Raw genomic sequence first — 72,089 nt, 5'->3', positions numbered from 1 at the left:
TGTTAGGTGTAAGATTTAAACAAACAATGTTGAGTAAACGTAAAGCTGTCGAAACAAGAGAGCAATCTGTCAGCCGTTGTCGCTTTGTTGCGCGCCGGAGTATGCATGAAAGAAATAATTCGGTCGGTAAATGTATCTGAAAAAACAGTGTATAATATTAAAAAAGGCTTGGGAAAGTGATAAGACGGAGCACCTGCTCATACTGCTAATAAAGCACAGAAATGGCTTACGGAAAATATTTCGTAAATTTGGGAGGAAGAAATTTGGCCCCCAAGCAGTCCCGATATCAATCCGTTGGATTATTTTGTATAGGGCGTCGTCCAACGGGATACCAATAGAACCCCTCACACCACACTTAAGTCGCTAAAAGCTAAAATCAAGGCAGTGATGACATCTATGGATCGAAACATTTTAAAACGTGCATACTGCAGTTTCCGGAAGCGTCTAACTACAGTCGTCGAAAGGGAAGGCTATTTTTTTGAATAAATTTACTTACAACTCCCATATGTTGCGAAAGAAAATAAATCGCACAAAATTCATTGCTAGAATAACTAACTGGTGTATTTTTCTCAAATATGCCATTTACTGCCAAAATTCGTCACGCACCCTGTAGTAGACGAAATACGCGTATCTGTCAAAAGATAAGCAATTATAACGGAATTAAAATGAAAAAAAAAAAACCAAAACACTCAAAGCTCTTCATAAAGGGATTCCGTTTAGAGGTTCGACGAATTCAAAAGATTAACTATAGACAGTCAATTCCGGCCATCATGAGTTGACGTATCCAAACAAACTGCAAATCGTATGGAAAATGTTCGTTTTGGATACAACATGGCAGCACATTGACAGGTCTATCACTATGATCGTCTATTGGCGTTGACGAGAGCTCTGTAACTCTTTACTCCTATGGAGAAATCTTATATGTAACTGTCAGTCTATGTGTGAAATATGGCGAACATTTTCTTATTCTCTCACTCCAACGCAAAACCTCATAAGGAACTGTCAAAATGTGTGTGAATAAACGTCACTTCGGGACGCGAATTTCTACTGCGTGATGCAAAATGCATTGCACGTGTAATTTGATTAAATGTGTAAAACAGTGTAACCAAATAAATTTTAAAATTTTCCTTTGATTACAAAAGTCTGTAGTTATCTGTGAAAAAACTGAAAAGTTTGTAAATGACTGTAACGGAAAAAATGTCTGTGAAATAAATAAAAGTCTGTAAATTCACAGACATGCCTGTAAATCTAGCATTTATGTTACAATTGCTCATTACAGCTAAAATGCTATTATTATTATTTTGTAATGAGCAATTGCGATCATAGAATCGCTAATTACGACCCTCTGAAAACGAATTGGACAGGTTTTATGTGTCAGGTTTTACCTCCTCTTCCTAAATCTTACAAATGAAAAATATCGTTATTATATCTCATAATTTCATAATTCCATATAAAAATTTGTTTAGCTGTAATGAGCAATTGTAATCTTGAGCAGAATTTGTTCTTATTTCATATGTTTGAGTTTTTGAAGAATTATTTTCCTTAGTTTATTAAAATAAAATACCAGTACGAAGCTGAAACATTAATTGAAAATTGTTCAAACGAATCAAAAAGGGTTATTTATTAAAGCTAATTCTTATTACAAATTATTATCATCAATGTCTCAATATTTCTAAATCATTTTTGGAACGTTGCATCTTGGGTTCATTGTTTAAAGGTACGTATGTGCAGTTTTCTCGAATTCCTTAGGCATAGAGTATCATTGTGCTTGCCACACAATATGCAAATTAATGCATTGGTATTGGCATCGAAAGCTCTCAATTAATAACTGCGGAAGTACATTACGAACACTAAGGTGAGAGCACGCAATAAGCTAATATGCGCTACGTAAGAAGAATGTGCAGTTTTCAAAAATATAAGATTGCCCTAATATGTTATTTCAATGTTTTTATGAATAGTGTCCACCTAAGTCATTCTGAAGTCATATCCAAAATGTTCTCCAAGCTTTTTTTTTATCGTAGAAGATAGATAAAATTACATCCGCATTTTATTTCAGCTTCTATTTCTATTGATAATTCTGATAATTCCCACCATTCACCACAAATTATCCGTATGCCCATCGAATTTCTAACTTTTCTCGAGAGATGGTATTTCATATTAAAATCAAAATTACTTCCTCATAACAAGTCAAATCCCAGTCTCCATTTGCAAGCCCCGCTCCAGGAATAAATAACAATTTCCACAAAATTATTAGTTCGCCACCAACAACGGCTAATAGAGTTGTAATGCAGGCTGCGGATTTTATTTTTCCTCCGCAGCTGCAGCTTTCCTTTTGCAAATAGCATCACTGCGCTGCGGCTCTGCACACTATACCAGGCTATAGTCCATGCCGGGCAAGATTGTTTTGTTTATTAAAAAGATAAACTCTATAAAGAATAATTATTATAATTTGAAATTATATTTTATTTTTATTTCTCACTCGACTACCGTGTGCAACGGCCTGATAGGATATGCGACTGTGCAGCAGAGGAAAGGATGCGTCCTCGTCGTGGTCGTCGTCGTCGTTTTGCTGGTGAATTTCTAGCTCAGCATCCGGACAGTTCACGCAGCGGTACCTACCTGCTACCAATTGGAAGCTACAAACAGAAAATGACGCAAAAGCTGCAGTCATAACTAAGTTTTTAACGGAAAATGGTGCGAACAAACAGAGAAGAGGATGCCGCTGTTGTGCTGCTTTTATTTTGTGTGTATAACAAAGAGATCAACTATTCTCGACAATTGGAAAATGCTGCCCCATCCGATGGAGACGCCGAGTTCACTTTCTAAAGCCATAAGGATAGAGGGGAAGCAAAGCGACAAAAATTAAATTAAATTCAATTACACTTTTTTCTCAAATTTTATGTTGTTGCATTTACATTACCTTCATTAGTTTGCCAACGGGCGATTCGCGCTGACTCGTTACCTTGCCTATTTGTCTTGTGTCTCGGGATCAGCCGGCGATGGAGTGTGAACTTAGACTCTGGTATTGTATTTGAACAACTAGTTAGAGTTAGAGGAATCTCACCCCGGGCTTCATTCTTGGATTTCGCCTGGATGTAACCATTTGAAATGGGTGGCACATTCCTCGGCTCCTGCATCCGGTGATTGTTGTTGCTGTTGTTCATTCAGAAATTACCTTGATGCGGCAAATGCGCCGTTGTTGAAAGCTGCATCGGTGAGCGGGAGAAGTTGATTCTTGAGAGTGTTGCATCGCATTGCTTAAAACTCTGTGTGCACTAGTGGCAACGCGGTATTCATACGATTACCGTGAGTCGCATATTTTTGGCTAATTTTCTAATTAAATGTAAATTTATGCCGCACTTTATCTTTCCGGCAATACGTTGCACTTGGTCGGTAGGTATGTGATGCAGCAGCAACAGACTTCCTAGCAGCATTAACAGCATTGGGGGCCAGTACTAGTGGGGGAGAACGTGTGAATTGATGTGTATGTGCTTTGCAGCTTCTCGAAGTACCTTTTCGGAAGTGAACAATGAATCCATAAATTTTAGCTGCTGGTCGCAACTGAAGCATATTTCACGAGCCAGATTTCTGTGAAGTGATGCTTTCCCTTGAAAGAAGAGGATAACCAACGGATGTGTATGTTGGACAAATTAATTTGAAGAAATGAATGTGTGAATGGGTTAATTTCAGAACATGAAATTAGTTGCTGATTCTATCTTTACATAGGTGCTTATTAGATTGATGCAAAATTTGACTTTTTCGCTCCACAGTGCTTAAATGGTTTCAAATCCGGTCCTGATTAGCCTCCCAAAGTTACAACTAATTTGGTTAGAAACAGACTTCGCACAAGCCATTTGAAGTTTACTTGTAAATTACTATGGGAAATGTCAACTTTTTGTTCATTGCCTTCTAGTCTTTTTCCATATTAAGCTGCGAAACAGTTCGATAGCTATTCTTATAGAAAATTTTCTCAGCTACAACTTTGCTGAAAATTGTTTCTATGTAAAACGAGACAGGAAAAAGTTATTAATTATTTAAGTGATTGGTAAACTTATGACATGATCAAGCAGCTGCTGTATTTTGCAGTGTGACATAGTAGCCATGATTTTTGTGTCCTATTCAACGGCCCAGAAACACCAATGTTGCCTTCTGAGCAGTTGATTGAGCATGATCATAAGACATCAGCGCATTGAACCATTGATAACTTTCGATCCTTGCATTTAATCAAAATGTTTAATTTAATCAAAAGCAAAGTTGTAGCTGGGAAAATTTCCTACAAGTACAGTTGAAAGTTTTTGAAGCAGACCGATATGGTGACTTAAAGGGTGTCCACGATGAAATTGCCACACACAAAATTGATTCGCAAAATTCGAGTTTTCATCCGATTGCCATAAAATTTTCAGGGATTGAGAAATAACTATTAAACTTCATTTTACCATTTTACTCGTATTTTATTTACAGTCCATACGCAAATGCCCGCACCTTGGCCTTAACCCCGGCCATAAGATTCTGCACAACCTGTGAATCAACCGTTTTTTTGCATGTAAACCCATACTTTCTTCAGTTCCTCGACTGTCTTCACTACCTTAGGTCGTTTAAGAAGGTGCTGCTTGATAATCGCCCAGTACTTCTCGATGGGGCGGAGCTCCGGAGTGTTGGGAGGGTTGAACATTTTCGGCACGAAATTGACCTTATTGTCCGCATACCACTTCAGCACGTCCTTGGAGTAGTGGCATGAGGCCAAATCCGGCCAGAAGATTGTTGGGACGTTGTGGGCCTTCAGAAGAGGAAGCAGCCGCTTCTGGAGGCACTCTTTTATGTACACCTGTCCGTTCATCGTGTCCTGGGTCACGAAAGGTGCACTCCGCTTCCCGCACGTGCAGATGGCTTGCCAAACCAGGAATTTCTTCGCAAATTTGGACATCTTCTGAGTGCGGACATGCTCCGGAACGCTGAACTTATCCTTGGCCGTGAAAAACAGGTTGCCGGGGATCTGTTTGAAGTCGGCCTTCACATATGTTTCGTCGTCCATGATGCAGCATTCAACTTTCGTCAGCATGTTGAGGTACAACTTCCTGGCACGGGTTTTGGCGGACTTGTTCTGCTTCTCGTCGCGATTAGGGGCCTTTTGTACCTTGAACGTTCGAAGTCCAGCCTTAGTTTTGGCCTTCTGGACAACACTTCGGCTTAGGTGCAGCTTCTTAGCCACATCCCTAACGGAGGCGTTCGGATTTCGGTTGAAGGCCCCAACTACGCGGTTGTGATTTTTGGTGTTGTACGGAATACTTTTTCCTTCACTTCTGGGCTTCCGATCGGTGGTCAACCGTTCCTCGAACCGCTTAATCACTCGCGACACCGTGGAATTCGCGATTCCCAACGTTTTAGCGATGGAACGATGCGAGAGATCCTTGTTCTCGTGATGAATGCGCAAGATTTTATCACGCACGAGCTGTTCTTTCGACTCCATTTCCGCGAGTTTTGATCACAGGACTTTAAAACTTGCAGGATGTAAATAATGCACTATGAACTAAATCCACCCAAATTTTCATTAAATTCTACCCAACGGTTAAAAAGTTAGAGCAATTTCATAGTGTGGCAATTTCATCGTGGACACCCTTTATTAGATAGACATGAACAAAAATCTTGGTTTTACCATAGTAATTCCCATACAAACTTCAAATGGTTTGTGCCATCTCAGTTTCTCAACAAATGGGTTCAAATTTTGAGAGGTAAGTCAAGATCCGATTTGGAATCGTTTAAGTATTGTGGAGCGAAAATTTCAAAACTTGCATCGCTCTAGTGCTTATTTGTCGTCATAATGGGTTAAATATTATCGAAGTAAATTGGAGTATAACTGCTGTTTTGATTAATGTCTTCAATTATTAATTTCACGCGAAAAAAGTGTGCAATTACAACTCAACACAGCATCTGGATGAAAAGAGAACATATCTCCCTATAAGTTCAAAATGTTTTGATTTTTTTTAGGTATTTAAACTACTGCGTCCATTTATGTTAGATTTTAACTTTGTTTATTGGGGACGGATCTTGCGTAGTGATAAGCATCCATGCCTTTAACGCTATGGGTCACGAGTTCAAATCGCATTCAAGGACAAGTCACGAATGACATAAAATGTATTAACGCGACTATTGCGCATTTTCCCCAAATTATACGTTTTCAGCATAGGATCGTTTGGTTGGTAGCGATGCAACAATAGCGGGTTTCATTTCAGGATAACCAATTTTATGTAGGCGCTTACCCGTAAATTTCCTACGTTGTGTTGTTTGTGTGTTGTGTTTTCCTCTGAGCGGTGGCAGCACAGGTGGTGGGGAGAAGTTTCTCTTCTTTTCAGGTTACAGAGAACATCAATGGACAGAAAACGGGAAATTCCAGTGGCACAGGTAAGTGGTGACACTTAGGCAGGATAACTCTTCTGTACTACACTTTTTTTGTTCTCTAACTCACTAATATACAGAGAAAAAGACTTCTCACAAAATTATTTTTTTTTTTGGGATCTGAACTGCTACGCTTTTAAAACGGGACTATTATTCGAGGTTCTATCATTTGGGTCATCGTTTGATCATGGGGTTTTTTTCATTAGGGATACTATTTCCTTTGGATTTTTTTTTTTTCCTTTGGTTTGTTTTTTTCCGTCGATCTTGTTTTCCGTGCTGAGCACCAATGCTACTGACGTGCCAGGAAGGCAGCTTCCACACCTGGACCCTACCTATCGACCCATCAACTCATGAACCGGGGATTAACGACTTTACTTCTCATCCGAAGGAAGGCGTGATCAGAGATGTTAGTTTGGAATTTGACGTGTGAACGTATGTTCTCCGCCATCGAATATTTTCACATAAGTCTATCAACCAAAGCAAAGCACAATATAATATAAAGAGCTAACTTAATGGGGCTTGGGATTAGCAATCCATTCTCAGTTTGCAAAATTTGGTGCATCAGTACTGTCAAAACAGCGGCGCCGGTGGTGTAGTGGTAAGCGTGATTGCCTCTCACCCCAGCACGCCTAGGTTCAATCCCAGTCGGTGCCGCCGGGATGTTCTGAGGCATAACATCTCTGATCACGGAAGGGAAGCAAAGCCGTTGGTCCCCGGTTCATGAGTTGATGGGTCGATAGGTAAGGTCCAGGTGTGGGAGCTGCCTCCCTGGCGTCGGTAGCATTGGTTCTCAGCATGGAAAACAAATCAAGGGGAAAAAAAGTACTGTCAAGGTCAATAACGGTGCTTGCAACGTCGGTGAGGGAAAGGGTTTTCAGCACAACATCCGTGTCTACAAGAAACCGAGTATGCATCTCCACGATTGTCATGGGAAGGACATTTTTGTCAATGGGAAATGATCAGTAGCCACTGATAATAATAAAATCTTTAGTGTTGTAAATATTGTATATACCTAATCCTAATCTTAAGGCTAAAACTAAAGTCAAATCTTAAAACTAGTGATCTTAAACTAAACTACAACTAAATTTATATAAACATGAATTAACATTGTGAACCAGTCTAATGAAGATGATCACCGATTCTCACGAGAGAGAATGATCTCATTCCAATGGTCAATCATTGCACTTGACCAAACGAACCGAATTGTACACACAATACGAGTAGTAGCAAATAGATACCCCAAGCGTGCGCAACCACATCTATTGTCGGTGTTCTTTAATTTCTATTCCTCGATCGTCAACCATCCGTCGGTTGCAATAAATTAAAGGAAGGTGAAGTGGAAATCGAAATTTTGCTTGTGATCCTAAATCGATGTTATCGCGTCAGTGTGATCAGGTTTTGATCAATCGTGTGTCCGTGCGTAATTAACGTGAAAATCGCGGACTCCAACGTTAGTGGAAAGTGACTGACTGGCTAACTCACATCTTCTACTGGGAAGGTGGAGTAGCAGTAGTACGTTTCGGGTGCTAAAGTGCTCCTCTGGTTTCTGTGCGCCGTTCGCGGTACGAACGGGAAAAAAAACCTCCGAATCCCGGCAAATACAGAGCCCACGGCTCGAACATTGGTCCTTCGAGCCGGATCGGAGGACATACCCAAGCCAGGAATCAGCGTCGTAGGCAAGTTAGCGCCATCGCGGTAAGTGGTCAAAGGGCATTGATCACACAAAGGTAGGCCATTCATTCTACTATTGGTGTTTTGTGCAGAAAGTTTGGGCCTTTTCTCGCACGGCCAACGCCAATATTTCGCGCCGATATAAGGAGGCAAGGAATGGCGGCATAATCGAATATTGCATGACAACATCGCATGACCGATCCGATTGATCGAAGCGCATAAGGCGAGCATAATTAGTACGGTGGAATTGCTAGGCAGAGGCGGCATAATTAACGTTTTTTTTTGCAAATTGATTATCGTTGGTGGCTGATTGGCAAATTGATTGCCAGTTTTATCAATTGCACTTGCGCATACAGTGGCGCGCATTGGAATTAGTACACCGTACTGGGTGGTCGAAATCAACAACAGAAAACGGTGAATGATCAATTCGTCCAATGCACATTTTGCGATATTTGTGGCGTTTTAGCGGACACGCGTATCGTAAAAAGGGCACGTCGTGACGGGAAGGATTGATCGTATCGATTTCACGGGTCCTTTTCGGTCGTTCGCGTTCGTGTAGAAGTATCACGACGCGACGGGAAGGATTATATCGATCGAATTTCGTGGTACTTCCGTCGTATTGATCGCGTTTGAACAGTACATCGCGCCGGGAAGGATAACTTCATTCGATTCTGTGCTGTTTTCGTTTCGGTTCGTGTAGAAACGGCACGTCGCGTCGGGAAGGAGCAATCGTTACGAGATAAAAGTGTCGTTTCCGTTCTCGCGCGTGATTCGAGTGGTGAGTAAGATGGCAAACAAGGCGGAAAAGAAGCTGGAAGGGAACATCCTGATCCTTAAGCGGGTGTTGGCGATACGAGATGTGGTGAAAAAGTTCGTGGCGGAGTACGACCATGAGCGGGACGCCAACCAAGTATCGGTTTGGTTGGAAACCTTGGACAAGGTCAACAAGGAATTTCAACAGGTCCAAGGGGAGATAGAGAAATTAGACGTCGATCAGTTCGAGGATCACATCGAGGTACGCACCGGATTCGAAAATCGGTACTGCGTGTTGAAGGGATTTCTACTCTCCAAGATGGACAACGGCCAGCCTCCATTAAATTCGACGATGATCAACACCTTCGCTCACCACACATCATCGAGTTTTCACCATCGGCTGCCGAAGATCGATCTGCCGAAGTTCAGCGGGGATGAATCAAGGTGGATATCGTTCCGGGACAACTTTCTGTCGATGATCCACAGCAACGAGGACATTCCGACCGTCAACAAACTCCAATATCTGCTGCAATCGTTGGAGGGAGAAGCAAAGAAGCCGTTTGAAAGCGTTGACATTCAGGCGGACAATTATGCGTCTACGTGGGACGCATTGATGAAGCGCTACGACAACAAGCGGTTCCTGAGGAAGGAATTATTTCGAGGACTGTTCACCAATCAAGCGTGAATCAGCACAGGAGCTAAACACATTGGTCGACGAATTCCAGCGGCACGTGAAAGCGTTAGGAAAGCTCGGTGAACCAGTTAAGCACTGGAACACTCCTCTCACCTTCATCTTCTGCAATAAGCTCGACGCATCTACGTTACGTTCTTGGGAACAGGAAACGCGTCAGAAGGACGACGTAAGCTACGATGAGTTGATTGAATTCCTTATCCAGCAAGTTCGAATGCTGAAGTCCGTATCAAGCGATCTACAACATCGCTCTCAAGGGACTAGCATCAAGGTGGCCGGTCTAAACCCGAAGAAATTGTCCACATTCAAGTCCGTTGTCAATGCTGCTACAAGTGAAGTCAAGTCGAACATTCTTCATTGCCCTGCATGTTCCGAGAAGCATCTGCTACACCAGTGTTCAACATTCAACAAGCTGTCCGTATCCCAACGACGAGAGTTGGTAACCCAGCGAAGCTTGTGTTGGAACTGCTTTCGTTCTGGTCATCAAGCGCGGGCCTGCAAATCCAAATTTAGTTGCAGAACCTGCCAAGCCAGACATCACACCTCGCTGCACGACGCAGCTCCGAAGAAGACAACTCCTGCCGTACCTTCGAATCCTCCTATGCAACAACCAGCTCCATCCACGTCAGCGCACGCGGGGACCTCTGGATCAGCGCATCCACCAGAAGTTAGCATGGCTATCCAATCGAACCACAGCACGGTCCTACTGGAAACGGTTGTTCTAATCGTCGTCGATCAACACGGCAAGGAATTCACCGTACGAGCGCTCCTAGATTCTGCATCGATGTCCAATTTCATCACCAAGCGACTGGCAAACGCTCTTGTCACGCAGCGTACTGCAGTAGACGTCGCTGTATCAGGACTAGGAGAATCCGTCAAGCAGATCAAACGTCAAATCACGGCTACGATCAAATCGAAAACGAACACCTTTTCCTCCACACTCGAATTTCTCGTAATGAAGAAACCATCTGCCAATCTTCCGACTATCGCCATCAACACAGCTGCGTGAACTTACCAAGCGTTCCACTGGCCGATCCGCACTCAATGGTCAATCATTGCACTTGACCAAACGAACCGAATTGTACACACAATACGAGTAGTAGCAAATAGATACCCCAAGCGTGCGCAACCACATCTATTGTCGGTGTTCTTTAATTTCTATTCCTCGATCGTCAACCATCCGTCGGTTGCAATAAATTAAAGGAAGGTGAAGTGGAAATCGAAATTTTGCTTGTGATCCTAAATCGATGTTATCGCGTCAGTGTGATCAGGTTTTGATCAATCGTGTGTCCGTGCGTAATTAACGTGAAAATCGCGGACTCCAACGTTAGTGGAAAGTGACTGACTAGCTAACTCACATCTTCTACTGGGAAGGTGGAGTAGCAGTAGTACGTTTCGGGTGCTAAAGTGCTCCTCTGGTTTCTGTGCGCCGTTCGCGGTACGAACGGGAAGAAAAACCTCCGAATCCCGGCAAATACAGAGCCCACGGCTCGAACAGGAAGGGAGTTTTAGGCTTGGATTAACTTTAAAAATTGATGCAATCTTTTAAAGTGAGATAAGCAAACAATGTGACCGTATCAGGGCCTCCCTTAGCTCAGTCAGTAAAGGCGCAGCTACAAAGCCAGACCATGCTGGAGATGGTTGGGTTCGATTCCCGGTCCGGTCTAGGAATTTTTCGGGTTGGAAAATGTCTCGACTTTTCTGGGCATAGAGTATGATTGTACTTGCCACACAATTATACTAATGCAAAAATGGTACAGGCATCGAAAGCTCTCAATTAATAACTGTGGAAGTGCATCTAGAACACTAAGTTGAGAGCACGCAATAAGCTAAAATGCGATAAGCATTAAGCTTGAAATGCGAAAAAGAAGTGACCCTATCAACTCAGTAATGTAAAAGGACGTGAGATCTTCAGCTCAGTAATCAAAAACGGAAGTCACTAGGCCACCGGTTACTTACATCACAACAACTGCGCTCGACGATCGCTTGAGCCTGACGACATTAAGCTATTAACTCTCAAATCCCCAACGTCTGATACTAAAACATGCTGAGACTATCATAATTCCGTCACTTCTGAATAGATTTTTTTTTATGGCAATCGAATATGCAGGAAGGCAGCTTCCATACCTGTGTAAGATATCGCACCCATTCAAATACACATCGACCGGGACCAACGGCTTAACTTCCCGTCCGGAAGATGTGACCAGAGATTTTTGTGACTCAGCAAAATTACACCGACCTCGTTTGGGATTGAGACCACCCCCATTGGGGTGAGCAAGCAGTCACGCTTACCGCTGTGGTCAAACCGTTGACTTAATCCAAAAACTGTCTTGAGAAGAATTGTTCACAAAAACATTGTGCATATTAGGACAATTACCAATATTTGTCATGGCTTCTATGAAAGAAATAAAAAAATAGCTTTTTTGCAAAAGAAATATTGCAAAGTTGTAGTACAGGTCGGACTCGATTATCCGGAGACTTGATTATCCGGAGTCTCGATTATCCGGGGTTCGATTATCCGGAATTTTAGACTCGATTATCCGGAGTATTTTTTTTTTGCGTTTTTTTTTTTAGTTTTTATCAGACATTTGAAATAATTTAGTATCATAATATACAATATGATAACAGGTCGAACTCGATTATCTGGAGACTCGATTATGCGGAGACTCGATTATCCGGGATTCGATTATCCGGAATTTTAGACTCGATTATCCGGAGTATTTTTTTTACTTAAAAACTAATAAAATAATAATAATAATATAATAAAATGCAGACATTTGAAATAATTTTGTATTATAATGTGCAATATGATTATTTTAACAATCGTTAAGAGAAGGGGCAGATTTTTAATTTTTTTTTATTGTGATTCGATTATCCGGAGGATTTGATTATCCGGAGTGAAAAAAATCGATACTCCGGATAATCGAGTCCGACCTGTACTGATATCATCGTAACTTTAAACTTTGACAAAGAACAACAAAGATTGCCATCGATGCACATTTATAATCTCCTTGTTATCGATTTGCATCGCTGGCTAAAGAGAGTTCGAGACCAGTGCTGCAAAATCTCGACAGTGCACGGTGATATTGACAATTCTGCTTTGGTCACTCATTTTAGCTAACAGTCATAGTCAAGGCAAACCATGTCAATTGTCAATGTCAATGGTGTCAGTGACGAACATGTGCAGATTTGTTTATTAGCTAAATTTGTAACAAAATTAAATGACTTGAGCAAAACAATTACATGGATCCATTTTAGTGAACAAGTATCTACGTCCTGAGCTACTTGGATAACAATAATGTGACACAGAATGTACTAAATTACACTTTTTGTTACCAGGTGAATCTTTGTCATTGACGAAAAAATGAATGAGATTTTGACGAAGGTTTTTTTGAGGATCAAGTCTGTCAGTGACTATGTGACGAACAATTTTGTCAATATCGTGCGAAAGTCTGTCAATGACAATGACAAATCTCAGCACTGTTCGAGACACACCAGGTGACAGATGGCAATGTTTATATTTTTTATCGACATATTCGGCATTTCATCGGAAGAAGCAATCTGCCGGTAAATGAACGAGAAGACCGATGGCCGTGACGCAGCAAATGTTTACCATTGTAGTTCTTCAAGTTTACGTCTATATATTTAATAACCCGTGATAGCATGCGTGGTGGGATTCTCGGCATTTGGAACCCAATGAGGAAAATTTATACCTTTTTGACCTCTATTACACCTACATGGCTGACTGGTTGATGGTTATGACAAATAAATATTGAATTCATGTATGAAAAGATTTACAGAAATTTCAATACACCACATACTAGAGTGTGTTTGCCTGTCGTTGATAAGCTCATTAACAGCAGCCGTGGACCCGAGGATTAGCAACCAACAACAAAATCAGTATACCCCAGATGGCATGGGATCGAAACTAGAAATTATGTAGATAAAAATCACAAATAAAATCAGCAGTTGTGTGACGATATTTTGATTTTACAACAGAAATCGATATTTTGATCTGGCAACATAATCGATATTTTAACATTGGTAACGATTGGTAGCGATATTTTGAGAAAGATCTTTATAAACGATTCACGATTAGACTTTTAGCATCTTTACAATTATTCATGAAATGGTGACGATCGCTATCGATTTTTCTTATTAATGAATCGATCTTCAACGATGTATAGAAAATTAAAGAAAATTAACGAAATGGTTGGTCGGGATGGCAAAAAGATTTTTTCTTTAAATTACAGACTAATAAAAATCATCATGGAGTCCTGACTTGGGACTTAGGAAAATTTTCATGACTATCTTAGACAATTTATTCAGGTTTAAAAATATGTTGGAGTCTTAAAATTTGTAACTTTTAGGATTTTTTCCGCCAATGGGATTAAGAGATACTTTACCTTTGGTAGGAGTTCTATACAGGTCGGACTCGATTATTCGGAGACTTGATTATCCGGAGTCTCGATTATCCGGGGTTCGATTATCCGGAATTTTAGACTCGATTATCCGGAGTATTTTTTTTTTTTTTGCGTTTTTTTTTAGTTTTTATCAGACATTTGAAATAATTTAGTATCATAATATACAATATGATAACAGGTCTAACTCGATTATCTGGAGACTCGATTATGCGGAGACTCGATTATCTGGGATTCGATTATCCGGAATTTTAGACTCGATTATCCGGAGTATTTTTTTTAGTTAAAAACTAATAAAATAATAATAATAATATAATAAAATGCAGACATTTGAAATACTTTTGTATTATAATATGCAATATGATTATTTTAACAATCGTTAAGAGGAGGCGCAGATTTTTAATTTTTTTTCATTGTGATTCGATTATCCGGAGGCTTTGATTATCCGGAGTGAAAAAAAAATCGATACTCCGGATAATCGAGTCCGACCTGTACTCACAAAAATATGAAACTTTGCTGAAGACACCAAATTTGTATGACGAATACTTGTGAAGATATGAAGCGTTGTTGACGGAAACCCGGAAATTCAGTTCTTTTTAAAGTATAACTTTTTTATAACAGTTTTTGAAGTAAACAACGCTCTAGAAAAATGTAAACATCATACGAATACATGTTTTTGCTCAAGACAGTAAGTGGCTAAAATCATCCCTTTCAAAGTTATAGTACTTTTTACATTTATTTTTCCTTAATTTCAGCTGCATATAGGGGAGAAGGTGGCAAACCGGGACACAAAAACAAGTACTCTTTTAAAAATTTAGACTCTGTATTACAAAGTAGTGAAAGTTTGGTTAGCGCGAATTCATAAGTTAGTGAATAGGGTCACGTTGAAGGTTCACGTGTTTGGCCTTTTTCTATATAAAAATCGAGGGGGGCGACTCTATCTACGATGTAGGAAAAATTGTATTTTGCTGTGGTTAGCTGCGCGCACGCTGGGTAGAAGATTGATGACGATTCTGAAGATTTCTTGCAAAAAGATGATGCGCGATGCAAGTAGATGCGAGAAATCAAAGAAAATTTTTCGAAGATTGATTCGCTAGTGTGAAATATGTTGAGCACCTAGAATTGAGATTTAGATGTGTCACCCCCCTCGATAATGATAACCCTGTCTCCTCATTTATGAACGGTAAATTACGGATTATAGAAACAGATATTATCAAACTCATCCGTGAACAACAAGGAAATTGTCTGTATGTATGCATTAACAAAAAAATATTAATTTAAACAAACCATTTTCTAAGACAAGCACTTTGTGTGCTTAGTTTACTCCAGTTGTCAATATATATTTTGGTTAGACAAGAGTGAAATTAAAGCGGTGGTGCAAATTTGTTCCAATCGCATTCTTTGGGGGAATAAAGTTCTCTTCTTCTCTACCACTGTTAGTATTAGTGAGCAGTTTCACTAATACAAGCGTTTTACTGGTTGGAAATAAAAAACAAACCGCTGTCAAGTCGAACAGGGGCCTGACTGGCGGTCACGATTTTGATGCCATCATCTGCTCTTGTCTTTCTGCTTACAACACGATATTCCGTCTATTTCCACCATGTATACGTCAGGCGGGCCGTATTTAAATAAGGCCCGTTATGTTGCCTACTGTCAAACGTATAACCGGCGTCTGCGAGTAATGCGCCCGTGCAAAGTGGCCGAATTGCGGGAAAGGGCGTCGACTGGGGTTCCGAAACTCTTCAGGATCGTCTCTAAGAGGGAGCCAACGTGCCTCACCGGATGGCCTTCGCATACTCTGTTTCTGCTACACAGCCACCACGGGACGAAATGAAACAGCCTCGTCGAGAGTCGCACAGCGGGTCGGATAGGCCACTTTTCCCGTTTAGCTACCAATGTAAGGCGGGCCTGCACATGGACTTCGCGGGTCGTGACGTGACGCAAGATGGCCGTCTAATTTTTGAGAAGGGCTTTAAGCCCGTATAAAAAGCGTCCGTTGAACGCTGTGGTCCAACAAAAATACCGAATTAGATTTTAATTACAAAAATGAATTCATTAAAAATTACCTTGAGGTTTTCTATGAAACCGCACAAGAGCGGAGTTCGCCTCTTGTGGTATAACCAATCAAGAACTATATCTATAAACGAGGAAAAAGATACCACTTGTTAAAACACATCACCTTGCTTTTAATCAATTACCTTAAGCACTTCTATTTAAAGTTAACTCTCAGTAGTTTAATTAATACGAACACACCTTAATAACTGAATAAAACAAATGATGATGCACTTGTGGTATAACCAATCAAGAACTACTTCTATAAACGAGGAAAAAGATACCACTTGTTAAAACACATCACCATGCTTTTAATCAATTACCTTAAGCACTTTTTTTTTTTTTTTTTTTTTAACTCTTTATTTGTTCCATGTTCAAAATAAATTACATTTCATTTTTAACCTAGGTGCTCCAGTTACTGCAGTAACGTACCAGCCTTAATTGTTATGATATATATCTAAGTGTTTTTACATTGTTCATGTCTTGGCAATTCAGTATTTTAAACAGGTTTTTTAACCTGCATGTCAGTATAACAATTGATATCTTAAAACTAAAAACTAAAACTAAATCTTATCTAAGTATAAAGGGAATTAATCGTTGCAATTGAGGATTGCAACGATTTTTGTCTGAAATTATTAATTATTTTGTTGGACATTTGTTCTAAAGTCTCAACATTCGAAATTCTATGTACTTCGGTAGTACTGTACCAGGGAGGCAACTTCAAAATCATTTTCAGAACTTTGTTCTGAATCCTTTGAAGTGCTTTTTTCCTGGTAGTGCAACAACAAGACCATATTGGCACAGCGTAAAGCATGGCCGGTCTAAAAACTTGTTTAAATATTAGAAGTTTATTCGTCAGGCAAAGTTTGGATTTCCTGTTTATAAGAGGATACAAACATTTTATATATTTGTTACATTTGGCTTGAATGCCCTCAATGTGATCTTTAAAAGTTAATTTTTGGTCAAGTAATAATCCAAGATATTTCACTTGGTTTGACCAGGAAATTGGAACTCCGTTCATAGTGACTATGTGACTACTACTAGGTTTCAAAAAGGAAGCCCTAGGCTTATGTGGAAATATTATAAGTTGAGTTTTGGAAGCGTTGGGAGAAATCTTCCATTTTTGTAAATAAGAAGAGAAAATATCTAAACTTTTCTGAAGTCTGCTGCAAATAACACGAAGACTTCTTCCTTTAGCGGAAATGCCTGTGTCATCAGCGAACAAAGATTTGTGGCAACCCTGAGGCAAATCAGGGAGGTCCGAAGTGAAAATGTTATACAATATAGGCCCAAGAATGCTACCCTGAGGAACTCCTGCTCTAACAGGTAGTCGATTAGATTTGGAATTTTGATAATTTACCTGCAGAGTTCTGTCAGTTAAATAATTTTGAACTAATTTCATAATATAAAGTGGAAAATTAAACTTTTTCAATTTAGCAATCAAACCTTCATGCCAAACACTGTCGAATGCTTTTTCTATGTCTAGAAGAGCAACTCCAGTTGAGTGGCCTTCAGATTTGTTTGAACGAATTAAATTGGTAACTCTCAAGAGTTGATGAGTAGTTGAATGCCCATGGCGAAATCCAAACTGCTCATCTGCAAAAATTGAGTTCGTATTGATGTGAAGCATCATTCTATTCAAAATTATTTTTTCGAAAAGTTTACTTATTGAAGAAAGCAAACTTATTGGACGGTAGCTAGAAGCTTCAGCTGGATTTTTATCCGGCTTCAAAATTGGAACAACTTTTGCATTTTTCCATTTATCAGGAAAGTATGCCAAATGGAAACATCTGTTAAATAATTTTACCAGGAAAGACAAGGTACTCTCTGGGAGTTTTTTGATGAGGATATAGAAAATTCCATCATCACCTGGAGCTTTCATATTTTGAAATTTTTTAGTTATAGACCTTACTTCGTCCAAATCAGTCCCCCAGGAATCATCAAAAATATTTTCCCGAGAGAAAATATTCAGAAAATCCCGAGCAACCTGATTCTCAATAGGACTAGTAAGACCCAAACTGAAATTATGGGAACTCTCGAATTGCTTAGCAAGTTTCTGAGCTTTTTCCAAATTTGTGATCAAAATTTTACCACCTTCTTTAAGCGCTGGAATTGGCTTTTGAGGTTTTTTCAAAATTTTTGTGAGTTTCCAAAAGGGTTTGGAACTCGGGTCTAATTTAGAAACATTATTTTCAAAAGTTTTGTTCCTCAGGGCAGAGAATCGCTTTTTAATTTGTTTTTGCAAATCCCGCCAGATAACTTTCATGGCAGGATCGCGTGTTCTTTGATATTGTCTCCTACGGACATTTTTAAGACGGATCAAGAGCTGAAGATCATCGTCTATTATAATTGAATCGAATTTAACCTCGCATTTTGGTACTGAGGCAGCTCTTGCTTCAACTATAGAAGTAGTCAGAGATTCAAGAGCATAATTAATTTCATCTTTGGTTTGCAAAGGAATGTTTGGATCGAAGTTATATTCCATAAATGTTCGATATTGCTCCCAATCAGCCCTATGGTAATTGAAAGTAAAGCTGTTGGGATTAGAAATTATTTCTTGGGATATTTCAAAAGTTACCGGAAGGTGATCAGAACCGAAGTCAGCATGGGTAACCAATTGGCTACAAAGATGACATGAATCAGTTAAGACCAAATCAATAGTTGAGGGATTTCTTGCAGAAGAAAAGCATGTTGGGCTGTTTGGATATTGAATAGTGTAATAACCTGCAGAACAATCATCAAACAGAATATTACCATTGGAATTGCTTTGAGCATTATTCCATGAGCGGTGTTTTGCATTAAAATCACCAATAATGAAGAATTTAGACCTATGACGGGTAAGTTTCTGGAGGTCACCCTTGAGAAAATTCTTTTGCTGGCCTACGCATTGGAATGGCAAATAGGCAGCTATAAACGTAAGTTGTCCAAATTTTGTTTCAACAGAAACTCCCAAAGTTTCAAAAACTTTGGTTTCAAATGAAGAAAGAATTTTATGCTTGATTCGTCTATGAATTTTTTTTTTTTTTTTTTTTTAATTCTTTATTTGTTCCAAATTCAAAATAAATTACATTTCATTTTTAACCTAGGTGCTCCAGTTACTACAGTAACTTACCAGCCTTAATTGTTATGATATATATCTAAGTGTTTTTACATTGTTCCTGTCTTGGCAATTCAGTATTTTAAACAGGTTTTTTAAACCTGCATGTCAGTATAACAATTGATAGCTTAAAACTAAATAACTAAAACTAAATCTTATCTAAGTATAAAGGGAATTAATCGTTGCAATTGAGGATTGTAACGATTTTTGCCGGAAATTATTAATTATTTTGTTGGACATTTGTGCTAAAGTCTCAACATTCGAAATTCTATGTACTTCGGTAGTACTGTACCAGGGAGGCAACTTCAAAATCATCTTCAGAATTTTGTTCTGAATCCTTTGAAGTGCTTTTTTCCTGGTAGTGCAACAACTAGACCATATTGGCACAGCGTAAAGCATGGCCGGTCTAAAAACTTGTTTAAATATTAGAAGTTTATTCGTCAGGCAAAGTTTGGATTTCCTGTTTATAAGAGGATACAAACATTTTATATATTTGTTACATTTGGCTTGAATGCCCTCAATGTGATATTTAAAAGTTAATTTTTGGTCAAGTATTAATCCAAGATATTTCACTTGGTTTGACCAGGAAATTGGAACTCCGTTCATAGTGACTATGTGACTACTACTAGGTTTCAAAAACGAAGCTCTAGGCTTGTGTGGAAATATTATAAGTTGAGTTTTGGAAGCGTTGGGAGAAATCTTCCATTTTTGTAAATAAGAAGAGAAAATATCTAAACTTTTCTGAAGTCTGCTGCAAATAACACGAAGACTTCTTCCTTTAGCGGAAATGCCTGTGTCATCAGCGAACAAAGATTTGTGGCAACCCTGAGGCAAATCAGGGAGGTCCGAAGTGAAAATGTTATACAATATAGGCCCAAGAATGCTACCTTGAGGAACTCCTGCTTTAACAGGTAGTCGATTAGATTTGGAATTTTGATAATTTACCTGCAGAGTTCTGTCAGTTAAATAATTTTGAACTAATTTCATAATGTAAAGTGGAAAATTAAACTTTTTCAATTTAGCAATCAAACCTTCATGCCAAACACTGTCGAATGCTTTTTCTATGTCTAGAAGAGCAACTCCAGTTGAGTGGCCTTCAGATTTGTTTGAACGAATTAAATTGGTAACTCTCAAGAGTTGATGAGTAGTTGAATGCCCATGGCGAAATCCAAACTGCTCATCTGCAAAAATTGAGTTCGTATTGATGTGAAGCATCATTCTATTCAAAATTATTTTTTCAAAAAGTTTACTTATTGAAGAAAGCAAACTTATTGGACGGTAGCTAGAAGCTTCAGCTGGATTTTTATCCGGCTTCAAAATTGGAACAACTTTTGCATTTTTCCATTTATCAGGAAAGTATGCCAAATGGAAACATCTGTTAAATAATTTTACCAAGAAAGACAAGGTACTCTCTGGGAGTTTTTTGATGAGGATATAGAAAATTCCATCATCACCTGGAGCTTTCATATTTTGAAACTTTTTAGTTATAGACCTTACTTCGTCCAAATCAGTCCCCCAGGATTCATCAAAAATATTTTCCCGAGAGAAAATATTCAGAAAATCCCCAGCAACCTGATTCTCAATAGGACTAGTAAGACCCAAACTGAAATTATGGGAACTCTCGAATTGCTTAGCAAGTTTCTGAGCTTTTTCCAATTTTGTGATCAAAATTTTACCACCTTCTTTAAGCGCTGGAATTGGCTTTTGAGGTTTTTTCAAAATTTTTGTGAGTTTCCAAAAGGGTTTGGAACTCGGGTCTAATTTAGAAACATTATTTTCAAAAGTTTTGTTCCTCAGGGCAGAGAATCGCTTTTTAATTTGTTTTTGCAAATCCCGCCAGATAACTTTCATGGCAGGATCGCGTGTTCTTTGAAATTGTCTCCTACGGACATTTTTAAGACGGATCAAGAGCTGAAGATCATCGTCTATTATAATTGAATCGAATTTAACCTCGCATTTTGGTACTGAGGCAGCTCTTGCTTCAACTATAGAAGTAGTCAGAGATTCAAGAGCATAATTAATTTCATCTTTGGTTTGCAAAGGAATGTTTGGATCGAAGTTATATTCCATAAATGTTCGATATTGCTCCCAATCAGCCCTATGGTAATTGAAAGTAAAGCTGTTGGGATTAGAAATTATTTCTTGGGATATTTCAAAAGTTACTGGAAGGTGATCAGAACCGAAGTCAGCATGGGTAACCAATTGGCTACAAAGATGACATGAATCAGTTAAGGCCAAATCAATAGTTGAGGGATTTCTTGCAGAAGAAAAGCATGTTGGGCTGTTTGGATATTGAATAGTGTAATAACCTGCAGAACAATCATCAAACAGAATATTACCATTGGAATTGCTTTGAGCATTATTCCATGAGCGGTGTTTTGCATTAAAATCACCAATAATGAAGAATTTAGACCTATGACGGGTAAGTTTCTGAAGGTCACCCTTGAGAAAATTCTTTTGCTGGCCTACGCATTGGAATGGCAAATAGGCAGCTATAAACGTAAGTTGTCCAAATTTTGTTTCAACAGAAACTTCCAAAGTTTCAAAAACTTTGGTTTCAAATGAAGAAAGTATTTTGTGTTTGATTCGTCTATGAATAATGATGGCAACGCCACCACAGGGTCCATCAAGACGATCATTTCTATAAATTAAATAATTTGAGTCCTTCTTAACCTTATGGCCAGGTTTAAGGAACGTTTCAGTTATAACGGCAATATGCACGTTATGAACTCTTAAAAAATTAAATAGCTCATCTTCATTATCTTTAAGAGATCGAGCATTCCAATTTAAAATGTTTAATGCTTTAAAATCCATTACTGAATTTTAAAGTCATGACAATATTATTAGCAAATTTTACTCCAGTTTGAATAGCATCAAACATGGAGTTAGATTTAAGCATATCAGAAATCATGTCAATTAATGAATTCTGTAAAAATTCCATTTTAGGAGCAGTAATGCTTCCTAAGTCAAAATTGTCAAAATTTCCGTTAGAACGTTGGTTAGTATTTTGATTTCTACCCGCTGCAATAGCAGCATAGGTAGCTCCATTAACTCGCTGAACATTGTTAGCAGCGAGGGGAGTAGGTACAGATGAAACATTTGAAGCAGGGGTGATATTTGTACCTACGGGTACGAATGTAGAATTTGTTCCTCGCTGACCGTTGTTAACAGCAGAGGAATTTGTACCTGGTCGGAAACGTGGAGCGTTTCCTACCTGTCGGTTAGAACGAGATTGTAGGATCGCTTTGCGAGTCTTACATTCCCAAAAATTGGATTTGTGGTTTTCACCACAATTTGAACATTTAAATTTCTTAGGATCTTCCTTCACAGGACAGTCGTCCTTTGCGTGAGAGTAATCACCACAATTCATGCATTTAGCTGGCATGTAGCAATTTTTAGTTCCGTGACCCCATTCCTGGCACTTACGGCACTGAGTGAGGTTTTGGAAATTTCCTCCAGTCTTCCTGAAGTGTTCCCACTTCACTCGGACATGGAGCATAAGGCTAGCTTTTTCTAAGGCCTTAAGGTTGTTTAGTTCATTAGACTTGAAGTGAACTAAATAAAAATCATTAGAAATCCCGTTGCGCGAATCGCCAGGACGGGATTTCATTTTCATTTTGATTACTTGGAGTGGCACAACTCCAAGTAATTTTGCCAGTTCATCTTTGATCTGATCCAGGGATTCACCACTGGGCAGTCCTTTCATGACAACCTTGAACACACGTTCAGTTTTGGTGTCGTAAGTAAAAAAATTGTGCTTCTTCTCAGTAAGATACTTGAGAAGACATTTAAATCCGTCCAAGGTTTCAGCCAATACACGGCATTCACCCCGACGTCCAATTTGTAGTGAAAACTTAACTTTCACGAAATTCAAAAGTTCCATGCGAAGAGCATGGAAATCGGTAGTGGTTATCACAATAGGGGGAATCTTTTCCTTCTTGGCATTAAGCCGGGAAAGTTTACTAGAATTTTTCTTGGATGATGGATCATTCTCATCATCCGTGAGTAAATCAAATTGATTACTCAAATTAATTTCATCAGAAGGGGGGTCAAGAGTTTGCCCCTTTCTTTTGCGTTTAGGCGCCATGGCGGCAGTAAATTTTTATCCAAATCGACTTCCAAGCAGATTACTATAAGAATCTGAAGGATCGAAGAGGAATTTTCCAAATCGATATCCAAGAAGGATTACCTCGGGTAGGGTCCAAACAAGGATCGAAGAGGAATAAGAGGAGTTGAACAAGGTAGAGAATTTTTACAGGTTGAGCACTGAAAAGTGCGATTATGCGATTATCCAAATCGACTTCCAAGCAGATTACTATAAGAATCTGAAGGATCGAAGAGGAATTTTCCAAATCGATATCCAAGAAGGATTACCTCGGGTAGGGTCCAAACAAGGATCGAAGAGGAATAAGAGGAGTTGAACAAGGTAGAAAATTTTTTACAGGTTTAGCACTGAAAAGTGCTGTTTAAATTTGTTGTAGCGTTAGGTAGTAGTAACACTTCCTTAAGCAAAAAGCAAATAGATCCGCACGGCAAGAGAGCACGATGCGGACTGTTTCGTCTATGAATAATGATGGCAACGCCACCACAGGGTCCATCAAGACGATCATTTCTATAAATCAAGTAATTTGTGTCCTTCTTAACCTTATGGTCAGGTTTAAGGAACGTTTCAGTTATAACGGCAATATGCACGTTATGAACTCGCAAAAAGTTAAATAGCTCGTCTTCATTATCTTTAAGAGATCGAGCATTCCAATTTACAATATTTAATGCTTTAAAATCCATTACTGAATTTTAAAGTCATGACAATATTATTTGCAAATTTTACTCCAGTTTGAATAGCATCAAACATGGAGTTAGATTTAAGCATATCAGAAATCATGTCAATTAATGATTTCTGTAAAAATTCCATTTTGGGGGCAGTAATGCTTCCTAAGTCAAAATTGTCAAAATTTCCGTTAGAACGTTGGTTAGTATTTTGATTTCTACCCTCTGCAATAGCAGCATAGGTAGCTCCATTAACTCGCTGAACATTGTTAGCAGCGAGGGGAGTAGGTACAGATGAAACATTTGAAGCAGGGGTGATATTTGTACCTACGGGTACGAATGTAGAATTTGTTCCTCGCTGACCGTTGTTAACAGCAGAGGAATTTGTACCTGGTCGGAAACGTGGAGCGTTTCCTACCTGACGGTTAGAACGAGATTGTAGGATCGCTTTGCGAGTCTTACATTCCCAAAAATTGGATTTGTGGTTTTCACCACAATTTGAACATTTAAATTTCTTAGGATCTTCTTTCACAGGACAGTCGTCCTTTGCGTGAGAGGAATCACCACAATTCATGCATTTAGCTGGCATGTAGCAATTTTTAGTTCCGTGACCCCATCCCTGGCACTTACGGCACTGAGTGAGGTTTTGGAAATTTCCTCCAGTCTTCCTGAAGTGTTCCCACTTCACTCGGACATGGAGCATAAGGCTAGCTTTTTCTAAGGCCTTAAGGTTGTTTAGTTCACTAGACTTGAAGTGAACTAAATAAAAATCATTAGAAATCCCGTTGCGCGAATCGCCAGGGCGGGATTTCATTTTCATTTTGATTACTTGGAGTGGCACAACTCCAAGTAATTTTGCCAGTTCATCTTTGATCTGATCCAGGGATTCACCACTGGGCAGTCCTTTCATGACAACCTTGAACACACGTTCAGTTTTGGTGTCGTATGTAAAAAATTTGTGTTTCTTCTCAGTAAGATACTTGAGAAGACATTTAAATCCGTCCAAGGTTTCAGCCAATACACGGCATTCACCCCGACGTCCAATTTGTAGTGAAAACTTAACTTTCACGAAATTCAAAAGTTCCATGCGAAGAGCATGGAAATCGGTAGTGGTTATCACAATAGGGGGAATCTTTTCTTTCTTGGCATTAAGCCGGGAAAGTTTACTAGAATTTTTCTTGGATGATGGATCATTCTCATCATCCGTGAGCAAATCAAATTGATTACTCAAATTAATTTCATCAGAAGGGGGGTCAAGAGTTTGCCCCTTTCTTTTGCGTTTAGGCGCCATGGCGGCAGTAAATTTTTATCCAAATCGACTTCCAAGCAGATTACTATAAGAATCTGAAGGATCGAAGAGGAATTTTCCAAATCGATATCCAAGAAGGATTACCTCGGGTAGGGTCCAAACAAGGATCGAAGAGGAATAAGAGGAGTTGAACAAGGTAGAAAATTTTTTACAGGTTGAGCACTGAAAAGTGCTGTTTAAATTTGTTGTAGCTTTAGGTAGTAGTAACACTTCCTTAAGCAAAAAGCAAATAGATCCGCACGGCAAGAGAGCACGATGCGGACATTAAGCACTTCTATTTAAAGTTAACTCTCAGTAGTTTAATTAATACGAACACACCTTAATAACTGAATAAAACAAATGATGATGTACTGAGACTAACATCCACTCTATGATGCCGACAAAAATGAAATGGACGATTAAATCATGAAGATTTAGTTGACCCCTCAAATTTCATTAGTCATGCTCAGTTACAAATACTACTTAAGGTCAAGTCTGTCAAAGGTAAACCTATCATTACATTTGAAGGCCCTCTAACATTTCAATACAATACCAGAGAGTATCATCGAATTATTTCCTTAATTCAAATTTGCATTGGAAACGATTCTTTAGATTTTTAAAATTTGACATAAATTATAGCAATTTCAAAAATATATATTGTCGTTTTATTTTTGCAATGGAAAAGTGTCCTTTCATTTGAAAACTGATCTAAACAAGTGACTTTAAGTGTTTACTGCAGGAATCACCTTAATGCACGGATCAGACATAATTCTCCATTTCAATGTTCCTATCGGACAATTGTCTGAAGAGGCACAAGAGCCGCTAAATAAAGTGATGAAAAGGTTCAGACTAGATCACACTTGAAAATCATCACGAGCTACAACAAACGGTGATCTCATGCAGCGACTATTAGTTTCTTCAGATCCATTTATTGCTGGTTTGCGCGTAAAATCTCAGAAGAAGGACAGAGAGTTTTCCGAGATGCACAGTTTTTGTTAGATTTTTTAGACAGCGAAGAGGAAACAGATGAAGAGTGAAACTTTTTTTTATTTGATATCATGTTAACTTATTAGAAAAATTATTATTGTTAAAATACAGATAAAACTACCTAACAGTAAGATAATTGTGTTCTTCTTGACTTACGCGGATAAATGAAAGTGAAAGTAAATTTCAAAACGATTTTTAATCCACAATAACCTACATACTCTTCCTCACATGCACACTTAAATGGATACAAACAGAAAATTTCCTAGTTGTTCACGGCTGAGTTTGATAATATCTGTTTCTATAATCCGTAATTTACCAATCATAAATGTGGAGACAGGGTTATCTTAATATAGAAAAGGGTCAAACACGTGAACATTCAACGTAACCCTATTCACTCACTTATGAATTGGCACTAACCAATATTCAGTGTATGCGCCTGTTTTAAAATAGCATACTCTTAAACGAAGATCCATCAAAACCGCTAAATCATTCATATTGCTGCTGCCTGTGGGCCCCGTCCGGCTGACTGAAACACGTGCGGGCGTTAGTAGTAACGCGGCAGTGTGAAATGGCCATAAAAAGCTACCGCACAGCAGTAAGAAAATAAATTCATTACAAAACCCCGTGTAATTGTACCACAGGCGCATTCTAGGAAATATATGTCGTTTAGAGCTTCTCCGTTTATGCTAACTGCAAGCGCCCCTTATCCTCGGAGCGCTGCTTCAAACACAGAGCGGGAGACGGGATTCTGCTGCAACCAAACCTCGAACACCCCAAAATCGCTTGTATGCATGTGACGTATGTGTGAGCGAGGGGGAGGCCAGGCTGAATGTGAGCTTACTGTTGCTGCCTTGTGTAGTTTTGTTTGTTTTCCTAATGAATATATGTAATGCCATTTTTAGACCACGACGACGACGGCGGCGTGGGTAGGACGCGCGAGTGCCAACCCTTTTTCCAATGAGCGAAGAAAGGAACAGTCCTAAGAACAAGTGGAGAAACAACGAGGAGGTGAAGGAAGTCTAAATAGTTTTGGAATGTACACCACGTGAAGAAATATTTTAGCATCGGCAAATTTATGAGAACCCAACGCCTGGCTTCCCATTCGAGTCTCGGTAGAGGTTGAGGTGTTTGTGTGTGAACCCTCTCGCTTAGTTGCCAAATGAAAGAGAGGGGGTGTGGGTTTTTCGGTTGAATAGCTCTAGCAAAGGGGGAGCTATTATTACTGAGTGTGCCGAAATTTATTGTCCAGTTATGGATATTATTCAAAAATCTTATCCTTTGGAAAAGCGCTGGCTGGCGATGATGCCTTCTCTCACATTGTGGGTCGTTGGATAGGAAGTCCCTTTCCCGGGCTTTTGAATGTGCATTTGTCGCCATACCGAGCACAAACAGTCGTCGGTCGAACTAATTCCGAAACACCTTGAAATGTGAGCGTGCGATATGCCGAGGATGGAGGGGCCAACCACAATGTCGTTGCCCGGGTAGTGCGGGATATTTATTCCGACACGTAACCGTCGCACATTTCGGAACTATAGAGAAGTGCTAAATACTGCACGGACGGGGTAGCATAACTGGCACCGAGAGTTCCGAACTTAATGTGTGCTTCCGCCCTGTCGGTGTACGTCTACGTATCATAACAATAAATTCTCCTAAATGGATTAATAAATGTTTATATTTGAAAATTTATACTATTATGATGAAAATGAAAACTTAAATTTATATTTATACATTTTTATGTATTTCATAAATTTTACACATTTTGCATGTGTGCGGTGTTGAGAAGACATGTTCCGCCAGGGCTGAGGCCAGAGTAGAACTTTACGAGCTCCGGACATGGATCCGAGCATGTTTCCACACAACACCGAAAATGACTAGATTTACTGATAAAGTTTTTAAATACATTTTGTATTATTTCTATGATGTATGATCGTTCTCTGGATTCGCTCGGCGTCTTTCAGCGTTTTATATGTGTGCACAGAAGCGGGCTCTGGTCCAGTGCGGAGCAGTAGTGTGGAAGGGTTGTACCTTCCTCTCCACCTTCCCCAACCACTATGGGAAACAGAAGGGGCAAAGCGGGACACTAAGACTCAGATAATTTATTGCCGCTTTTGCCTTCGTCTGATAAATGTCGGAAAGTGGTTACACTAAAAATAATATACATCAGGATAACACACACACACAGCGAAGACTAGTGACCGGGAGGAGCATCGACACGGGTGTGGGAAAAGCTTCTCGCGCTGAATCCCAGCGCTCTGCTGCTGCTGGCTGAGGAGACGAACGGATGTGAGCAGAAAAAAATTGTAGCATTTTCAGCGGACAGAAGCGGACGGATTTTCTTTATTTATGACATCTTTTTGCGCTCACTCTCCGGGACGACGACGACGACGACGACAGCTCTTTCCTGCATAGGGAAAACAACGAATGCCAGAGGTCCCGAAAATGGCAGAAAGCAGGAAAACAAATGGACAATTTCCGAATGTTTTAATCCATAATGCCGCAGTCAGCCACCGCACCGGGGGGGAGTGTCGCTGCAGAGGCTATAATTAAACTATGGGGTGATCTACGGTCGGGTGTCACACAAGTAGTGGACACAAAAAAAACTACTGATGAATGTTCTAAGTACAATGTACCAATTCAAAATAACATCTGGAAACTTAATTTCTTTTCTTTTATGGATAAACTAAATAATCCCTCTTGTAATTTCCTAAAGTCCTTCAAAACTCTTCAAAGTAATTAGGGAAAGCCCAATTAATCACATAGTCGAGAAATTTTGGATGACATCCTTGTATTGTTTTCCGTCGATCTTGTTTTCCGTGCTGAGCACCAATGCTACCGACGCCAGGGAGGCAGCTCCCACACCTGGCCCCTACCTATCGACCCATCAACTCATGAACCGGGGACCAACGGCTTTACTTTCCTTCCGAAGGAAGGCGTGATCAGAGATGTTATGCCTCAGAACATCCCGGCGGTGTCGACTGGGATTGAACCTAGGCGTGCTGGGGTGAGAGGCAATCACGCTTACCACTACACCTCTGGCGCCGCTAGGGACGACCTTCTAGCGAAAATAAGGCAATAATAAGCTGATTTTTAAGGCGATTCTATCTTCTCGAGGTTCTCGAATAAATAATGTTCCTAGGCAAAGTTCGAGTGGTAAGACCCGTCATTTTAGACTGCTCGCATGATGTGATCCGATGATTAATCCCGTTTCTAGTCCATTTTAATATTCAAAAAATCTGAAAATGTCAAACGATTTCTTCATTTGGAGCAGTTTCACACCAAATGAGGAATCGAAAAACGCATCCTTCTCCGATTTGCATGAAACTTTGCAAAAATTTTAATTATGGGCAATGATTCACATTTTTGCTAACATTCGGCCATTTTGGATCTTGTGGATTTTTTTTTTCAAAATAATGTCTTCAGCATTTTTCAATATATTGTAGCACGTAAACGTCACTTCTGATAGAAGTGACGTCTCAGACACAGTAGTAGAGAAAAACAATGTATTTCTAAAAAAAAAACACACTGTAACTGTTTCGAAAAAAACACCAAAGATCCCATTTTTATTTTATTAAAAAAAAAAGTTCATGAAAAATGCAAACTTTCGAAATGTTTAAAGCCATGGACACTTGATAATTATCAAAAATCGTAAACCAAGAGCTTTCGGTCAATTTTTGGAAAAAAATTTCAAAACCTTTTTTAATGTAATGTAAACACAAGATACCATATTTCAGACACATTCAACCGTTTCCTAAGAAAAAAGTAACATAAAAATGTACTAACAAAAAGTTCAAAAATATGAACAAAGTTTATTTTTTCCTCCAAGCCTCAAAATTTGGAAGTCTATGTACCTCTGTGAAACTGTACCAGGGAGGCAAATTCAAAATCATATTCAGAACTTTGTTCTGAATCCTTTGAAGTGCTTTTTTCCTGGTAGTGCCACAACTAGACCACATTGGCACAGCGCATGGTCAGGTTTAAAGAACGTTTCAGTTATAACGGCAATATGCACGTTATGAACTCTCCAAAAGTTAAAAAGCTCGTCCTCATTATCTTTAAGAGATCGAGCATTCCAATTCAAAATATTTAATGATTTAAAACCCATTACTAAATTTCAAAGTCATGACGATATTGTTCGCAAAATTTACTCCAGTTTGAATAGCATCAAATATGGAGTTAGTTTTTAGCATATCAGTAAAATCATGTCAATGAAAGATTGCTGTTAAAATTCCATTTTAGGAGCAGTAATGCTTCATAAGATAAAATTATCAAAATTACCGTTAGAATTACGTTGGCTAGTAATTTGATTTCTACCCGCTGCAATAGCTGCACAAGTAGCTCCATTTACTCGCTGATCATTGTTAGCAGCGAGGGGAGTAAGTATAGATGAAAAATTTGAAGGAGGGGTGATAGTTGTACTGACGGGTACGAATGTAGAATTTGTTTCTCGCTGACCGTTGTTAACAGCAGAGGAATTTGTACCTGGACGGGCACGTGAAGCGTTTCCTACCTGTCACCACACGAGTTTGTAGGATCGCTTTGCAAGTCTCACATTCCCAAAAAAAAAATTTTTTTTTCATAACAATTTGAACATTAATTTTTTTAGGATCTTCATTCACAGGCAGGGCTGTCATCTGATCACTCAATGCGCGAAATGTATTGATTTTCTGAAATAAACAAAGTGAGAATCAAGCAAACACAAAGTTTGCTTGTCTTTCACCCTGCGCAAGTGTAAAGCAGGAGAAGAGAAAACACACACCCAGAAATAACGAAAGTTCAATGTGTAGCCATCGCTCCAACGGCTCCGACGCAAAGAGCGCCACTCAGTGTATGGTTGTTAATGAGAAACCCAGCAAAAATACAAAATTCTTCTGCGTCTCCTATGCATGCAGTCGTGGTAAGCAAAGTCTGCAAAGAATTCAAAGAAGACATTAGCGCTTGTTGTATTATAGTCGCTCCCTGTGCCGCACGGAGTTTACCGCTCATTGTGTGGATCGCTTTCTCACAGATTAGTTGGAAAAGAGTGTGCGAAGTAAATGGGAGAACCACACACTCTTTGTCGAGTGTTGTGAGATGCATACACAAAGTTGCTGTGCTAACACTCTGAGGTGCTTTTCAGCCCTGTTCACAGGACAGTCGCCCTTAGCGTGAGAGGAATCACCACAATTTATGAATTTAGCTGGCATGTAGCAAGTTTTAGTTCCGTGAGCCCATCCCTGACACTTACGGCACTGGATGAGGTTTTGGAAATTTCCTCCAGTCTTCCTGAAATGTTCCCACTTCACTCGGACATGGAGCATAAGGCTAGCTTTTTCTATGGCCTTAAGGTTGTTTAGTTCACTAGACTTGAAGTGAACTAAATAAAAATCATTAGATTTCCTGTTGCGTGAATCGCCAGGACGGAGTTTCATTTTCATTTTGATTACTTGGACAAGCTTAAGTAATTTAGTCAATTCATCTTTGATCTGATCCAGAGACTCACCACTTGGTAGACCTTTTAAGACAACCTTGAACAGACGTTCAGTGTTGGTGTCATAAGTAAAAAATGTGGGTTGCTTCTCAGTAAGGTACTTGATAAGACGTTTGAATCCGTCCAAGGTTTCAGCCAATACACGGCAATTTGAGCCAACGGCCAATTTGAAGTGAAAACTTTAAGCCTGCTTTAATTTAAGGATAATAAAAAGCAGTTTTCTTCCATAATAACACTGCCGGACACACACACACGGCCAATTTGAAGTGAAAACTTAAATTGAATGAAGTTCTAAAGTTCCTTGCGAAGAGCATGGAAATCGGAAGTGGTTACAACAATAGGGGAACCTATTTCTTTTTGGCATTAAGCCGGGAATGTTTAATGGAATTTTGCCTAGATGATGGATCTTTCTCATCATCCGTAAGCATATCAAATTGATTGCTCAATTGAATTTCATCACAAGGGGGATCAAGCGATTGCCCTTTTCTTTTGTGCTTAGCCGCCATGGTGGCAGAACCAAGTTTCTCCAAATCCAAGCAGATTACTATAAAAATCCGAAGGATCGAAGACGAATTTTCAAATCGATATCCAAGCAGAATTACTTCGGGTAGGGTCCAAATTAGGATCGAAGAGGAATAAGAGTCATACAAGGTAGAAATTTTTCAGGTTGATCACTGAAAAGTGTTGTTTAAATTTGTTGTAGCTTTAGGTAGCAGTAACACTTTCTTCAGCAAAAAGCAAATACATCTGCACGACAAGAGAGCACAATACGGACTTGGTATTATTGATGTTGTTCCTCACTGTGATAAGCTAGCTCCTTTCTGTCAAAGGTCAACTATGAATTAAAAAATCATTAAATAAGCGTATCGTAAAACGGTATATTCAGTGTTTGACGACAAGAGTTGTCTGCAGTAAAGGATTTTTTTCTGACATCTAGTTTTCCATCCATTTTCATACGATGGAAGAAGGGGGATTTATCGTGCAAATTTCTATCGGCGACAATAAAAAAATAAATTAAATCAAGATGAAATTATATAGCACATAGAATATGTCCAAAGATGCCCTCCACAACGCTATAAAATAGTTGAAATAGTTGAAATTTTCAACTAGCTTTCTATTACTGAAAGTAATTTTACTTATCTATCCAACCTCTTCTTCTAAATCTGTCCCTGACAGCAAATAAAATCTGAAACCATAACCCAAACATAATAACAAAACATTATAGATCCTCAATACAATAACCTGTACTCTCAGTTCTAGTCATTCTAACACATTGCCCCTGCCATGCCAAAGATTGCACCTCCTCATAACTCCTGCTCAAACTCTCCACTCTCCTTCATCGATCCAGCAATCAAAATAATTATCGTTAATCTTCCAATCAATTACAATTTACTTGCTTCGACGAACCGAGCAGAACTAATCAAAGCCAATCTTCCCCCCTGCGCCCTACCACAAAGCACGGTCCATTTTTCCCCCATAAAGCTTCACAAACTTTCACTCAACCTAATGATGGCCACGGACGCGTCTCTCGGAGGCGCGAAAAGTCAGAGAATATCCGCCGATAAACCAGACGACCGACACCCACCACCGCCACACCGGAAGAGAAACGAGCACGAACGTAAAAATAAATATGAAAATCATACCAAGCCCGAAATTAGCTTTGCGTTTGAAATTTACGACCAAACCAATAAGAACAAAAGAGGAAAAGACCCCGCAGGGCCGTAAGAATTTATGCTTCACCGAGCCGGTGTTCAATTTCCTCCAGGCGGCTAACTCCAATTCAAGCATCATCATCATTAACAGGGTCGGGTAAGCGGTAGCAAAACATACAACAACCCTCGTCCCTAACAGTAGCGGCAAACAGCATCCATCCCAACGCAACGCAACGACGAAATTCAGCCACTCACAGTCAGCGAACCGAGAAAGCACGAAAAACATCCCTTTGCTATATTTTCCACTTCTACGATCCTTTCTTACGTTCACGCAGAAAAACGCTCCGGGCAATTTTTGACGTGAAATATATTTTTTGAAGCCTTATTGTCGAATTCAAATCAAATCAAAATGAAGGAAAGGAAACTTTGGTTATAATCGTAAATCGTCCCCACCCCGGACAGCCAGCGAACCAACCATGTGCTGCTCTCTTACCCCGGCATTGCTTTCTCTAAGCCTAGGCATCAAGATGCCTCATTCCTTCGCGTTCCTTGCAATCCATCCCATTTCCTCCCACAATGCTTCATGCTGGCGGTGAGCTCTGTTCTCAGACGTATCAGGATCTCTTCCAATAACTTTTCATCTCCCCCTCACTGACTGGGCGCAGATACAGCAAAAACGAGCCAGCTGAACCATCTTCGTCAGTCTCGTCGACGGTGCTTCGAGTAGCAGAAGCAAAAGCAGCTAAACCAAATCCCTAAGCCCCAGCGATTCCGACTGACGACGTCTCCGCTGTTCTTCCGCCCAACCAACCAACCAACCAAAGCAACGCAACGGAGGAAAAACGGCACAACCGGCTATATATTTCTATATGTATAAATTGTACATATCCCACGCAATCCCGCGTGCTATCGCTATTTCCCAGCCCAGCATTCAAACTGACTGATGAAAGGCTCTTCTGCGGCACTGCGCTATAATTTTTCACCCCCACCACCCCCGGGCTGGTTTTCTCCTCATCCACCTTGAAAGAACTCGAGCTCTAAGAAATTGTCGACAAACGAAAGGAAAACCTCGCCAACAAGCAGGAGGAGATTGAATCCCGTGGTCCTCGACGGGACGATGACGTGACGGACGCGGACGGGGAGAAACAAGCGAAGATTGGCTAGGGTTTGGGTACGTGGAGGTAAATTGTGTTTGAGTAGCACGTGAATGGGTCTGAAAAGGTCAAAAAATTACTCTTTGGATGAGAATATTTGAGGTTTGGCAGCTTTTTGCAATGGAGTTGATTGATCGCATGCATCATAGTACAGAGAGGTACCGTTATTTGCGGAAGGAGCTATAGCCGGTATTCTTTTTTCAGGATTCCTTGATACTTGATTTTCGGTACTAATAAGGATACCACTTATGGGCAGTATTCAAACTACAGTGGAGTTTCAGTTTTATCATGGTTGGCTTTTTTTTTTGCATTCCAATTGTATCACTCTTACGTTATGTAAAATTTTATAAATCATATGAAAACTTATATTTATTACTGATTTATTGAACCAAACATCTAAATAATATGTCGGCTTCGATAGCTCTGCCGACATGAAATTGGGGTTTCACCAACCTTTATGGCTCCATAGGGATGACGCATTTATAATCAGGCTTCTCCTCTGCAGTTTGAGTATGGTATCCTAATTACCCCGTTTAATAGGGTTCCGGGGTCTTTCTCGTTTATTGCACTAAGTACACGTGTCGTACGGTTAAATACACATTACGCGAAACACATTTATTAACGATTAGACTAACATTTATTTACTACTACTTAACTCTAATCATAAGTGTAAAAACTACGTATGGTTCCCCCGATCGAACCGTTTTCACCGGCTAATCGATAGCCACTCGCTACATCTCCCCGCGACCATCAGGTTGAGCTGACGTGCGATGAATTTGAGGTTCACAAGTACCATCCCGCTCCAACAGATCGATCTCTCGGCCACGATTTCGATAAGAGATAACGGCCGATTATCCTCTCCCGCAGGCCGATCGTAACTCACCACCACATAGCCTAAGTGTGTTTGGTAGATGTTGCTGAGATCACCACGCCGTAAACAACGAGCTCCTGCCTATCTGTTCTAGATATAGTGCAGTTGTAGCCAACGACACAAGGAATAGTGGACTGTATGTAAAGATGATGACCATTCCAGGGTTGTAGGTGATGTCCAACATAATACAAAAATATATTTCCAATCTATTGTAAACCATCGTCCGCTAATTCGAAGATGGTTAGATGTTATTATGCACAATATAACGGTTTGATATTTCGGGTTCTACATATAAATGGATTGAGAAGTATTTGTGTGACAGAACACAATGGAGTGTTTTTAATAATTATGTTTCTATTGCAGTGGGGAATCACCATGCCTGAGGGAAGTGTATTAGGGCTTCTTTTATTTATTATGTATATCAATTTTATCCACCGCATTTTATGATTTTGTTGCATGGGAAAAAATCCGTTCCGAAATTCGTTAACTTTTAATCACGAATTTCGGATCAAGTAAATGTTTTGCTTACGAAATTTCACCATGAATTGAAATCAGGGAATCGTGAACATTGTTCCGCATAAAAAACGTAACGCCTGCAAATAAACAAAACGGGCACCAACAAAGGCAACAAAAGTAATAGAAATGTAACTCTATTCTGAAAACCTTGATCTAGTTCTAGTAAACTGGAAACTGGCATCTGTCCAGCAGATGGATTGAACACACTTTCATCTCAACAAATCAACGGATATCGGGACATCATGAACGCAACTAACACCACCACACGGGAAAGAATCCGTTCTGAAATTAGTAAATCTCAAGTCACGATTTTCGGATCAAGTAATTTTTTCGTTTACGAAAGTACACAATGAATAAAAATCATAAAATCATGAACATTGATCCGCAAAATAAACGTAACGCCTGCGGTACGTTACACCGAATACCAACAAAGGCAACACAAGTCCTATAAACGTGAACTCTATTCTGAAAATCATGATCTAGTTCTGATAAACGTGATTCAAGTTCATGAGTTGTGCTTAATATCGTGAAACTGTTCTCGAAAACGGGAACATGGTTCATGGACTGTAAAACGTCAACATCAAAATAATTTTCAATATTTTGATTGAATTGAAAGTGTCTGAACACTTGGCAGGAACAAACGAACAATGCAGATTTCACCCCTACCCCAAATTGGCAGCAGGCATCTGTACAGCTGATGGAGTGGACACACTCTCAGCTCATCAATTCAGCGGATCTTCGTAGCTACCACCCCCTTCATTGTCATCATAACAAGCAACAAGCACTGATCACATCCCCATCGGTGCTAGCCGTTTTGGTGCTTGCTCATCTGCATCTCATGCATCCCCATTGCTATTTCTAGGGTCCGTAGTAGAGGAAAACATACCCAACGCCTCTGGGGCAATCTCCAAAGTTTTCACCACAACTTTATCCGTTTCCTTCGAGGATCTCAGCCAGCTTAACTCCACGTTGACGATACGGCTCAGCTAAATGCACTAATAAGCAACACACTATTCTCGACGAAGTGGAGTAAGTTCACGGATTTGAGATTAAATTCATGAATATTCGATTTACTCTATCACGTTTATGGAAACTAAGTCATGAATTCAAAAGAACTAGTAGTTTAGCTTGTCGGTCACGAATATCGGAACGGTTTTTTTGCGTGTCGTGAGCGATCATTCCGAGTGAACGCTCACAAATCATAAAATCGCTTCCCGAGCAAGAAAACAAAATTCAGATATGAAAATAGCTCAACTGGCAACCTAAATACGGTATTAGTGAGGCTGACATAAGAGGTAAAATACCAAAAAGAATACCTCAAAAATGTTTAAAGAATAAAGAGCTAATAAATAATTTAGTTATTACAATAACAGACGGATAACAGACGCTTTTTCCCGGGCAGGAACGAATATCTCGATACCTTAAAGCGGTATGGATGAGCATGACATAAGAGGTAAAATACCAAAAAAAAATAATACCAAAAACATGTTCCCACAATACCATTCCAATACCAACTCATGACAATGCAATACCAAAACAATACCATACAGGTATTCTTTTGGTATCCAAATATCAGTTTTTGTTATTGACAAAGTATTTTGCATTTATTTTTTTTGGTATTATTCTACGGTATTTTATCTCTTATGTCATTCTGGTCAATACCAAATTTTGGTATTAGGTCAGTATAAGGTATGTATTAGTTATTTTCTCCTACTCGGGTTTTGATACCAGAATACCATAGTTTGTTATTTTGAAGGTCTTCTAATACCAATTCAATAACTCTTTAAGGTGTTATTGTCTAAAAACTGAAAGATCACAATTTGTTATTTTGGTATTCATTTGATATTTTACAAAATATTTCGATAACTGAATAATATCAAAGCAAGGTTTTATACCACAAGCATACCGAAATCTGGTATCATACCACATTAAGATATTCATTTGTTATCGATTAGCTACCCGAGTAGGAGAAAATAACTAATGAATACCTCATTCTGATCTGATACCAAAATTTGTTATTGACCAAGCATGACATAAGAGGTAAAATACCAAAAATTAATACCAAAAAATTACATGGAAAATACTTTGTAAATACCAAAAATTGATATTTGGATATCAAAAGAATACCTGGGTGGTATTGTTTTGTTATTGCATTATCATAATTTGGTATTGGAATGGTATTGTGGGAACATTTTTTTGGTATTTTACCTCTTATGTCAGGCTTATCCATACCAATTTAAGGTATCGAGATATTCGTTCCTGCTCGGGTATCGATTCCTTCTCGGGTTATTGTAACTCTACCCGAGCAAGAGAAAATAACGTATGAATATCTGATTCTGTTCCTGATACCAAAATTTGGTGTTGATTTGCCTGACATAGGAGGTAAAATACTAAAGAATAACACCGAAAAATCTCATGCAAAATACTTTGCTAATAACAAAAAAAATGTTTTGATATCAAAAGAATACCTGTGTGGTATTGTTTTGCTATTGCATTACCATAATTTGGTATTAGAAAGGTATTGTGGGAACATTTTTTTTTTTTGTATTTTACCTCTTATGTTAGGTCAATTTAAGGTATCGAGATATTCGTTCCTGCTCGGGTATGAAAGCGAAATTGATAGGTTTAAACACGAGCGAGTGTGCGAGCAGGGTGTAAATACTGATTTCAGCTAAAATAATGTTTTTCGGAATAATAAAATCAAAAGATGGTATGATGACATATTTTACTTGTAACTTACAAGAAGAGGTTACACAGTATGCGTTTGAAACATAAAACTCGTAAATTTTGCTTTCTATGAGTCACAATCAGCGATTTGCTGATCGCTGAGTGAGTGAGTGAGTGAGTGTGTGAAATATCGCTGATTGTGACTCTCATGAAGTGAAATAAACAGGTTTAATATGCCAAACACATTCTTTGCAACCTCTTCTTGTATCTTACATATTCAAAATATGATCATAGCATCTAATTATTTCATAATTAAAAAAAAACATTGTTTTAGCTGAAATGAGTATTTGCAACCTTGTGTGCCAGTGTTCACTCTGCTGCGCATCGGCCATAGCCTTGTATGGCCTCACGAGTTTCTTTTGAAGAAATCATCACCGCCGGTATGCGAATGCTTCGGGATGGTCCTGGATGTCCACCACGTGATCCTGCACTGCAGAAAATTTGAAGCAGCCAGAATGAAACACGAAATTGATTCAACCAGCCTACATGCGGCGTTATGAAATGACGATGCCAAGGAAAAGCGGTTGTTGAAGTTTCTGCAGGAAGCCAATACATCTCGAAGAATCTAAAGGAAAAACAGGAAGTGATAAAATTATGAAGGGGAAACAGAAGAAGACAGAATGGATGAAAAGAGATGAAGAAGACGGAAGAAGATAGAGAAGATAACGGGTTGGAAGCTGGCCACGAAGGGGGCAAAAGAAAATGCAGAAATTGAGAAGATAATGAAAAAGGAAACACAAGAAGTCAGCGTGAAAATAGAAGGAGACAGAACAAAAGAAAATTAATGGAAAATGAAAATATGCGAAAATGAATGAAGATAGTGAAAAAAGGTTAAGATGCGGATAAAGAAGGTGAACCAGATGAATTATCGGAGAAAGAAAGAACAAGACGCGGATTCACGGCGAAGCAAGAAAATTACGAAGGAGATGTGAAATTGAAGAAATACAAGAAGATGAGAAGAGAAGTATGAGGATGCAGACGAAGTGAAGCGGAACCGCAATTGGATGTGGCGGAGCAAACCGAAAAAATATGGCGGATAGCAAGAAACGAATGCTACGGAGTGTAACAATCCCTTTTGTTACGCCCGCTCAGCCCACAAGTGACTCTAACCACACTATGGGTCGGCTTCTTTCCACCGAGGTTTGCGAAATTAGAGGAAAAATCAAGACACATAATTTGCTTATGGACGGCGATTTATTGCTATTTTGGCCCTAACGGTCCCTAACAGCCCTATATTTTCCTATAAAGAATATTACTCGCGATTTTAGTTTGTGTGCGGTGTCGGTGACGGCTGGCACGAGGACTCCGTGCTTGGTAGGATGCTACGAACTTTTGTCTCCTTCCTTGTCGTTCACACCAATCGTGCCGAAAGCCCTGATTGCGCCGTTCGCGTCGATTACGCGGATCTGGCTTCTCCGAATCTGGTGGGATGGTGATTGCGCCGTGTACGTCGAACGGCTTATTGTGCAGATTGCACTTGTCTGGTTCCCCGGGACGTAGATGGTTCCAAGCCGACACGTGTTGTTGTGTGGCTTCGTCCACTTAATGACGGTGTCGCTTACCGTTTTATTCAAATATGGCAGTCGATCGTTAGTCATAGAATTTCACTTGGTATGGTTTTCTTCGATAGCTAAGGTCTGGATGTTTTTCTGGTGCTCAAGCAAGTGACCGAGCCTCCAAAGTTGCAATCCTTGAGAACCGGCGAATAGGCCATTTTCATTCGTTGTTGTAGGTAGCATCCACCCATCAGGCAGTACTGCTACCATAATTACCAACGTTTAGGGGTGTACTGTGGGTGTGTCGTGTTGTTGAGGCTGTGTACAATACCTTCAATGTGCGTTGTGTTTTGTTTTATTTAATCGTTAGCCGTCTTTTGCCTTCTAGATTAATTTTGCATGATACCTACTTTAAGCATTTATTTATTTGCATGGATTTTATTATTTATTTAAGTCCCTATCTAGCTATAAGGTTTTATTTATGATTTTTCCTCTATAAACGTATATAAATCCCCATTTGTGGAAAGAATACTGGACTGAGTGAACGAACGGAGTGACTTGTCACAGGAGAAAACGAAATTGATGAAGAAAGAAGATGATTAAAATACACAAGAAGTAAAGGTGAAATTGATAGAGAAGAATAAATTAAAACAAGAGATGAAATGCAATTAGCAAGCAGATGATGAACCAGGCGAAAAGAAAACGAGCAAAGGATACAATTGCTAAGTGAAATGTGAATTGTACTATATACACTAACACTCACACCCACACTCATAACACATTTTTCATAGCGAAGTGAGTAGAAGCAATCAAATGCTAACCACTATGACGGGTTCGTGCCCAGGAAAAATCTTCTAGTTATGACTGTTTTTGCTTTCTCGTTATATTGAAATGCATATAAGATACTCTGAAGAAGCCCTGAAAACAAGACTTGCAATTATAAAACTAATGCCAAAAGCTGGAACGCTCGTCCTACTAAAATGCAGATAAAACTTTCGTCAACCATAACATAACCCGTTGGAGAGATCTTGTCACCCACCCAGCAAAAATAAAGCTTGCCTCAAAAACTCCCAACCCAAACGAACCGAGACCTTCTCCGGCTCATCAAAAAGTCTCAGAAATTACGATCCCGGAGCAGCGACATAAGAAACGCAGAAAAACAACTCTGCAGTGCTATATTTCCAACCCCACTCCCTTTCCCCGTTCCGTCTACTTGTGTCTGCCTGCCAACATCCGACCATTAAAACCATCTCTCAAGGCTCCCTTTAATTCTGAATACTTTCCTTCAGCTTTTCTTCTCTCCATCATTAATAAATACGACGGGGGTATTATATTATTACGCTCAACTGCGCCTCAGCTCTTCAGCGCGCGCGAGCTCACTCATTTCCCCACAACAGCTACGAAGAACAAAAAGAAGCAAATACCAAAAGCATCAAGCGTCTCCTTTGCACGGACAATCAGACCGACTCAATTTCGTCAAAAGTGAGTTGAATTTTCCGGACTTTTCCAGGAAAATCTACTCGAATATGAGAAATTTCACTCAGGCTATTAGAATACTTCAAGGGTGGGTTAAATTTGCATGGAGTTTCCTCATATTCGAGAAGTTATTCCTGGTTTACCACGGTGAAATTGAGTCCACTCAATTTTGAGTCAGTCTGATCGACCGTGTCGAGTTTAGGTAGGTCCTTTTTTGCTCCGTTTATTTTGTCCGCCTGTCGCTTAGTTTGCTGCGCTCATCTTTGACTGTGTTGTCTGCTGTCGATGTGTGTATGCACATCCCACCGGCTCAGCGCGGTAGGTACGGTGGGTGGAATGCTTTCCTTTCCCAACCCGCTCGGTCCGTTAGCCAGTCAGTCAGTCAGTCAGTGTGGGGTTATGTTTCGTCAAGGCGTTTTTCTCATCACCACCAATCGACCAACCAGCCTGAGCGAGTGAATATTCTCCGCTCCGGTCGCTTGTTAGGTTGCGTTTCTTGCTTTCAATTTCCCTTTTCCCGCTGACTTCTTTCCTGATGGGTATCCTGCAGCAAAGTGGGACAACGAAGCTCCAATCGTGGAATTTTCCTGTGAAGGATCCGTTTAGCAGCAGTCACCGTGGCAGTTGAAACGAGAGAGCGAAAACGCTGAACCAAGCGGAAGCGGATCACATCACATCACATCTTGCTTTTCAGATGCGCGTTGGCGTTTTGGTGTTTTTTATGTGCACTGTGTATGAGTGTGTAGTTTTCGGGGGACGTTCCCAAATGGAAGGCAGTGTTGGCAGTGTTTGATTTAGTTGAGTATTTAGCTTTGAGAACCGAACTTTTTCTCAGTGCGAACCTCAACCTGAGCTGGGTTTTAAAAACAAACGATCAAACTGACGTTTGTCAGAAAACAAGCAGACCCAATCTTGATACCCGATCCAGGTTGGAACTGAATAATAAACGAATTCCCTATTAAACTTGCTGACTTACTGCACAGCAGTGGTGAGCAGTTCCACGGATCGATTTTATTTTTCCCTCTCCTTATTCCATGGAACTTTGCTTAATTGTTCGCTAGGGGTAATAAACCACATTCCTAGTGGAATTCGGTCATTTTTACTCAAGTCTAATTTTTCAAAATAGCCTATTCGATATTTTTCAATAAACTTTTACGAAAACGGCTGATCAAATCAAAATGACGTTCGAAACAAAATTGTACGACACTGATTTTCCATTTCAGACAAAAATATACACTGAGAAAAAATCACAAATTTTCGTCAATAAAAAAAAGTTTAAAACTATAATAACAAAAAAGAGCATTTTTAAGAATTTGAATTAATTAAAGAATTTTGTTTATTTGACTGCTTTTAAACAATGCTAACTTTTCTGAAATAGACGCCATGGACACTTTGAAATTGATCAAAATCGTAGAACATCAATTATTAGTAAAAAAAATTGTAAATGTTTCCCCAAATAATTTGAAAACATGTTTCTTATTCCAAAAAATCGTTTCCTATGCACTAATCCCATATATTTAGCGTAAACAAAGTTCAAAAAAGTTCAAAAATGTTGCTAAATGTTTATGTTCTACGATTTTTTTGTTATTTTTTAAGTGTCCATTGTGTTCATTTTAGAAGAACTAGTTTGTTTGTTAAGCTGAAAGTTAAGCATAAGTTTTAAGAAACTTAATAATGTGCTTTTTTTTTGTTAATTAAGTTTTTAACAGTATATTTTTTTTTTACGGATTTGTGATTTTTCCAGGTTTTTTTTATAAGGAATCCAGCTTCCTACAACGACTTCATTTCGATTAGATGAGCCTTTTTCGTGCTAAAATTTATTGAAAAATATTGAATACGACATTTTGAAAACTAAGCAATTATGCATAGTTTCATGGAATTCTGAGCATGAGCATGATTGACCGCCCACGGTTGCTACTCTGTTATTGACAGTTCAGTTGTAATTACACAGAGAACCAATAAACGATGCTTGGGACTAGAAATCATCCTCAATGTCCGGCCGCGCCCGAACACAGGTCAAGAAAGGTATGGGTAGGAATGTGTTGACGTGAAACTCGCTTTGATGGAAGCCGAGAACACCTCTGCACTTCCACGAGGAATCACTGGGGTATCGGGTAAGAGGGTTGGGATTGCAGCTGGTAAACGATAAGCTGAATTGATGTCCTAACCCGAGAAGCTTGGGTTCAATACCCACCATCTTCTGATCAGTAAGCAAAACCGTTTTCCACTAGGTAACCGAGCTCTTTTTTGATCTTCCTATGCATAGTTTCATGGAATTCTGAACGATAAAACAAAAAAAAAATGTTTTTGTTTTGCTATTTGGCTTGGACTGCTCTGGTTTTTGGCGCATACGCGTCTTGTCTCCCAGTATCTTAGACAGTAAAGATGTGCACGGAACTAAAATGACACGTAAAAACCATTGAAATTGCGCTATTGCAAAATCATATAAAACGCATATTTTTCCATGTATCATTGGATTTTTAAAGCGATATCTTCATTGCATATACAATGAAATTTAAAGGATTTCACCAATGGCGATTTTGTTCCCCAGATTTTTGTAGCAACGGTTGTTATTATTTAGATCCCGAATATAGTTAAATAACAAAAAAAAAAACCTTTGCCTAGTACAGTAGTGTAGCAGTTTTAGCTGCCGCATCACACTTTTATCTATAAATAATTCTATATAATTGTTATTGAAAATCTTTCTCATGCACCACTCAACTACAAGAAACATACAGTTATGTATGTACCATCCTGGCAGTCAGCTCATACATCTTACATCGTGGTTCCCACGGTAGGTAAGCCATCTAACCAGCCAGCTCAACAATTCTAACAACCAACATCATCGTCGTTCCCACGCAGTGCCTGCGCCAGGCGAGCCACCATCTAACAAACATTGAATGTTGAATTAGAGCTTATTCAGGAAAAAACAAGCTTCTTCAACTAAAAAATTGCTTTTCCAGTTGTTGATCGACTCAAATTTTTTGTTGGGATTCCAGCCAACTCAGCACGCTTACAACTTCATCATCATCGAGTGTAACCCGAATCATGGTACGTGACAATTAAACGGATGACATCGTGGCAACATTAACTGTTCCCAGCTGACCTCAGTAAGTTAGCTTAGAAGTTAGGTTGTAGAATGAACGAACAGCCAGTTGAGTGAAAGTTGAGTGAAGACCGTTCTTAGTTGACTTCCAAAGTGATCCACCTAAAGGACCAGTGTCGAGGGGAAGTATCTCGGTATCGTGGTCAAAAAACATCTCTTTACCAGAAGTCCAATTGGCGCAGCTTCAAAGCTGGAATTTCATTATTTGCGTTAATTTTTATAACAAATAATTTTGGAATTTCCACGGATTCTATAGGTTAACTTTCTTCCACTACTTCCCACTACTTACCTTTTCGATACAATAGTGTTTATATATTCAACCAGGAATGAACCTTAATTATCATTAAATTTCATAATTTTACAGTTTGTAAAATCCTCCTCCTTTTCACAACTAATCTACTTTTTTTACAATTTTCAGCCTCTCTTTTCTTCCGTTCCAATCATTATTCTTGACAGTTCTTTCCCTGACAGTTAAAACACTGTCACTTATCCTCGATCGATGTCAATTATACAAAGTCTGGCCCAACCGGCTTATTGAAGAATCAAAGTGACGATTGACTCACAGATGGCGAGTCGGTGAAAATGGTAATGACGTTTTAATATCTGTCATATTGCATGACATTTTTTAGTACATCATCATTTTTGTAACTGCAGATCTTAAAACTAGGTGTCGCATAACCAGTGTTGGCTTTCCTTTGATTCGCCAATTGGTATTAGTGTACTATGGAAATGTTTAGTGGTGTTCGTATTTCATCGCAATGTTTATCTTTCTACACGAAACAGCTGTTTCCTCGTACGACACGTCTGCCATTCGCAGTATGGAATGTTGTGCTGCCATGACAGCGTCATTCGCTTGCTCAGCAATGTTTACAACATTTTTGCTTCTAACACCAGCAAGCTGCCTGTTGTTCCAGACCTTGTATGATTGACATCGATGCTTGACTGCACAAATCGCAAAAGGGTGTAACCGGGACTCTCTTGACAGCTGGCGGAGTCTGCCTAGTGGGTTCACCTACGAAGTGACAGACGACTAACTGGCGAAGAAATCAATTAAAATGATATACTCTTTGCACACTGTCAAAGATCATTGCACACAAAATTAACTTTGTTCAAATCAAAACAACAATACTAGTCCATCTGGTGGCTGGCACAAGCTTCTAAGAAAATTATATTACAGTGAACCACATTTCACTGTAATATAATTTTCTTAGAAGCTTGTGCCATCAGCCACCAGATGGGCTAGTATTTTTGTTTTGATTTGAACAAAGTTAATGTTGTGTGCAATGATCTTTGACAGTGTGCAAAGAGTGTATCATTTTGTAATTTTTTTATGCATTTCAGTTTTGAGGAGAGTGAAAGAGATAGAACCATAGAAGTAACTTTAAGACTAGAAGGTTCCGAAGAAACGAGCTCAACTTTTTGGCTCAGCTCTGGTACTCTCTTCGGTCCTAAGCTAATCGATGCACCCCTCGAAACATATGAAAATCCACTAACCCCTCATTTTATCTGTCAAACTTTCACAGCGAATCAAAACAAACATTGTGACTATAATGGGGTACGTTAATCGTTTGCTTGGGACCAATAGGCTAGTCAAGTAGTGAGCCAATTTAAAACCGTTAGTTTCGTATTGATTGTTGGTTATAATGCATACATCCATTCCTGCTTAGAAAAATGACTACTAAAATATTTACACGAACTATGTAGGTACCATACCTTGGACATCTTCATCGATTTAAACCAAACAGTGGTAACGCATGGTGTTTCACGGTAGCACACACACACACACAGTCGAATTTCGTTCAAAACTACCAGTGAGCAGTTTCAATTCTACGGCCAGTAAAATACCTTACCGCTCGCAATGACATTTCCGACAAGCATTTCAAAATAGCTGCATCACAAGCTTTCCAAACTTTGACATTGCCAAAGACCGGGAATGTCTCAAAACCGGGACGGACGCAAAGCACCAGATTAGCTGAGCTGGTGCAGTGGAAAATGATTCAGGCGACGCCGGACGACCGACAGACGGGGTGAAAATAAATCTTTCTTAAACTTTTAACATATTTCTTAATGGTTACATGTATTTGCGATCGAATGCTATATTTCCAGTTGGAGCAAGCAAGACAGAGACTGAAGCGGTGCACAAATACATCTGGACGAATGTACCTACTGGTGCTAGGAAGCAGTAGCGCAGTTCCAACGCCAACCGAATGGCATCAGACCAAATCACCGCCATTGAGAGATGATGTTGATGGAAGCTGGGAAGAAACGGAGATACTCGGTGGAAAGGGGTGGTTTCGTTTTTCGCAAAAAGTTTACTCCGCTCTGCGCCACATTCCGCCTTTGCTCTAGGTACAGGATAAAGGAAACACTCTGACGAACGGACGGGTGTACATGAGCGAGCTATGATGGTGAAATGCGGATAAAGTTCTGCATAAATATCCTTCTTGCCAACATCAGGAAACACGTCGACGACGAGAAACGACCAGGACGAATCAGGACGCTTCCATTTTGGTGATGCTATTGCTACATGCACCAGCGCAGCAATATCACGCTTCAGCTCGTGAGAAGACGTCACGACCGTCGTCGTCGTCGGCGTCGTGGACCGAACAGCGGAGAAAAGGATGGATGGATATCGCCAATTTCTACTTCGAAAGTTGCATCTCGGCGCAGAGCGGTAGCGTATTTCGTCCGTCCGTCCGTCCGTTCGTCCGTCTGTGTGTGCGAATGCAGTTTTTCTTTTTTGTTCGTTGGCTGCTTATTTCTTATTGCTACCGGTGGATCCGTTTCCTCATCACGATGTGACTGCTGCTGTTGCTGAGCTACACGTAGGTAGGTAGGTACTGGTGGGGCTCTGATGACGACGACCGACGCTCCCGTAGCTGTGCACGTCTTCAAGGATCCGCACATTTCATCGTTTTTTCTCGTCCTTTTTCGGACTGGTCTGACGTGTACGACGCGCAACGACTAGGTATCAGAAATGGCGCACGTTGTGTGTGAGCAACTGAAGGAGGAGTGGAAGAGGTAAGTAAAATGCCCCGAATGGCATCGGTCCCGGAGTTAGGAAATGATTCCGAAAACTCTTAGCATCGGTAGGATAGATGGAGATGATTGTGATGTGATATGCTCACATCTAGATACACATTGGCTCTGCACATGCTGTAAAATAATAAAATACAAAACTTTTTCGAATGTGCTCATAGATTTAATTTTATGTACAATTCCAGTCAGAAGCTGGTGCAGCCCCGAAATTTATACTGAAGCGACAGTTTTTGGCACTGGTGGAGATCGTTTTACTGCTTTCGATATAAAATTGTTTCATTTATGTCTAACAATACGAAAAGTTCATACAGTTTTATAAATATGATGCATTCAGACGAAATCAACAAGCCTTTAAATTAAAGTAGGTAGGAGATAAAACTTGGAGTAGGTAGTACTACAAAATTTAACGAAAGCAGTTTGTACTATTTTGAGATATTTCGTAAAAATAAGGAAATAATACACTGATCGAAAAGTGTACGTTTCAAATGGATGTTGATGTTTTTAAAACGTTACTCCAATATGCAAACAATGATTAAGATTTATGAAGGCTTAGAAATCATGCAAGAGATTGAAAATTTATATAGTACATAGAATTGTTTTAACTAATCCAAATTTTGAAAACTTTTGAATATAGTTGACTCCAATAGAAACTAAACGATCGTTTCAGCCTCTGGCTGTGAATAGGAAATTCCTCAAAAGAGTGATGAGGGCGGAAATATTCGCCGTGAATCATAGGAAGAGGAAAATATGGTCTCATTTCCTGAATAATTTATCAACCGCAGGTGCTTGAAATCGTCATCCACGTTTTTTGTATCGATTTTGCAGAGGTGCTTCCATTTATTTTTGATGAGACAAATTAGAATTTATAAAATTGTCTCAGCTGTTATGATCTTCTAGATTTTTAATGTGTGGTGTAACTACAAAGCAAGCTGGGTTTGAATCCCGGTCCGGTCTAGGAATTTTTCGGGTTGGAATAGAGTTTTTTTTAATAGAGTACGATCGTACTTGCCACACAATTATTGTAATGCAAAAATGGTACAGACATCGAAAGCTCTCAATTAATGACTGTGGAAGTACATCTAGAACACTAAATTGAGAGCACGCAATAAGCTACTCTGCGATAAGCAATAAGCTGCTGCAAGTGCTAAGAAGAAGAAGAAGAAGAAGAAGAAGAAGAAGAAGAAGAAGAAGATTCAAATTGAAAAACTAAGAGCACATTTAAGTAATGAATTTGGATTGTTAGCGGAATGCTTTAAATAAAACAGCAAGAAAGGTTATCTTCCATTCAATTCCACTTAATTAATTTTGGTATTCATGACAGATACTTAGTTTACTTAAATCTTTGGTTTTTTAGTTAGGTAGGATCCGATTCTACACATTGTAGTTTCTTTGGTTCCAATTCTACACATTGTAGTTTCATTTTTATACCTGTGATCCGGACATTTTTACCTAGGGGATAAGTACTTATGGAGGTTAGATTTTGATTAGTTCTTTTGTGGGAATGACACTGATGAAGACTGCACATTGTAATCGAAATATGTACCTGTCATGGATACCAAAATTAATTGAGTGAAATTAAATGGAAGATAACCTTTTTTGCTGTTTTATCTAAGAGCACATTTTGATACACAATACTACACGAAAACCTATAATCTTGGGAAAAGCTGCTGAAGAGCTAAATAGATTACCACAGAGGAGAATTCTTTATTTTAGAGATTTTTAGCCGTAGGCTAGTTCATCTCTCAAAAGGGAATATCAGAAAGCGAGAGGCTACTCTCTGCTGGTGGTTATATTAGCTGATGGAGTTCTTTTCCACGTTACACCTCATGCGAGAAACATCTCGTAAGTTCATACGAAGTGAGAAAGTTTGAACATACTGAGAGGTAAGCACATATCATCGGTAAGAGACGTATGTGTGAGAAAATTTGCGAAAAAATCTAAGGGCACCGGTGGGATTCGAACCCAAAATTCCCATTCAGTACACGGGTGCATTGCCAATTATGATATGTGCTTACCTCTCAGTATGTTCAAACTTTCCCATAAACAATTAAATTGACTGCAAAGTCGCTAAACCGTAAATCAAAGTAAAAGTAATTGATGATATTCATCACTACGGCCCGGTGGTTGGAGGTGAGGCCGGCAGCTCAAATGTTATATTCATACTGTACTGGACATATTTCAGCATGTAAGATGTACAACAAAAATGAGCTGTGTTTGTTCACATCGACTGATGCTGAGTGGTTGCAGTACAAGCACATATCGTCGATAATAGACGATTGTTGTGTATCAGAGAACGCTTGCGCAAAAAGACTAGGGTGGGAAACGGATTCGAAACTCAAATGTCATTAGCCAAATACATCCGTAGACCATATAGGTCCACCGTTGTATAATTGGCAATGCACCCGTGTACTGAATGGGAATTGTGGGTTTGAATCCCACCGGTGCCCTTAGATTTTTTCGCAAATTTTCTCACACACACGTCTCTTACCGATGATATGTGCTTACCTCTCAGAATGTTCAAACTTTCTCATAAACAATTAAATTGACTGCAAAGTCGCTAAACCGTAAATCAAAGTTCATATGAAGTTCCTATGCCAAGCTGTGCACAGTGAAGTTAAAAGCTAATTAAGTGGAAAAGTTACTATAATCCCAATTTATACTACTAAATTGGAGAAATTCAAATCAGGTAGGCCTAATCACCCGGGCCCTCCCTTAGTTCAGTCGGTAAAGGCGCAGCTACAAAGCAAGACCATGCTGGAGGTGGCTGGGTTCAATTCCCGGTCCGGTCTAGGAATTTTTCGGGTTGGAAAATTTCTCAACTTCCCTGGGCATAGAAGTATGATTGGACATGCACACAATTATACCAATGCGAAAATGGTACAGGCATCGAAAGCTCTCAATTAATAACTGTGGAAGTGCATCTAGAAAACTAAGTTGAGGGCACGCAATAAGCTAATATGCGATATGCAATAAATTTGAAATGCGAAGAAGAAGAAGAAGAAGAAGAAGGCCTAATCACCCATAAAACCATTATGAATCCCGGAACCAAAACCAGTAGTTCTCTATTGCCCCCTTTGATATTTCCCTCACCGAACCAGGACCCATTGTATTCTTGCTTAAGCACGAAACGCTAGGGCAGCTGACCCGGAACAAGGGTCCCGTAGCAAGCTTGCCTGTAAATCCAGACCACCAGTGTGAGTTAGGCAACCCCGAAGAGTCACCAAGGTTCTGGCGTGGACTTAAAATACCACGAGGAGGCCCCCAAATTCATAACCACACCCCAACGTCTATCAGCCAAAGTTCCATTACGAACCAGACCGCAGGTTCACGAATAGACTCACAGCACTGAGTGGAAGCCCACAGCCCACGTGGTCTCCGTCCGCAGAGGTTAGACCAGCAGACCAGGTGTACCGACACCATCGTATCCAGCCACAGAATCAACGAACGCAGCCGATCGTGTGCTTTTCGGTTCGCATGACCAACCACGGATCGCAAATCCACGACATCGCACCACGCTCTTCAGCAGCAGGAGCAGCAGCTGGCTGACCTATCGTACGCTCAAACACACCTACCATTGCTGTAAGTTTAATAATAAGAATGTGTTTAAACAAAGATATCAAATTAACAAGATATCCCACTAATCAATTCCTCATACAAGGCATATAATTACCACCCGTATGTGATCGCAGTGCCATCTGTTGAGTGCACATTGAAACTCTTGGGAGTTCTCCACCAATTTCACCACCTGGGCTCAATAACTGACAAGTGTCAGCATGACCAGATATCAATGCGGACGTTTATGATCAGCCGAGGAAAGAGGACGATATCATCGTCGAAGTCATTATCATTATATTGCGATAGCAAGATTCTTACTTGTTTGTGATTGTTCCGATTTTCAATCATTACCACTTTATACGCAACAGGAATACTTGAGAAAACCATCACAAGCGCGCATCATGATGTGCTTGTAATATGTTTTACTTTCGAGCAAGAGTACAAGCACGTACAAGACAGGAGAACGAGCTACGGACGCGATAGGCTAAGAGTGGAAAGATGACCCAGGATGAGCGCTTCAATAGAGCACCTTAAGCTGGGTTTAGACTAGGCAAGTCAAATGATCAACTCAGTTGAATTCAATTGGCTTGAAAAGTTGAGCCTGGTTCAACTTTTTTCAATTCAAGTGAGTTGATCAAGTCAGTTGAATGGCATGGTTTACACGTTCAATTGGCGTTCAAGTCAGTTGAATTCAACTGACTTGATCAATTGACTTGCCCTGTCTAAACCCAGCTTTAGAGTAAGAAATGTAAGAAACGGATATTCAAAACCGGGGCAGCTGGACGAAATGTTAAAGAAGAGCAAACTGAAACTGAAGAAGAATAAGGTGTGCTTACTTCTAGTACGAATTTATATATGATGTTGATAATTTAATGATTAAACGAAAGAAATATGCAAATATTTATTTGCTATTGCTGTTTTCAAATCAATCCGGATCAAATCAAGTATATCATCTCGACACAGCATTCCCTTTGCGAGTTAGCTATTGATTGTTGAGCATGGCATTTCTGTCCTTCTGAAACATGTGTGATAAAGCTAGTTGTACTAGAGCACTGTTCGTTTTGACTTTCAAGATGTGTTGAAGATTTTCTGAGCAAATTGCATGACGTGTTTTAGTGAAAACAGCACCGAACGAGTTGAAGTCTCTTTCCATAGAACATTGTGTTGCTGGAACTCCAAGAACGATTTTCGCTAGCGCCCAAACCTGTGGTTCTTCATACATTTTTGTTGACCAATAAGCAATGACAGTGAATTTTTGATCAGCATCAATCCGTTGTTGATACTGAATTGTGCGAATTTTCAGCTCAAGGGTTGTTTGCTGTGTTTTTTGGGGAGTTCCTGCGCCAATAGTTTTAGTCAAATAATTATTCAAGCTAAACTGTTCCGGTGTGGAGGATGACGATACATTGTTGGAATTGGAAGGTCTTGTTGAAACAGATGTAGGAGTGCTGGGTTTGATACGACTGAATGTTTGCATAAGAAATTCCTGAAAATATAAATTGAAAAATTCAAACTCAATTTTGATTTACATTTTATATTTGACAGACGATTGATTTATTCAACTGTTTTTTTTTAGATTGTGACTTAAAATCAACTATTCTATTAAGGGGTGATCCATTTAGTACGTCATGGGGGAGTGACAAGCAATGTATAAGGTATAAGACAAAACAGGGAGGGGGGGTTGAATTTTCCCTTATTTCGCGTGACAAAACAGATGGATCCTAAATACCATCAATACTTACAACGATTTCTTCTTTCTGTGAATTAGAAAGCAGGTTGGATCCGTTGAAATTAAATCTTGGATCAAAATAAATGGCAGCACGAAAAATTTTGTTGCAAAAAAGTTTTTGCTGTCGGCGATCCATGGCAGATATAATATGGGACTTGAATCGGTTAGCATCGTCAAATCCTGATACGCGAAAACAAAGTAAGCTGTAATTGCTGAACGGCTATGGTTCAGTTGAACAGTGGCTCGAATGACACTGCATACTCTTCGATAAATGCCCACTCTTTAGAGACATCTGAAATAAAATCTGTCGGTTCCGATAGCTCTGCCGACATGAAATTGGGGTTTCACCAACCCTTATAGCTCCATAGGGATGACGCAATCATAATAAGGCTTCTCCTCTGCTCTTAGTATGGTCTCCTAATTACCCCGTTTGATAGGGTTCCGGGGCCTTTCTTGTTTCTTGCAATTTATTTTACTACTACTTAACTCTAATCATAAGTGTAAAAACTACGTATGGTTCCCCCCGATCGAACCGTTTTCACCGGCGAATCGATAGGCACTAGCGATGAATTTGGGGTTCGCAAGTTCCATCCCGCTCCAACAGATCGATCTCTCGGCCACGATCTCGATAAGAGATAACGACCGATTATCCTCTCCCGCAGGCCGATCGTAACTCACCACCACATAGCCTATGTGTGTTTGGTAGATGTTGCTGAGATCACCACGCCGTAAACAACGAGCTCCTGTCTATCTTTTCTGGATATAGTGCAGTTGTAGCCACAAGGGATAGTGGACTGTATGTAAAGATGATGACCATTCCAGGGTTGAAGTGCGAGGGGTTCAAAGTGATTTCCAACAAAATCATTAAAAAATTCACATTCAAAAGAACATTTTATAAAATACATGTGTATAAGAAACAAATACTTACCAAGTTCTGCGTATTAACGGCGCCGGTGGTGTAGTGGTAGGCGTGATTACCTCTCACCCCAGCAGGCCTGGGTTCAATCCCAGTCGGCACCGCCGGGATGTTCTGAGGCATAACATCTCTGATCACGCCTTCCTTCGGATGGGAAGTAAAGCCGTTGGTCCCCGGTTCATGAGTTGATGGGTCGATAGGTAGGGTCCAGGTGTGGGAGCTGCCTTCCTGGCACGTCGGTAGCATTGGTGCTCAGCACGGAAAACAAGATCGACGGAAAAAACCAACCAAAGGAAAAAAAAAAAAAGTACTGTGTATTGTTTTCCCAAGTTACGGAAAAACTTTTTTCCGTTTTTCAAAGCTAGCATAAGTCGATAGTCGGTGTTCCATCTGGTCTCGTTAGGAAGTGGGGGATAAGCACCTTCGTTGGCTTCGAAGAACGCTTTGTATTCTGCTGAACGGATTTTTTTCGTTTTCTTTCGAATTTCTTTCAAGGTTTCTCTGAATTGTTTTTCACGGCATACATCATGAACAACCAACTGGGTTGTATGGGCTCCACAACGAATGGCTGCAACGAACACGTCCGTGGTTGCATCTACAAGTACCTTCGCCCATGTCTGTTCTTCGGGTGACTCGTATGACTCAGTTTCAAGCGTCGTTTCAAGCATATCGTCGTCCGCTTCGTTTTTCAGTTGTTCTACCTCTTCGTCTTCAGCGCTTTCCAGATTCCACTCCGGATCAGATATTATTCCATCATCATTGTTTAGTTCTACAGTTTCAGCGGTTAAAATTCATAAAATGAAAATTGGTTCTAGTATCAGCACATACCAAGTTTTCTCTTAATAATCTTTCGCTGCTTCAAACATACTGACAGTTCACGCCCAAAAAACTTCGATACATTTTCGAAACAATATCAAGTTTTAAAGAGAGTATGATTCCTTTTAGCTCTTGTATGATAAGCCAATCTATTCCTTCAGCCGCTGTTTTAATGTAGTCCGTGATATTATGTCGGTTTAAGGTGATATTGAATGGCTTACTAAAGGATCCAAAATATCACGGAAGCCTTCCCACTCAACTGATGCAAATGGTAGTCCATGGATGGTAACTAGCTTCACTACTCCGCCAATCAATCTCTGCTTTGACATACGGACGGTGATGGCAGGATCTGATGCTTCATGGGGTTTTATTGACGGTTCTCCAATACACAACAAGTTTTAGGCCGATAAATGGGCCATACGGAAATGTCGGTCGAAATGTTGTGATCGAAACACTTTTTGAGCATAAGGACAGTTCGGTTCTAAAGTACAAACCACCATTTTTGCGTCGTTTCTGAGGATTTGCTTTGTATGCATCAATATGATTGACTTTTTGGTTGGTTTCGTTTCAGCTGACTCGGCATAGCTCCTCTTCCGGCTGCTGATACCACTTGACTCTTGAGTTATTTGTGCAGAGTTATTTTTCTTTGCTCATTGATTTCCATCACTGACTGCACCACACTTCTTTTAGCGGGTAAAAATATTTTCTATTTATTCAAATCAGTTAATTATAAACAAAATCTCCCCTCTAGGAGCCTAACGGAAAACCAAGTGTAGCCATCGTCTTTCCCGGAGGTAACCTCTAGTTTGAACACTTTCACATCAGGTTTTGTTCACATTTTGGCAAGGTTTATGACCGACCGCATACTTTACCGATTCGTCATCGTTATTCAGTTGACTATTTTCTTTGACACTGTTAGCCTGGTCTACCTTAAATCCGGACACTCCTCGTTCGCAGGTCCTCACATAATGCCCAGGATTGAGGCAATTCCGGCACAGCTTTCTTTTCATGATGGCTTCATTCCTCTCAGCAACCGTCATCCGCAGAAACTTCGTATGTACCATGAAATGCAGAATGCCATGTCTCGTTGCAGAAGGGACATCTTCCAACTAATTTGACGGTAGTGAGTGTGGCAGACTACTGCATTGGCTTCGATGATGGATGATCTTCGCGATTGGATTTTGCTGGAGCTACTGACTGGAGCACGGAACAATGACGCCGTAGAATTATGACGCCGTAGAAAATCGATGAGGTTCTTATAAATCGGGACTTGTTGGAGTTATGATGAGTATCACGAATTCTAAAAGTAGTAGCATCCAGGCGACTACATACCATGTGCGCAAATATTGTATTCCACTTCGCTGTGTTTTCGCCAATTTTTGCCATCATTTGAAGATTCTTCTCAAATTCACTAATGAGGAGATTGAGTCCGCTGTAGCTCTCATTTCTCAGTCCTTCCGCTGTGGAAAGTTCGTCGATGTGAGCATTTTGCTCTCGTAGCAGTTTAGCAACGCATGTCACGCTAGACTGTAGTTAGCGGCGGAAAGCTACACTGAACTTATCTCCTGCAGTGCGTCACCAGACAAAGATGATAGCAGATAGCTGAATTTATCCATCTCCATCATCTGGGTACTAGAGTCGATGAGGCTACGAAAACTATTACGGAAGGGGGCCCATTCTGAATGTTCCCGCTGAAAGCCTGATCTCCGGAAGTTTGACCATCGCGAAGCCAGTTGCTGATGAGCTATTTTCTGTCAATGGCCGAATTTTTGCAAAAAAAAATGAATGGTTGCCCATAACAAACAATTACGCAAAGTTTCGTGCAAATCGTAGAGGGTTGCGTCAAAAAAATAGTTTTTAAACTATTTGGCCTAAGCGGCGCCGGTGGTGTAGTGTTAAGCGTGATAACCTTTCACCCCAGCAGGCCTGGGTACAATCCCAGTCGGCGCCGCCGGGATGTTCTGAGGGATAACATCTCTGATCACGCCTTCCTTCGGAAGGGAAGTAAAGCCGTTGGTCCCCGGTTCATGAGTTGATGGGTCGATAGGTAGGGTCCAGGTGTGGGAGCTGCCTTCCTGGCACGTCGGTAGCATTGGTGCTCAGCACGGAAAACAAATCTGGATCAACAATAGAAAAGGGCCCATCAGCATTTGTAAACAAACCATTCCAAAGCCCTTTACTCACAAAGCGAAGGCCACTCACGCAAACCAACACCATCATCGGATAGGGGAAACTTCTACCTACACGATGATGGTGTTGGTTTGTGTGGGTGGCCTTCGATTTGTGAGGAATGGGCTTTGGAACGGTTTGTTTACAAATGCTGATGGGCCCTTTTCTATTGTTGATTCAGAAATCAAGGAAAAAACATTGCCAAGGCTACGATACCAGCATCTCTTTCAGGCGGTCTTAGTCATTACTCCTTCCCACATTTTTGGGAATATTTCAAAATGAAATATTTCAGAAACAATCACATTGAAAATCCGAACTTTAAATCCATCCAACTTCCGGACACCTGGAGGTTCACGGACCACCTCCAACGAATCACCAACGATACGGTATAACCTATTCAACATCCCTGAACAACCAACCGAGAATGGCGACGATGCATATAAATGTTTAACGCGCTCATCCCTTTTTGCAGCGACTTCTTCCCTGCACAATCCAGCATCTCCCTCCTCTCATTTTATTATATGCGTGCCCTTTTTAAGTGTATGTAGTTGAAGGTTGTGAATCTTGGTAATGGCCGAAAGAAATGGGAGACTACGATTCAAAGAAAGCGGGGAAATATTTACCCACCACTCCACCACTGGCAGGCAGCGCGGAGCAGATCCTTCCTCTCAGAGTTGACGTTGATGGGTGCGTTTCAAAATTTTCTTCAACAAGCGTTCGTCACCTCTCCTTCCTCCAAACAAGTCGTCCCGTCTATATTCGTTGGAGTAGAAACGCTACAAGGAGGAAAATACCTACTGAAACGGGTTTTATGTAGCGTATTTTCACACAAAAAGCGGAGTTTCCCTGTGTCTTGTTTGAAGACAGAAATGTGGAGATGATCAATTTCTACACATGATTGATACACTAATGACTACTGATTTTGACTAATAATTTATACAAAAGAGATGGATTATGAATCGGATTTTACTCGAAACTTGATGTTAAGGTTAGGTGGAACATCCCTCATTCCCACGGTATCGTTGGGTGGCGCCACCGCGCGCGTCTTGGTTTCGGATTCTTCAACCGTTCGATAGTTGTTTCGTATTGTCTGTGTCGCGATACGAAACCGTCATCACGTCACGCGGTGCCCAACGTAAACATAAACATAATTCTCGATACATCCTTTTTATGAGCCATGCCAAATTTATTGCAAATAAGTTTAGATAACGAGTCATCTGTGTGTCACAACTCACACAGTTCTATGAAGACGACGAAAACGACCATGGATTGGAAGACCTGGGGCCTCATTGGGGACGTAGAAACGAAGCGTTTTTCGAATAAACGGTTGTATGAAAAAGTCGTTTCGTTTTTGTTACTTAATGTGACCCCTGGACGACTCCGTTGTAAAGACGCAATGTTGAGGATGATAGTTCAATAGAAGGTGGTGGTGATACTCGGGAATCGGTGAGTTTGTGTGTCATTTGTGATGTGGAGCTTAGCAGTGTTTCAATTATCGAACGTGAACAGTTATTCTGGAAACTCAACTTGACGACCCTCTTGTCTATTATAGAATGCGGTTATGAAGCAAGCAGATTCGATTGTTGGGCTTATAGTAATGAATCACATTCAATTCTGTTTTAACGTGGTCTTGATTTTTTTTTTCAATTTTGCCCTAATGGATAGGTACGACATTTTTAATACCGTCTCATTTTTCTTTGATTTTTTTTGTTGTGATTTTGTTTTGCATTAAATTTAGTTGCAAAATGATATCACACGATCAAAAATAGAGCCAAAACAAAATCTCGTAAAAACAAAATTGAGAGTATTTCTACCATCCAGAATCATATGGACCTAACTAAAATAACCGATTCTATTAATCGATTTGCTCTTCTATTAAAAACTCTGGTGCTTGCTTTTTCTTTTGCTTGTTAATCTTGAACATCACGGTATTGTTTCACTTAACTGCTGTAACACAAAGAAAAAATTGACGAAGAGAATCGAACATCGCAGTTTGTACCCTTCCCAACCAACATTTTCAGGTTTATAAGCCAACTTTTCCAGCATTGTGCTGTAAAGTAGCTGAAAAAAGCTGCAGATGCAACTACAAGCAGAAACTAGCAAAATAGTTTTGGAAAGCATTTACTCAACTTTTTCACAACCATTATTCAATTTGTCAGTCCAGCAAATAAACGCTAATGTCACTTCTACACAAATATTATTCAACTTTCAACTTTTAGCTGCAAAACAAAGCTAATAAAGAGAATATATTACTCATTACATGGTTTTTACACAACCAACTACTCTTGCTGAACAACATAAACATCAAAAGTGCTTTTTCAACAACTACACAACCTGTACTCAGCTAATAAACTGTGTTAGCGCTACTTTGGAAGCATTTTTAAAGTCACCTTGGTTTATTTTTAGACCTGTGCAGTTTTCCAGCTTTTACTCCGCTCCTTTACAAATCTGAAATAACTAGTCGAGAAAAGTGATTCATGTGCACTATTATTAAGCCTCTACTCAGCGATATTGTTGTAGAAACCCAACTAACAATTTTCACAATGTAAACGCTTTACACATTTCATTTATACAGCCTCAAGCTGCATTCAAACGTTATACGATATGAGGAAACCTTTACTCAACCTCTATAAAAGCAAATCTGGTGAACTTAGTCAGCTACTTATGGCTGTTGGGACGGTTGGGACAAGCTCTTATTGCATATCCATTAACGCTTCTATACAGCTGTTATCCTGCTGTTTAGTTGTGTGTGAACTTGAAAAGCGCTTATTCAACCTTTTCCCGGTTATCCAATAATCACTACACAGCTTTCTCTTGAAGCCGAGTTAAATACTGTTTACGCTTTTTTATGAAGGAATTTATTGAGTTTATTTTGCTGTGAATCAAATTAATCGAAATTAGTTACAAATCATCACCAAATTATTTACCCTGCACCGGAACCTGGAATCTAACTCGAGACGACCTCATTGGTAAACCTTGACACTACCAACTGTACTACGCCAACACTTTGAACTGATGTAAACAAATCAACATGCCCTTCTACAACAAAATCGCTGAGTAGAGGCTTTATAATAGTGCACATGAATCACTTTTCTCGACTAGCTATAAAAGAGCAGAGTAAAAGCTGTAAAACTGCACACGTCTAAAAATAAACTTAGTTAACTGTGAAAATGCTTCCGAAGTTGCTCTAACACAGTTTATAAGCTGAGTAAAGGTTGTTTAGTTGTTGAAAAAGCACTTTTGATGTTTATGTTATTCAGCAAGAGTGGTTGGTTGTGTAGAAGCCATCAAATGAGTAATATATTCACTTTGTTAGCTTTGTTTTGCAGCTACAAGTTGAAAGTTGATTAGTGTGTGTGTATAGAAGTGACATTAGCGTTTATTGGATGATGTTATTCAGTGCGACTGACAAATTGAATAATGGTTGTGAGAAAGTTGAGTAAACGCTCTCGAAAACTATTTTGCTAGCTTTTGCTTGTAGCTGTATCTGCAGCTTCTTTTCATCTACTTTACAGCACAACGCTGGAAAAGTTGGCTTACAAAGCTGAAAATGTTAGTTGAATAAGTTCGCCAGATTTGCTGATTTAATTAGAGGTTGAGTAAAGGTTGCCTCATATCGTATAACGTTTGAATACAGTTTACATTGTTAAAATTGTTCGTTTGGTTATGAACTGAACGCTAAATTTGATTACCACTTTAGCAGTACGGGTTTAATATTTTTCGACGAGGAACAAAATTACCAATTGTTACGAAATTCTAAGATCCACGATTTTCTAATATCTAAAATTTTCTATAATCTTATGATATGTATAATAAATCAAATCTTTTCAATTTAAGCTTTTGGAGTACGATGAGTAATTACTTTGTCTTAAATATGTTGGTGTTTCGAAAATTTGTATTGCAATGATGATGGTTCCACTTCTTAGCCTTACACAGGTTTAAGCTAAACTGTACATGTTTCTTAATTTCAATGCCATTTTTCCGCTATCTTTGCTATTTCTGCGTTCCTACTTTTAAATTTATAGCAGTTTTGTGGCAGCTGCCGAATAGATTTTAAGTATATTCCATGAAACTTCGCTTAATTGTTCACTAGGGGCAATGCTCAAAACCCCGTAACGTGGATAGATCACCTTTTCGTGGTACGTTATGGGATGTAAGACCTACCACCGATTCCTAGTCCTGACTACTTCAAACTAGGGGGACAAGATTTTTCAGTAATCCAAGGACTAAGATGTGTGTCCTTGTTACTTTTTATGCCTTGTTGATAGTGACAAGACTCGACTTTGTTCACCGAGGATGATCTTGAAACAAGGAAAAAATGAGTTAGTTCTATTCGTTGTTCCCTAGTTTGAAGTGGTTAAGACTAGGGTTCTGATGCAAGGTCATTATCGATGTCATTCCTTAATTTTGTTGCTAAGGAATCCAATGTTGACTGACAAAGGGGCGCGCCTTTGGAGGATGTTTCAACACTCCGAAAGGTATAAATAGCGGGACCTTTCAATTAGAGTCGACATGCACTAAACTAAGGACACGGGATATACTACAATAGATCAAATTACTGGTCGCAATGGTGTTATGTCCTGAACAGAGGAAAAAAAAAGGAGATATGAACCAAGTTCTTGCCAGAATTCGTCCATTTTGACTCACGCCTAAGCTATCAAAATGGCGTATTCGATATTTTTCAATAAATCATAGCACGAAAACGGCTCATCTGATCAAAATGATGTCTGAATCAAAGTTGTAAGAAACTGAAATGCCTTTTCAGAAAAAAAAACATACATTTTCATCAAAAACTGTTAAAACTTCTTTTTTTTAGAGTACATTTTAAGGTATGTCATGTATGTACATTTTATTAGTTATGTTCAATTGAAAGCTTATCAAAATTACTTACTTTTATAAATAGGCTCAACGGACACTTCAAAATTGACCAACATCGTAGAACAACAACTTTTAGTAACATGTTTGAATTTTTTTACGCAATATTTATATAATATGTTTTCTGCATAAAAAATAATAAACATAATTAATGGAAAACAGTTTAATTTTTCCTAAAAGTTTATGTTGGTCAATTTTGAAGTGTTTATTGTGCCCATTTAAAAAAAGTTAGCATTTTTGAGTGGATTTCAAATAATCATAAGTTTAAAATTCATTAAAATATCCTATGTTTTCAAATGCATATTAACAGTTTTTTTTTTATAATTTTGGACAAAAATTTATTATTCTTCTGCGTTTAATTTTATTTGTAAAAGCAATCCTGTTTTCTACAACTTTAACTCTGGCGTCTTTCCAATCAGATGAGCCGTTTCCGTGCTATGGTTTATTAAAAAGTAAAGAATAAGCCGTTTTGAAAAATTAGACGAGATCAAATCATTGAAGTTTCATTGCATTCTGACACCTAAAATCTAATTTTTTTTTTTACGCTATTTGGCCTTTAGCGCTATTTTGATTTGTTCAAAAGTCATAATCTGGGGCCGCTACATATTTGAACCTAAGGGTACGAATGTAGAATTTGTTTCTCGCTGACCTTTGTTAACAGCAGAGTAATTTGTACATGGTCGTAAACGTGGAGCGTTTCCTATCTGTCGCTAAGAACCAGATTGTAGGATCGCATTGCGAGTCTCACATTCCCAAAAATTGGATTTGTGGTTTTCACCACAATTTTAACATTTAAATATCTTAGGATCTTTCTTCACAGGACAGTCGTCCTTTGCGTGAGAGGAATCACCACAATTCATTCAGTCCGCATCGTGCTCTCTTGCCGTGCGGATCTATTTGCTTTTTGCTTAAGGAAGTGTTACTACTACCTAAAGCTACAACAAATTTAAACAGCACTTTTCAGTGCTCAACCTGTAAAATTTTTTCTACCTTGTTCAACTCCTCTTATTCCTCTTCGATCCTTGTTTGGACCCTACCCGAGGTAATCCTTCTTGGATATCGATTTGGAAAATTCCTCTTCGATCCTTCAGATTCTTATAGTAATCTGCTTGGAAGTCGATTTGGATAAAAAATTTACTGCCGCCATGGCGCCTAAACGCAAAAGAAAGGGGCAAACTCTTGACCCCCCTTCTGAAGAAATTAATTTGAGTAATCAATTTGATTTACTCACGGATGATGAGAATGATCCATCATCCAAGAAAAATTCTAGTAAACTTTCCCGGCTTAATGCCAAGAAGGAAAAGATTCCCCCTATTGTGATAACCACTACCGATTTCCATGCTCTTCGCATGGAACTTTTGAATTTCGTGAAAGTTAAGTTTTCACTACAAATTGGACGTCGGGGTGAATGCCGTGTATTGGCTGAAACCTTGGACGGATTTAAATGTCTTCTCAAGTATCTTACTGAGAAGAAGCACAAATTTTTTACTTACGACACCAAAACTGAACGTGTGTTCAAGGTTGTCATGAAAGGACTGCCCAGTGGTGAATCCCTGGATCAGATCAAAGATGAACTGGCAAAATTACTTGGAGTTGTGCCACTCCAAGTAATCAAAATGAAAATGAAATCCCGTCCTGGCGATTCGCGCAACGGGATTTCTAATGATTTTTATTTAGTTCACTTCAAGTCTAGTGAACTAAACAACCTTAAGGTCTTAGAAAAAGCTAGCCTTATGCTCCATGTCCGAGTGAAGTGGGAACACTTCAGGAAGACTGGAGGAAATTTCCAAAACCTCACTCAGTGCCGTAAGTGCCAGGGATGGGGTCACGGAACTAAAAATTGCTACATGCCAGCTAAATGCATGAATTGTGGTTATTCCTCTCACGCAAAGGACGACTGTCCTGTGAAGGAAGATCCTAAGAAATTTAAATGTTCAAATTGTGGTGAAAACCACAAATCGAATTTTTGGGAATGTAAGACTCGCAAAGCGATCCTACAATCTCGTTCTAACCGACAGGTAAGAAACGCTCCACGTTTCCGGTCAGGTACAAATTCCTCTGCTGTTAACAACGGTCAGCGAGGAACAAATTCTACATTCGTACCCGTAGGTACAAATATCACCCCTGCTTCAAATGTTTCATCTGTACCTACTCCCCTTGCTGCTAACAATGTTCAGCGAGTTAATGGAGCTACCTATGCTGCTATTGCAGCGGGTAGAAATCAAAATACTAACCAACGTTCTAACGGAAATTTTGACAATTTTGACTTAGGAAGCATTACTGCCCCTAAAATGGAATTTTACAGAATTCATTAATTGACATGATTTCTGATATGCTTAAATCTAACTCCATGTTTGATGCTATTCAAACTGGAGTAAAATTTGCTAATAATATTGTCATGACTTTAAAATTCAGTAATGGATTTTAAAGCATTAAACATTTTAAATTGGAATGCTCGATCTCTTAAAGATAATGAAGACGAGCTATTTAATTTTTTGAGAGTTCATAACGTGCATATTGCCGTTATAACTGAAACGTTCCTTAAACCTGACCATAAGGTTAAGAAGGACGCAAATTACTTGATTTATAGAAATGATCGTCTTGATGGACCCTGTGGTGGCGTTGCCATCATTATTCATAGACGAATCAAACACAAAATACTTTCTTCATTTGAAACCAAAGTTTTTGAAACTTTGGGAGTTTCTGTTGAAACAAAATTTGGACAACTTACGTTTATAGCTGCCTATTTGCCATTCCAATGCGTAGGCCAGCAAAAGAATTTTCTCAAGGGTGACCTCCAGAAACTTACCCGTCATAGGTCTAAATTCTTCATTATTGGTGATTTTAATGCAAAACACCGCTCATGGAATAATGCTCAAAGCAATTCCAATGGTAATATTCTGTTTGATGATTGTTCTGCAGGTTATTACACTATTCAATATCCAAACAGCCCAACATGCTTTTCTTCTGCAAGAAATCCCTCAACTATTGATTTGGTCTTAACTGATTCATGTCATCTTTGTAGCCAATTGGTTACCCATGCTGACTTCGGTTCTGATCACCTTCCAGTAACTTTTGAAATATCCCAAGAAATAATTTCTAATCCCAACAGCTCTACTTTCAATTACCATAGGGCTGATTGGGAGCAATATCGAACATTTATGGAATATAACTTCGATCCAAACATTCCTTTGCAAACCAAAGATGAAATTAATTATGCTCTTGAATCTCTGACTACTTCTATAGTTGAAGCAAGAGCTGCCTCAGTACCAAAATGCGAGGTTAAATTCGATTCAATTATAATAGACGATGATCTTCAGCTCTTGATCCGTCTTAAAAATGTCCGTAGGAGACAATTTCAAAGAACACGCGATCCTGCCATGAAGGTTATCTGGCGGGATTTGCAAAAACAAATTAAAACGCGATTCTCTGCACTGAGGAACAAACTTTTGAAAATAATATTTCTAAATTAGACCCGAGTTCCAAACCCTTTTGGAAACTCACAAAAATTTAGAAAAAACCTCAAAAGCCAATTCCAGCGCTAAAAGAAGGTGGTAAAATTTTGATCACAAATTCGGAAAAAGCTCAGAAACTTGCTAAGCAATTCGAGAGTTCCCATAATTTCAGTTTGGGTCTTACTAGTCCTATTGAGAATCAGGTTGCTCGGGATTTTCGGAATATTTTCTCTCGGGAAAATATTTTTGATGATTCCTGGGGGACTGATTTGGACGAAGTAAGGTCTATAACTAAAAAATTTCAAAATATGAAAGCTCCAGGTGATGATGGAATTTTCTATATCCTCATCAAAAAACTCCCAGAGAGTACCTTGTCTTTCCTGGTAAAATTATTTAACAGATGTTTCCATTTGGCATACTTTCCTGATAACTGGAAAAATGCAAAAGTTGTTCCAATTTTGAAGCCGGATAAAAATCCAGCTGAAGCTTCTAGCTACCGTCCAATAAGTTTGCTTTCTTCAATAAGTAAACTTTTTGAAAAAATAATTTTGAATAGAATGATGCTTCACATCAATACGAACTCAATTTTTGCAGATGAGCAGTTTGGATTTCGCCATGGGCATTCAACTACTCATCAACTCTTGAGAGTTACCAATTTAATTCGTTCAAACAAATCTGAAGGCCACTCAACTGGAGTTGCTCTTCTAGACATAGAAAAAGCATTCGACAGTGTTTGGCATGAAGGTTTGATTGCTAAATTGAAAAAGTTTAATTTTCCACTTTACATTATGAAATTAGTTCAAAATTATTTAACTGACAGAACTCTGCAGGTAAATTATCAAAATTCCAAATCTAATCGACTACCTGTTAGAGCAGGAGTTCCTCAGGGTAGCATTCTTGGGCCTATATTGTATAACATTTTCACTTCGGACCTCCCTGATTTGCCTCAGGGTTGCCACAAATCTTTGTTCGCTGATGACACAGGCATTTCCGCTAAAGGAAGAAGTCTTCGTGTTATTTGCAGCAGACTTCAGAAAAGTTTAGATATTTTCTCTTCTTATTTACAAAAATGGAAGATTTCTCCCAACGCTTCCAAAACTCAACTTATAATATTTCCACATAAGCCCAGGGCTTCCTTTTTGAAACCTAGTAGTAGTCACATAGTCACTATGAACGGAGTTCCAATTTCCTGGTCAAACCAAGTGAAATATCTTGGATTAATACTTGACCATAAATTAACTTTTAAAGATCACATTGAGGGCATTCAAGCCAAATGTAACAAATATATAAAATGTTTGTATCCTCTTATAAACAGGAAATCCAAACTTTGCCTGACGAATAAACTTCTAATATTTAAACAAGTTTTTAGACCGGCCATGCTTTACGCTGTGCCAATATGGTCTAGTTGCTGCACTACCAGGAAAAAAGCACTTCAAAAAATTCAGAACAAAATTCTGAAGATGATTTTGAAGTTGCCTCCCTGGTACAGTACTACCGAAGTACATAGAATTTCGAATGTTGAGACTTTAGCACAAATGTCCAACAAAATAATTAATAATTTCCGGCAAAAATCGTTACAATCCTCAATTGCAACGATTAATTCCCTTTATACTTAGATAAGATTTAGTTTTAGTTATTTAGTTTTAAGCTATCAATTGTTATACTGACATGCAGGTTTAAAAAACCTGTTTAAAATACTGAATTGCCAAGACAGGAACAATGTAAAAACACTTAGATATATATCATAACAATTAAGGCTGGTAAGTTACTGTAGTAACTGGAGCACCTAGGTTAAAAATGAAATGTAATTTATTTTGAATTTTTTTTTTAGTATTGTATTTGGCATAAAAAAAAAAACCACAATTCATGCATTTAGCTGGCATGTAACAATTTTTAGTTCCGTAACCACATCCCTAGCACTTACGGCACTGGGCGAGTTTTTGGCAATTTCCTCTAGTCTTCCTGAAGTGTACCCACTTCACTCGGACATGGAGCATAAGGCTAGCTTTTTCTAAGGCCTTAAGGCTGTTTAGTTCACTACACTTGAAGTGAACTAAGTAAAAATCATTAGAAATCCCGTTGCGCGAATCGTCAGGACGGGATTTCACTTTGTTTACTTGGAGTGGCATAACTCCAAGTAATTTTATCAGTTCATCTTTGATCTGATCCAGAGATTCACCACTGGGCAGTCCTGTCATGACAACCTTGAACACACGTTCAGTTTTGGTGTCGTAAGTAAAAAAATTGTGCTGCTTCTCAGTAAGATACTTGAGAAGACATTTAAATCCGTCCAAGGTTTCAGCCAATACACGGCATTAACTCCGACGACCAATTTGTAGTGAAAACTTAACTTTCACGAAGTTCAAAAGTTCCATGCGAAGAGCATGGAAATCGGAAGTGGTTATCTAGGGGAATCTTTTCCTTCTTGGCATTAAGCCGGGAAAGTTTACTAGAATTTTTCTTGGATGATGGAGCATTTCCATCATCCGTGAGCAAATCAAATTGATTACCCAAATTAATTTCATCAGAAGGGGGTCAAGAGTTTTCCCATTTCTTTTGCGTTTAGGTGCCATGGCGGCAGTAAATTTTTATCCAAATCGACTTCCAAGCAGATTACTATAAGAATCTGAAGGATCTAAGAGGAATTTTCCAAATCGATATCCAAGAAGGGTTACCTCGGGTAGGGTCCAAACAAGGATCGAAGAGGAATAAGAGTTGAACAAGGTAGAAATTTTACAGGTTGAGCACTGAAAAGTTTTGTTTAAATTTGTTGTAGCTTTAGGTAGTAGTAACACTTCCTTCAGCAAAAAGCAAATAAATCCGAACAGCAAGAGAGCACGATGCGGACTGACAACTAAAACACTATATATTGCCTATGTGAGGTCAATACTAGAATATTGCAGCATTGTATAGTCTCCATTTTCAATCACGCACGAAGAAAGATTAGAATCAGTACAAAAAACAATTTCTATTATATGCCCTTCCTAAATTAGGTTGGACATGATTTCCTCTCCCATCATATGCAGTACGCTGCATGCTAATAAACATACAAACATTAAAAGAGCGTCATGAATATGCAATGGTTTCATTTGTAAACGATATCGTTTCGCAGCGCATTGACTTAACAGAACTTTTATCAAAATTAAATTTCTATGCACCTACTCGACAACTCAGAAATCGAAATTTATTGCCATAACCCATCATCGCACAAATTATTTTCGTTTTCGGTACATTTTTCCTAAATCAGAGCAGTTTGGTAAAACTTTAACCTTTATTTAAAAGTCCATAGAATTAAAAAATAATGTTCAACCTTGTTTAAATGATCAAATCTTGTCATTTTAGTCGAATTTTACTTAGCTTACGGGAAACTTATGAGAAGTGTTGCCACAAGCTTTTGTTTACATTCAGCGCAATGTAGTAAGCCGAGCAATAACATTGCACACGAATACCAGCAATCACTGTCGCTTGTTCGATGAGCGCCCAGAACCGATAAAAAATATGCGAGTGCATCGTAAGATTAAGAGAAGCTACTGCTGTTTCACGAAAACGGAAGCAATATTAGGTCATATGATCCCATACGTTCTACGGGAATTGGAAGAAAGCTGTTTTTGCATCCTGCTTTGATAATCGTTCGTGACAATAACCTTGGAAATTGCGGACATATGACAGTTATTGGTTTATGTATTTCACGAGGTTTTATCTGGATTATGCTTGTGAAAACACAGTCAGTAAAGATTATTATCTAAACTATGTATGCATTCTGGATGTTGTTGCATAATGGCTCCTGTCTTTCTGGATGTTTTTTTTATTTCTTTTTTATTTAATGTTTTGTACGATGCTATGATTTATTTTTTCGGTGGAGTCGGTGGCGCCCACTGGGATTGAACCCAAGTCTGCTGGGGTGAGAGGTAATCACGCTTACTACTACACCACCAGCTCCGCTTTTGGATATAAAGTTGAATTGATCAAATTATTACGGCCCTTCAAATACGTATTACAAACATTAGTTTGATCTGTAGAACCTCATGGTGTAAGCTCCCATATACATATGTATGGTTTGAAGAACCAATCAAAACTTTATCGAATTGCTTCATTTTCTTGAGACCTCACCGTGTTTTGTCATTTCATCTCTATATCCTGCATGATAATATAGAGCTTCACGAAGAATTTGGGTTCTCGAGACATCGAACAATACCATGTTGAATGCGTAGAACGTCAAGAGCTGAAACCCAGGATAATTTAGAGAGTGGAACTGTTTTAATTAATAGAACTTCTTATCTCACATGATGTGATAAGGTCCCATGAAGCTTCGCGGTTACCTTATCTTATCACTTAGCAATCAGGCTAAGGCCTTGTTGTCCTCTTCTGTCGTCTCCACTCTACTCGATCCATGGCCACACTTCGCCAGCTTCGTAGTCCGCAGGTCGGCTTCTACTTGGTTGCCCAGCCCACCGTAGTCGCCCAATTTTTGCAATGTGGACGATGGATGGTTCTCCCAGCAGCTGCTGCAATTCGTGGTTCATTTGCCTCCTCCACGTTCCGCCATTCATCTGCACTCCACAATAGATGGTACGCAACACCTTCCCGAGCAACACATATGTTCTATAACAGTTTATATAACCGTTATATGACTGGATTTGGTTGTATAGTAGTTTCATAACATAATTCTGTGAATTTGTGTTACTTGCGTTCCGTTTGAAAACACCAAGGACGCATTGGTCTTCCACCAGCATAGTCCAGGTCTCGTGGCCGTAGAGGACCACCGGTCTGATCAGCGTCTTGTAGATAGTCAACTTCGTGCGGCGCGCGGCAGCGAATTTTAATCGATCGGAGCGTCCTCCGGAGTCCAAAGTAGGCACGATTCCCTGCCATAATGCGTCTTTGAATTTCTCTGCTGGTATCATTTTCGACGGTCACCAGTGAGCACAGATACACGAACTCATTGACCACCTCTATTTCGTCACTGTCAATCAGAACTCGGAGTGGGAGGCTAACATTGTCTTCACTAGAACCTCTTCCTCTCATTTATTTTGTCTTCGTTGCGTTCATGGTAAGTCCAATCCAATCCTCGAAGACCCCAACATGTTTTGCATTACAAATATATATCCCACATGATATAATCGGGCTCAACGAAGCTTTTTGGGTCCTCAAATTTACTCGAGACTTCGTTCAATAATACCTCGTTTAATCGTTGAATGAAGATTTGAACTTCGGGACAATTTTGAGAATGGAACATATTTTGTTAATACTGTATTATGCATCACATGCTGGTGTGGAATTCTATGATGCGGGATGAGTTTGAAAAATATGTTGGTACATAGGACAAGACACTGTTGAGCCTGTAGAACTTTAGGCTAAGGTTATTTGTCGTTTCATTGAAGTATTGGCGTTTGCAAATCACTTTTAATGTTTTGCGGCTACTTTATCGATGCAGGATAACCCTCTATTTGCGTGTATCTAAGGCCTTGTTTTTAAGTTTTCAAGGCAATTAAATTGTATCGTTTATGCCATTTTTGATTTTTTTGAATCATGATGGATTCTCAAACACTATCAAGTTTGAGATCCACTGTCCTAAAGCAAGAATCCAAAATGAAACTTATCTACTCCTTGGATTCACTACTTGTATATCTCACGTATATTAAGGTGATTCCTTGTTGAGTCCACAAATGGCCGCTAGGTAGGTTATACATGCACTTCCACTTCAAATTTTCAATTACACAAATCTCGGATATCAGTACCCAATTTCACCTGATATTGCTACTTCATGTATGCTACAGTGCAGCAAACGAAGAGTAACAATTTGAATGTTTCACGTGTCGTAGAAGCTGTTATTTGTGCACTTAAAGTTTCGAAGTGGTTCCGAGAATAAGGATGTCACAGCGATTCACCTTAAGCATTGCACAACAGTGGAAAAATTACGAAACATGACTAACACTATTTTTGTAGTGCCAGATGAATGATTTACTATTGTGGAGTAGCAAAGAAAAAGAATATGATTAATACCCAGTCAACGTAAGTTGATGTAGTAGTCGAATTCTACTTCAATACCCCAAGCATTCCTCTTCAAATTATACAACCGATTCTCAAGGATGCCAGTTGTATCATCTGAAGTGCAATGAAATAGTAATAAGATTACATGGATTGAATCATTTATAATGTATTTACATTTATGGATGGACATTATTTATAGGCTTTATAGTCACATTGACATATTTTTAGGAATTTCGTGACTTATCCAGCGATTTTGAAGACATGTTTCACTATAATACTATTTGTTAGGCATATTGAAATTGTATATGTTTTTTTTTATTATTTGGCCGTACCCTTCTTATGTGCTTTGGTTTGTACGTACGAACCATCTTGGGAAACGTTTGACAGAAAGCATGTATCCAACCAATCATAGGTTAATACGGTTCATATGTCAATATTTGTGACAGTTGCTCATAGAACTCGATTTACGCAAACTCCGCCAATGTCACATTTGATTCGTTATTCTTCAACCAGTTTCACTTCCAACAGCGCAGCATTTTCCTGGCGGAAGCATATTTTAAATCATCCAACAAAGCTCACCTCCCCTCACCTCAGTGCATGTCCTTCCGCCGAAAATTCGTTCCATCATCATCGTCGACCATGGGTGTCCTCCAAAATGAGACACCAACTGTGTCCTCTCGTCGTCGTCGTCGTCGTCGTCGTCGTCGTCGGTTTGAGCTATTTCAGCCTCAGCCATTTAGCACACAACTTTCTCTCCTCAAACACCGAAACCCTTTTCTCAGCCTCACAACGAATTTATAACTTTTGAGCATTCCTTCATCCTACCACCACCCCCACCACCGCGTGTACCTTACGGTCCCTTTCGAAATGGCAGGATTTGCTTCCTATTTAGACAGCCAGCGAGCAGCATCGTTTGGATTGCTAATATAATAAATCAAAAATTAAACGACATCTTTAGA

The 72,089-nt window shown here is 39.3% G+C and overlaps 1 long non-coding RNA gene and 2 pseudogenes across 1 annotated transcript; all 3 read right to left on the bottom strand.

The window, feature by feature from the left end:
• Nucleotides 1–2,731: 2,731 nt before the first annotated feature.
• Nucleotides 2,732–3,267, bottom strand: LOC135701687 (uncharacterized). Its single transcript, XR_010517651.1, has 3 exons — nt 3,176–3,267; nt 2,921–3,019; nt 2,732–2,822 (listed from the first exon to the last, which is right to left on the bottom strand). It is a non-coding gene; the product is annotated as an uncharacterized LOC135701687 (long non-coding RNA).
• Nucleotides 3,268–52,161: 48,894 nt separating this feature from the next.
• Nucleotides 52,162–54,439, bottom strand: LOC135701727 (uncharacterized; annotated as a pseudogene).
• A 148-nt stretch (nt 54,440–54,587) lies between these two features.
• Nucleotides 54,588–71,866, bottom strand: LOC135701720 (uncharacterized; annotated as a pseudogene).
• Nucleotides 71,867–72,089: the final 223 nt, after the last annotated feature.

Source organism: Ochlerotatus camptorhynchus, unplaced genomic scaffold, assembly GCF_037179485.1.
Source record: "Ochlerotatus camptorhynchus isolate MF236.1 unplaced genomic scaffold, CSIRO-AGI_Acam_v1.1 ptg000015l, whole genome shotgun sequence".
Classification (NCBI taxonomy): Eukaryota; Metazoa; Arthropoda; class Insecta; order Diptera; family Culicidae; genus Ochlerotatus; species Ochlerotatus camptorhynchus.
The sequence above is the reverse complement of the archived record's forward strand: the minus strand, read 5'-3'. Positions and strand labels throughout refer to the sequence as shown.